The sequence below is a fragment of the Helianthus annuus genome, chromosome 13 (genome assembly GCF_002127325.2).
Source record: "Helianthus annuus cultivar XRQ/B chromosome 13, HanXRQr2.0-SUNRISE, whole genome shotgun sequence".
NCBI classification, from domain to species: domain Eukaryota; kingdom Viridiplantae; phylum Streptophyta; class Magnoliopsida; order Asterales; family Asteraceae; genus Helianthus; species Helianthus annuus.
In genome coordinates, this window is record NC_035445.2 from 95,161,996 (window position 1) to 95,234,084 (window position 72,089).

The 72,089-nt window shown below is 39.5% G+C and overlaps 3 protein-coding genes across 4 annotated transcripts; all 3 read left to right on the forward strand.

Annotated features, from left to right (window-relative positions):
* Positions 1-13,102: 13,102 nt before the first annotated feature.
* LOC110898778 (importin-5) lies at positions 13,103-22,986 on the forward strand. The gene is made up of 19 exons (XM_022145623.2): positions 13,103-14,427; positions 14,506-14,709; positions 15,469-15,573; positions 15,673-15,738; positions 15,820-15,984; positions 16,538-16,612; positions 16,719-16,873; positions 16,951-17,086; positions 17,997-18,066; positions 18,154-18,281; positions 18,378-18,434; positions 19,503-19,688; positions 19,777-19,869; positions 19,955-20,107; positions 20,215-20,281; positions 20,363-20,499; positions 21,233-21,324; positions 21,436-21,502; positions 22,389-22,986. Exons 1-19 carry the CDS (start codon positions 13,210-13,212, stop codon positions 22,551-22,553), a joined length of 3,339 nt encoding a protein of 1,112 aa, XP_022001315.1. The 5' UTR covers positions 13,103-13,209; the 3' UTR covers positions 22,554-22,986.
* Positions 22,987-24,526: 1,540 nt separating this feature from the next.
* Positions 24,527-38,413, forward strand: LOC110898777. 2 transcript variants are annotated; one of them, XM_022145620.2, is made up of 9 exons: positions 24,527-24,664; positions 31,699-31,800; positions 31,892-31,997; positions 32,098-32,280; positions 33,677-34,117; positions 35,622-35,711; positions 36,119-36,195; positions 36,298-36,363; positions 38,118-38,400. In XM_022145620.2, the coding sequence occupies exons 2-7, from the start codon at positions 31,753-31,755 to the stop codon at positions 36,181-36,183; spliced, it is 933 nt and encodes a 310-aa protein (XP_022001312.1). In that variant the 5' UTR covers positions 24,527-24,664; positions 31,699-31,752; the 3' UTR covers positions 36,184-36,195; positions 36,298-36,363; positions 38,118-38,400. The 2 variants fall into 2 exon arrangements, with proteins under 2 accessions (XP_022001312.1, XP_022001313.1); XM_022145621.2 differs by having other exon boundaries at positions 24,528-24,664; positions 31,703-31,800; positions 38,118-38,413.
* Positions 38,414-42,342: 3,929 nt separating this feature from the next.
* LOC110898776 (mitochondrial dicarboxylate/tricarboxylate transporter DTC) lies at positions 42,343-46,004 on the forward strand. Its single transcript, XM_022145619.2, has 6 exons — positions 42,343-42,547; positions 43,593-43,676; positions 43,807-43,868; positions 43,957-44,318; positions 44,476-44,690; positions 45,686-46,004. Exons 1-6 carry the CDS (start codon positions 42,428-42,430, stop codon positions 45,740-45,742), a joined length of 900 nt encoding a protein of 299 aa, XP_022001311.1. The 5' UTR covers positions 42,343-42,427; the 3' UTR covers positions 45,743-46,004.
* The last annotated feature ends 26,085 nt before the right edge of the window (positions 46,005-72,089 follow it).

Below are 72,089 nucleotides of genomic sequence, written 5' to 3' on the forward strand. Positions count from 1 at the left end.
AAAAGCAGCCTCAGGAGTGAACGGGTCGGGTCTCGGCTGTCTAACTGGCTGCTGTGGCGCTGGGATCGCACGCCTCTGTCGAGGTGCCGGCTGTCGCTGCGGAGGAGCACAAACCTCGAAGTTCCACTCTGGCGGGTCCGAATGTGTAAGAATACCTGCCAACCGTAAATCTGCAACATCCCAACGAACCGTGGGCATACCATCATGCATCTGCTCAAGCTTGTATTTTGTAAGGGCCCGAATATTCCTTGCCAACCGAGCTATATAAGGCCCAAGATCCATAGCAGCCCGTTTTCCTCCCCGACGAGGCCTATTGAACGACCATGCAAAGAAACTAGCTAAGTTCCAGTTTCGCCTTTCAACCATGCACATCAACGCGAAAATATCCAACCAATTCGCCTTATTCTCTCCCGACTTCCTCGCCACAACCGTCGTCGCCAACACCTTCAAAATATACCTATATATCGGATCACGAACCAATGTGATGAGGTTCGTTTGAGCGAACGGCTGAGACGCAATTGTATGCCAAAATCTTTCCAAATCCACTGAATTCAAACACTTCGGCCAAGGGTGATTGTACACACCCCTTAACCCATTCACAAATTCATCCGTCTCCACTTCTTCCGGTGTGTAAAAACCCAGAGCTACTCCAAACTGAGCCATATTCATTTCATAAAGATTTCTACCCAATGAGAACGATACCGCATCCTTTTCAGCAAAAGTACCCTCTTTGTGACGGAAGGTACAATGAAACTCAATTGTAAGTTCGGTATACTGCGGCCCGTTACAAGCATCCATCGCCATCCTCAACCTCGGCCCCAATAATTCTACCACACGCTCACTCGCTCCCATGCCTTGTAACCACTCTCAATCAATTACACGATGCTCCAATGTCTGAGTTACCACATACTTTTTGAGCTTTACCCTCTCTTCAGTAGCCTCTTCAAAATCCAATATCGGGTGATCGACCAACCTCTCAATTCGGGAATACACCCTCCTATCGTTCCCGCGATACTTGATCTTCCTTTTTCTTGGGTTTGACGACGAACCTTCACCCGACATGTTCTGCAAAACAAGAAAGATTTGACAAGAAAAACAATGCAGACTGTTAGTAATCACAAGCAATTTTTGGTATTTTTCAATTTTTTAATTTTTTTTTTCAGAAAATGAAAATAGCCGTATAGCATTTCATTCGCGGCTAATTTCGAAAAAATGGGTTACCGTTTACAAAAGCATAAGTTACACATCATTCTACCCGAATGGAGATTGAGTGCGGGCAAAATGTTGTGAACTTGTACGTGCATATAAGTAAACCCGACACTGGACTCAAACTACTCTAAAGAAACTACTAGACTCAATGACTCGAATGACCTACGACTCAATGTACACTATCTCCTCCCGGCACTTTAATTGTCCTCAATTAAGCATAAGTGCCAAAATATCCCCACACTTGAGGCGAAACACGTGAGAGTTTGACTTTTTAAACCTTGACGCAACATTGGTGGCACAAAATCTGTTTAGAAAACTAATCATACTTGCAAAAATCAGTTCAAAAACCTATTTTTTTAGCAAAAATTCGTAGTTATAGCCAAACAAACCCGTAAAGCTCAAACATGTTGTCTAGTTGTCCAAACATACCCCATAAGTGTCAAACAACCTCAAGCAAACCAACCCGAACCATCCGCAAACCCCATTGTATGTAAACATCCCAAACATATCCACCCGCATATCACTAACATGGCAAAAAGCTCAAAAATCCCAACTTTATGAACCTACACCAACCCTAAATCTAAGACATGACTAACCCGACACTACAACAAAGCAATAAAATCAACTACTAGCAAGAAATCACAGAAATCATACCTTGGATTCGGATTTAGCAAGAAAAATGAAGTCTTGAACTTTTGGTGCACGAATTTGTCCAAAAACGAGAGAATGGAGCGCAAATTGGGGTGAAATTGAAGGTTAAGATTGTGGGGAATGTGATTGTGGTGATTTAGGAAGAAGAACGGAGTGATTTGGTGGAAAAATGAGTGATTTATGGTGATTTTAGTGAAATTCGCGTTTAGGGTTTTGAATTGGGGAAAAGGAAACATTGCAGCGACAGGTTCAATTAAAACGATTTTTAAAAAGGTTTATAGGGCGTCGCGTGACGCGTAGGGTCCAGGGAGGGGCCTCGCGTAACGCGGCGGACATGAAATTAATTAATTTTAGACCTTTGACCCTCACGTGACGCGAGGGCCCTTAGCGTCGCGCGAGGCATCGTTTTTGGCAGAAGGTTTCGTGAAAAATTTGTTTCCATGCCTTAGAAAAATTTTCTAACTTTTCCCAACCCATCCAAAAGCCTCAAATTTTTTTTCTAAGTGTCCAAGACACATACCCGGGACCTCTTTTCTCATGCTTTCTCCGTTCCGTATTGGTGATGAAACCTGCAAAATTCTCAACGACACCAAACAAACACTGAAAAACTACGAAAAATACGAAAAAATAAGAAATTTACAAACGGTACATACTCTACACGCGAAGCTTTTCGCACTCACTGGTCGGTAAAGGTGGGTGGGTCCTCTAGAGGAATTTCTTCCTCTTCGGTAGTATCAATGGGACCTCCCAAGTAATGTTTCAATCTATGACCGTTTACCTTCCATACTCCTTTGTCAACTTCGTCGTATACTTCAACCGTGTCGTATGGAAACACTTCTCTCACCACATACGGCCCACTCCATCTCGATTTCAATTTCCCTGCTATCAATTTCAACCTCGAATTGAACAAAAGCACTTTATCACCTACCTTAAACTCTTTCACGCCTCGCAACCTCCTATCATGCAACACCTTAGTTTTTTCCTTGATACTCCAAGATCGTTCATAGGCGGCATCCCTCAATGCTTCCAACTCGTGAATTTGGAAGAACCTCCTTCTAGCGGCCTCGGTAAGGTCAAGATTAACGGTTTTCAAAGCCCATAAAGCTCTATGCTCTAACTCTACCGGAAGATGGCACGCTTTGCTATACACAATCATAAAGGGTGTTGTTCCTAACGGTGTCTTATAGGCAGTGCGGAAAGCCCACAAAGCGTCGTCAAGCTTTTCCAACCAATCCTTTCTATTTTTTCCTACCGTTTTCTCTAGGATTCTCTTCACCCCTCGGTTAGCATTCTCTACTTGGCCACTAGTTTGCGGGTGGTACGCGGTGGTAAGACGATGAGTGACACCATAGCGTGCAAGTGCCCTTTCCATGGCGGAATTGCAAAAATGCGTGCCACGGTCACTTATGATAGCTTTAGGGACTCCGAAACGCGTGAATAACTTTTTGAGGAATCTCATCACCACTCGGGCATCATTGGTGGGCAAAGCTTGAGCTTCGACCCACTTTGAAACGTAATCAATAGCCACGAGGATGTACCTATTTCCACTTGAAGATGGAAAAGGTCCCATGAAGTCAATGCCCCACACGTCAAAGATTTCCAAGACTTGGATGGGATTTTGGGGCATTTCATCCTTGGATGAGATGTTGCCGGTACGTTGGCAACGGTCACATGTCCTAACAAACTCTACGGCATCCTTAACTACCGTTGGCCAATAAAAACCACTATCAAACACCTTTTGTGCCGTCACATTCGCTCCGTGATGGCCTCCCGTTAAACCCTCGTGCACATGTCTAAGGATGTCTAAACCATCCTCCTTTGAAACACACCTCCTAAGCACTCTATCTCCACCAATCCTAAATAGGTACGGGTCATGCCAAATGTACTTCCTAGCCTCCCTAAGGAGCTTTTTCTTTTGTTGAAAAGACATACCCCTCACAAGATCACCGGTTGCTAAATAATTCGCCAAGTCCGAGAACCATGGCAAACCCTCTGCCTCGGCACTAACAAAATCTATGGTTTCGTGGGGAAAAGTGTCTCCTATGGAATCCTCACGCACCTCTTCTCTCTTTGGATCCTCTAAACGTGATAAATGATCGGCGGCCACGTTTTCCGCTCCCTTTTTATCCTTAATTTCTATATCGAACTCGGAGAGCAAAAGAATCCATCTAATGAGACGCGGCTTCGCGTCTTTCTTTTGGAACAGAAATCGCAAAGCGGAATGGTCGGTGAACATGGTGGTTTTGGAAAGCATGAGATATGAGCGAAACTTATCAAACGCAAACACTACGGCTAAGAGTTCCTTTTCCGTTGTGGTATAGTTCTCTTGAGCATCGTTTAGAGTTTTGCTCGCGTAGTAGATTGGATGAAAGTGCTTATCGACTCTTTGACCTAGGACCGCGCCTACGGCATAATCGCTCGCATCACACATGAGCTCAAAAGGTAAGCTCCAATTGGGCGAAACAAGTATCGGGGCACTAACAAGTTTTTCTTTCAAGAAGTCAAACGCCTTGATGCACTCCTCGTCGAAGACGAAAGGTACATCCTTCTCTAAAAGCCTAGTCATCGGGCGTGTGATTTTGGAAAAATCTTTTATAAAACGCCTATAAAAGCCCGCATGACCTAGAAAGCTCCTAACGGACTTGACACTAGTAGGTGGAGGCAATCTACTTATGGTATCTATCTTGGCCCTATCCACCTCTATACCCTCTCTCGACACCTTGTGTCCTAAAACTATCCCCTCCGTCACCATAAAGTGACACTTCTCCCAATTCAACATAAGATTTGTCTCTATGCACCTCTTAAGCATCCTATCAAGATTTAAAAGACATTGTTCAAAATTGGTGCCGTAAACCGAGAAGTCATCCATGAAAACCTCCATGGAAGTCTCAAGCATGTCTTGGAATATAGCGACCATGCATCTTTGGAAAGTTGCCGGAGCGTTGCATAACCCGAAAGGCATGCGGCGATACGCATAAGTGCCGTAAGGGCATGTGAATGTCGTTTTATCTTGATCCTCCGGGGCGATGGGGATCTGAAAATAACCCAAAATCCATCGAGAAAACAATAGAATTGTTGACCCGCTAGACGCTCCAACATTTGGTCAATGAATGGTAAGGGGAAGTGGTCTTTCCGGGTGGCGTCGTTTAACTTTCGATAGTCTATGCACACACGCCAACCGGTAACGGTACGGAAAGGGATTAACTCGTTCTTTTCGTTCATGATCACCGTCATCCCACCCTTCTTTGGGACGACTTGGGTCGGGCTAACCCATGGTGAATCGGAAATGGGGTAAATCACCCCGACATCTAACAACTTAAGCACTTCTTTCTTAACGACCTCTTGCATGTTCGGATTGAGCCGCCATTGAGGTTGCACCACCGGCTTATAGTCGTCTTCCATGAGTATTCGGTGGGTACAATAGGCGGGGCTTATGCCCTTAATATCCGAAAGGCGCCATGCAATGGCCTCCCTATTCACTCTCAACACCTCTAATAACCTACCCTTCTCCCCCTCCTCTAACTTAGACGAAATAATGACGGGAAACTCGGAACCCTCACCTAAGAAAGCGTACTCTAAGTGGGACGGGAGGACTTTGAGTTCTAATGGGGTGGGTTTCTCTATAGGTGTACTCTCACTCTCACTTTTAATTTCACTCAATTCTAGCACTTCGGGGACCCACTCGTCCTCTCCTACCTCTTCACTCTCACTAACAACCTCCTCTACCTTCTCAACTACCTCGTCTATCCTATTCTCAACTAGGTCGGCTCCACTAATATAGTCAAAGCAATGGTCGACACAAGATAAGAAAGACTCTATGAAATAGACCGAATGACAAGGGCTACTAAGGTCATCGGAACCACTAGGGTGTTCCATGGAGCGTGCTATCTCGAAAGTGACCCTCTCCTCACCGACTTGAAGTGTGATTTTCCCGTCAAAGACATCGATGATGGCCTTGGCGGTACATAAGAATGGGCGTCCTAGAATGATAGGAACCTTTTCGTCGGCTTCCATATCAAGAACAACAAAGTCTACGGGGAAGACGAACTTATCCACTTTGACTAAAAGGTTTTCGATAATGCCACGTGGATACTTAACGGATCTATCGGCTAGTGACAAAGACATGCGTGTAGGTGACAACTCTCCTAGACCTAACCTCTCATACATAGAATACGGCATTAGGTTTATACTCGCTCCTAGATCGGCTAGGGCCCTACACTCGGTATCACTCCCAAACAAGCACGGGATAGTAAAAAGGCCCGGGTCCGTCAATTTTTCCGGGACCTTGTTCAACACTACGGCGGAACATCCTCCACTAAGGGGGATGTTAGAAACCTCTCCTAACCTATCCTTGCGCTTTAGAAGGTCTTTTAGGAACTTTGCATATTTGGGCATGGATTGGAGAGCTTCTATGAACGAAAGGTTGATCCTAAGTTGCTTAAAGATCTCTAGAAATTTCCCGTACTCTTTGGAATAAGTTTGATTTTTAAGGCGGGAAGGAAACGGAGCACGGGAAATATCGACATTGGGTGATGGGACAACTTGAATGGGTCTCTTTCCTACACTCTTCTCACTTGAAGTACCCCCGGTGTGTACGGTACTTGCTGGGATTAACCTAGGTTGCACTTTACCGGGTGCCTCCATTTCAATCTCTTCATCTACGGGTTCCTCCTCTTCTATCTCAACACTCTCGGGTCGCACTATCTCTCCCAAGGTCCTACCACTATGGGTCGAAATTGCCTTCAAAGAGCCAGATGGGTTGGGCTTTGTGTTGCCCGAGAATTGACCTGGAGGTCGTTCTTGCAACTGGCGTGCAATATCCCCTACTTGCCTTTGAAGGTCTAAGAAACTTGAATGATTATTCTTTAGGAGCGTAGCATGGTCCTCTAAGGTACGTTGGGTAGCCTGATCCTTAACCAATAATTGGGAAAGAAGGTCCTCTATCCTAGACAAACTACCACCTGACCCCTCACTCTTAGGTTGAACCTCTTGGTTTGACCCCTCACCTCTGAACTGCCCGCCTGAACCTGAACTAGCAAATGGACCTGTTTGACCCGACCCCCCACTAGAATAAAAACCTAGCCCCCTGCTTTGATATTGACCTGATGAAAAACCAGGGGGGTTTCCTGATGAGCGATAATTGTTAGCACGCCAATTAGAGTTACTATTGTTGAACGGGTTAGTTGGACCCTTACTTTGACCTGCTATATACTCGACCTGCTCTAGGGTAAGGGTTGGGCAATCTATGGTGTCATGTCCACCTCTACAAACCTCGCATCTATCTACCTTCTTCTTGATTTCTAGCAACTCTTTGGTGATATATTCAAGCTGAGATACTACCTTTGAGTCTGAAACGACTTGGTTCACTCCTCGAGAAGATGAGGAAGTAATCACAGGATTGGAATTCCTGCCGGTAGCATTATGATCTATATCAGCATGAGCGAAGCTCTCAAAGAGGTCGTTGCAGTCAGCCACAATTTTCTTTCCCATTAGGTGGCCTCCTGCGGATGTGTCGAATCGGGCCTTGCACTCAGGGGTAAGACCATTATAAAATTTTTCTACTAAGGCCCAATCCGACAGTCCATGTTGGGAACAACGCGAGAGCAATGTTTGAAACCTCTCTCATGCTAAGTGATAAGGTTCGTCAGGCTCCATTCTGAAGGAATGGATCTGATCTCGAAGGCGAGAGGCCTTCGCAGGTGGGAAATACTTAGCAAGGAAGGCATCTCTAAGTCCAGACCAAGTGGTGTAAGTACCTGCTGGCTGCGAATCAAGCCAGGTGGCTGCGCGGCCAGCAAGCGAAATGGGGAAGACTTGGAGATAGCGGGCATCAAGATTCACACCTTCGATGCCGAAGGTGCTGCACAGACGGGTGAGACGGTTGATATGTGCTGGCGCGTCCTCATCATCACGACCGTGAAACTGACAAGAGTTGTTAATGGCACTCATGATGTATGAAGGAATTTGCCAAGACTTATCATTGGTGATTTCAGGAAGGGTGATGGGTGAGTTTGCGGTAAAACCCGCAGTGGAACGCTGGTGGACAGTTTGGTTTTCGGCCATTTGGTGAACTGGTGGTGGACTAGGGTGACGGGAGGGTGGTGGGGAATTATGGGGTGATGACTTCGGGGTGAAGTCGTAGTTCGGTGGTTTAGATGGAAGTGTAGAGTCAGAAAGGGCTGAAGATGAAGTTAGGGGTTTTCGAACCTGAGGGATTGGTGTGGAGAAGGAAGACTTGTCAATTGGTGGCTTCACTGGTCCCTGCGAACGCGTGTGGGGCATGAACTGCAAAACCAAGAATAAAACAAGTAAGTCAACTCCAACAAAAGACTCAAAGAAATACGAAAAAAGACACTAAAACTACTTGGACTCCTACGACTCACAAACACACAAAAAGCACGTAATGATATCAGTTGAAATCCAAACAAAGCAGTTAACGCAATTGCCAAGAATCCCCGGCAACGGCGCCAAAAACTTGATGTGAAAAAAGTAGTTCAACTAATTAAACTAAAATTTCCCTAAATTAAGACTCAAGTAATAAAAAATTTAGACTCTTTAACCTGACTAAACTACTCACCGACAAGTGTACCGGTCGACTCTAGCACAGAAAAGTAAGTCCGGATGTCGAACCCACAAAGACTCTAATGAATTACGTTAACGACTCTATTTAGACTAGACACTGACGCGATTAAACAATTGTTGTATTTTAAGGGGGGTTTTTACTAAAATCCTAAAATTGCACTTAAAATGAAATTAAACTAAAGTACGAACGAAGACTAAGGTTTTAATTCAGATGAGATTAAGGACTACCTAGACTTGAATCCAGTTTAACTATGAATGGACTTCTAACGGTTTTATTGTTGTATGGAGCCGGGATCGTAAAGTACTAAACCTTAAGGTATTCAATGCTAAGACTTCCCGACACTTCTCAGGAAGAAACCTAGGAAACCCTACAAGGCTGTTATGTATACCGACTGTTAGATTTCCTCTCAGTCCTCTAACGATTCTAAAAGTGCCCTAATACGATTATCTACCTCTCAGCGCGACAATCTAAGGCAATTCTAGGTTCTGACTTGGTTTACTAGACACAAATGCAATTAGGGAACTAACGTCGACTTCTCTCAAAATCTAATTTAGCTATATACTGCACCGAGACCTAATAACTAACTCGAGCCTCTCAGCGACAAGTTAAGCAGAATATTTACTTCTAATTATATTTTAATTACTGTTTCTAAGGCTATCGGCCGATTTACCCAAAGATCACCCGGACCCGCAAGGATGCAAATAATCAACACAAATCTATTATGTGAAAGACATCCACCAAAATCTATGTGAAACAGTAAACAATCCACAATCAAAAGTAAATACGCACACGCACCAACTCAGAAAATCTAGAACACTTTACTTTCAAAAGTCAATCCATAATCAATCAATAAAAACCGTTAAAAGAGCCAAACATGAATTAAACCATCATCAAATCTAGGTAGTATCTAAAGTTTAGCCAAGAAACATGATGTTCAAAATAAACAAAGCAAGTTCAAAACAAGAATTCATCGGAAAGTATTGAAAGCACGAAATTAAAGAACACCGGGAGATAAAACCCGAACAATCTTCACTTCCACGATCCAAGCTTCAACCGATTGATTCCCGCAAGCTAAAGCACTCCAGAGTACTCAAAATCACCTCCGAAATTCGTCCTAGGGTTTCTTGATTCGTAATTAGAATTGTGTTCAGTTTCTTGGAAATCAATTCTTCAAAACCCTAATTTTCCCGGAGTTATAGGGCCTCGCGCGACGCCTAGGGGGGGTCGCGTGACGCGGCGCCTCCCTATTCAATTTTTATTATTTTTTTTATTCAATTCAACTTCCAGCTTCTCCGACGCGCGTACGAATCCCGGTTTTCTTCCAAACTGCTCGGTTTTACTCGTTTTTCATCACTTTAAGTTACGGGACCTGAAATCAAAGCTTAACATCAGCAGTATCGAAGTTCTAACCTAAACTAGACTCTAAACGACTGAAAACTGACCAAAATATACACTATAAACATATGTACTTTTCAGTACATCAAACATCCCCACACTTACTCTTTTTTCGTCCCCGAAAAAGAATTATGCAACGGAATCAGAGATAAATATTCACTTGGGTCGAAAATTATAGGAGTACATCAGCGCTCATAGAAATCACGTACATACACATACATGCGATCACAAGGAGGGTTGAGCTAGGGCGGTTGGGGTTTGGCCGAAGTGGGCTTGAGCCCAAGGTGAGAGTATTGGGCTGTTGACAAATGAGAGTGTTTGGGATGGCTTGCTAGAATCGGATCGGAAGAATAAGAAGACATGGAAAAGAGATGGCAGCTAAGGTTATCTGAATACATACATATACATACATACATACATACATATATATATATATATATAGGGTAGGGTTCCAGCGTGAACAACCTCCCAAGAGTGATCTGCGTGAACAGATCTGGACCCTTGATTTCCTTTTAAGTTGTTAAGGGTAGGATTGTAATTGTATAAAAAATTAGATTTAAATCATTATTTTAATAATTGAATTAAGTTACATCTTTCCTATTTTAAATTCATTATCCACATTATCTTTTATTTTTTAATAAGATAATTATCAAAACAAACAACAAATCATAAGATTTCAATTTCAATTTTTATTTCAGATTTCATCACCAGAATTCAAAATTTGATATTTAAGATCCACGTAACCTTCATATTTCAACGGTATACACATGTGTATTTGGATATAAATAGAACAGTACACATGTGTACTCAGCATCGTACATATGTGTAATTAGCTACATAATACATACATAGAAACAATATCTGTATAACTATTTTATATTTAACAAATTACAAGTTCCATAATGTTTGCCAAACCAAACAAAAAACATACACATGTGTACATCACATTAAAAACAAAACAAATCAGAATACACATGTGTACATCGTATTAAAAACAGAGCAAAATCAAAGTACACATGTGTACATCGCATTAAAAACGGAGCTAAATCAAAATATTGAAAAAAAAACCTCAGCAACTAATACTTTGGCTTCACTAAGCATCACGATGAGAATTTAATTTCATTTAATCAACCATGGTAAACATGAGGCCCAAAATAAATTATACCAAGAAAAATGGCTCAATTATAAACCTGTGAGAATGATGTATTCATCCAATCCTATACGTGACTTTCATGATCCAATGAAATAATTCCACAAAGGCCCACATCTCCATAGGTGTACATAGCCCAAAAATGTAGAAAGGTGACACCAGCAAACCAACCGACACCCATAATCAGCAGGTGGACCCATGGGAATTACTTTTTAATCATGTGCAATTATTGGCCCATAATTTATCCAAGCCAATGCAAACCCTTTCCAAACCCTAGCCGCAAACAAAGGACATCAGCCGCCACCCAGTTCACCGGAGAACATCACTTGATCGAAAATTATGACTCTCCGGTGCCGTCATTCACGTTAGTCGCAGATTAGGCCATTCCGGCCACTACCAAAAATCGGAAAACCCATCTTCCACCGGCTTCCACCTTGTCGTCACCACCATTCAGTTGTTGCCACCCAAAACCACCGCGAACGATCCAACAATAAACAATATAAAACATACCAACCTGAATAACTCGAGAAATAACAAGAATAGTGCCGGATTCTCATTCAGTGATGGTAGTTTCTCACACAATTTTTCATAAACTCCGGTCAGGCATGCTTCAAGCTCTTTCTCATCTTCACAGTTATAACCTGTTGATAGGCCCGAGCAAAACTGCCAGATCCCATGAATGGCCCGAGCAAAACTGCCAGGCCCGAGCAAGAATTCTATGCCCGGCGGTGATGAAGATGAAGATGAAGGTGGCCGGCGGTGATGAAGATGGAAGTGGCCGGCGGCGCTGATATGTGAGAGAGAAAGATTTTTGTGGGATTTTGAAACCGAAATGTGGAGATAAACGAGATTTATGCAATCAAGTTAAAATGTAAATTACACATATACCCTTATTCACTTAATTAAATAGTAACAAATAACCAAATAATTACCATCTTGCCATTCACTAAAAATCTCAAGATCATAAACATCAAGGGCCCAGATCAGTTCACGCAGTTCACTCTTGAGATTTTGTTCACGTTTGAATCTAATCCTATATATATATATATATATATATATATATATATATATATATATATATATATATAGTAACTATTAAAATCAAATAATATTTAGAGTATAACTTATCACCAACAAATATAATATATATATTACTCAAGTTATAGTTTAAACGGTTCAGGTCGCTTCAATACGATATGGATTTGGTTTTGAATAATTGTTTGCACACTATAAATCAGATAAGTATATAATAAATTCGTTGAATAAGATCAGTATGTAAATTGATTTACAAATGTGAAACTAATGGTTTTTACCTTGAAGTTACGGGTTGTCACATCATTCCCAAGTTGAAAGAAATTTTGTCCCGAAATTTAGTACATCGTTGCCGGAGAAGCTAGTTGTGTTGTGCGTTTCCTGGGGTATCACATTTTATATATAAAAAACATTAAAAAAAAAACTTGTACTGCACATGTGCATTATATGCTTAAAGTTAGCTTTTGAATTTAGTTTAGCTTTTAGGGTTAAGTTTTTTGGAGTTTTAGGATTAAATTTTTGGGTGGGGGGGGGGGGTTAGGTTTTTAGGGGGTGTGGTTGGGGGTTTAGGTTTTTTTTTGAGTTTATGTTTAGGGTTTAGTTTTAGGTTTTTTTTTTTTTTTTTTTTTTTTTTTTTTTTGTAGAGGTGGGGTTTTAGGTTTTTGTTATTATTTTCTTTTTTTTTGGGGGGGGGGTGTCGGTGGGGATGGGTTAGGTGGTTTAGACTTTTCCGTATTGTGTAGTACATTTTTTTAAAAAAAAAATTATATATAAAGAAAAATAGCAAAAAATTATAAAAATTGTATAAATCATAGTATATTTTTAGGCTTTTTTTTAGTTAATTTTTAAGTTTTTCATAATAAAACTAAAAGTAGTTTTCACTTTAATTTATATATAAAGAAAAATAGCAAAAAAAATATAAAAATTGTATAAATCATAGTATATTTTTAGGCTTTTTTTTCGTTAATTTTTAAGTTTTTCATAATAAAAGTAAAAGTAGTTTTCACTTTTAACCCTTGAACCATTGTGTAACTTTATACGTATACATCCCACGATACCCTACAATCACTACTACTATATTTATATCTGCCCCTTTGCCCTAATTACTCATCCGCCCCAATCCAATCACTCTCTCAATTCCCTCCGTCATCGCCACCGTCAATCCACCACCCTTCTCACTCCACCGGCGATGGATCCTCAAGTTCAACAAGCACAGCTAGCGGCAATACTCGGAGCCGATCCAGCGCCGTTCGAAACCCTAATCTCTCACCTCATGTCTTCATCCAACGAGCAACGATCGCAAGCAGAACTTATATTCAATCTATGCAAACAAACCGATCCAAACAGCCTCTTTCTCAAACTCGGCCACATGCTACAACTATCTCCTCATATAGAGGCTCGTGCCATGTCAGCAATTCTGTTACGGAAGCAGTTGACTCAGGATGATTCGTTAGTATGGAACATGTTATCTTCTGATACTCGTTCTTCAATTAAATCTATATTGTTAACTTGTGTGCAGAAAGAAGAGGCTAATTCTATAATGAAGAAGTTGTGTGATACGATTTCGGAGCTTGCTTCGAGTGTTTTACCGGATAACGGTTGGCCCGAGTTGTTACCGTTTATGTTTCAGTGTGTTTCGTCGGATAATCCGAAGCTGCAAGAGTCAGCTTTTTTGATATTTGCTCAATTGTCACAGTACATTGGCGAGACGCTGATTCCGCATATAAAGCATCTGCACGGGGTGTTTTTGCAGTGTTTGACTACTTCTCCGAGTTCGGATGTGCGGATTGCTGCGTTGAGTGCAGTGATTAATTTCATTCAGTTCTTGAGTTCGAGTGATAGAGATAGGTTTCAGGACTTGCTTCCTGCGATGATGACTACGCTTACGGAAGCTTTAAACGGTGGGCAAGAGGCGACTGCGCAAGAGGCGTTGGAGTTGTTGATTGAGTTAGCCGGGACCGAGCCGAGGTTTTTGAGAAGACAATTAGTGGAAGTGGTTGGGTCTATGTTGCAAATAGCGGAAGCGGAGGCGTTAGAAGAGGGGACTAGACATTTAGCGATTGAGTTTGTGATCACTCTAGCGGAAGCTAGAGAAAGAGCGCCTGGTATGATGAGGAAACTTCCGCAGTTTATAAGCAGGTTGTTTGGTATATTGTTGCGTATGCTCTTAGATATTGAGGATGAACCCGCTTGGCATACTGCTGAGAATGAGGATGAGGATGCTGGAGAGTCTAGTAATTATAGTGTCGGTCAAGAGTGTCTTGATCGGTTGGCTATTGCTTTAGGTGGGAATACGATTGTTCCTGTTGCCTCTGAGCAGTTACCGGCTTATTTGGCCGGTACTGAATGGCAGAAACGTCATGCTGCACTTATTTCTCTTGCGCAAATCGCTGAGGGATGTTCAAAGGTGACACTATATGAGCGTAATCTACGCATTACCTGTTATTTGCGCATATTTAATGAACTTTTGAATTTGGTGATGTAGGTAATGATCAAGAATTTGGAGCAAGTGGTGTCGATGGTTTTGAATTCGTTCCAAGATCCTCACCCACGTGTGAGATGGGCTGCAATTAATGCAATTGGGCAATTGGCTACTGACTTAGGGCCAGATTTGCAGGTTCAGTATCACCAAAGAGTGCTTCCAGCTTTAGCCACTGCTATGGATGACTTTCAAAATCCACGAGTTCAGGTTAGTAGTGCTATTTAAGCGTTCATGTTTGTCTTTTTTTTTGTTATTATCTGTTTTGTTGTTAGTATCTATATTATCTTGAATGCCCGGCTATTGGTTTATCTTGTTTGACGCCTTAGATTATAGCATGTATTGCTTTCTTACAAACTGATATGTTGTTGTGCCCGACATAATTTAATAACAAATTGAACTATGCGGTCAATAGCGTGCTATAGCGGTTAGCGGACATCCGATCGCATAGCGGTCCAAATAGTGGTCACTTATAGCGGTGCTAAATGCCACTATTTGACCGCTATTTTGAATCCTGTATAGCAGCCGTAGCACCGCTTTTCTAGGTTTTTTAATTTTGAGGTCAAAAGTTGGGTAAAGCTGAAAGCTCACATAAATCAGTTCTAAGTAAAAGCCCAAACACAAATTAATCCTAGTCCAATCCTAAATCTATTGTGTGCGTCCGGTACGCTTGAGGCCAGAAATAGATTTCATGGCTTATGATTAGATCGTGTTTCAGACATCGACACTTTCATGTTTTGAATTTGATATTACTATTAATATATTTTGCATGATATTACTATGAATTTTGATATTACTATTAATATTAATATTTTTCAAATATAAAAAAATACCGATATACTACCGCTATAACCTATATATCATATAGCGGACCTTGACCGCTATTTGATTTTGGACTGCTAGAACTGCATAGAAATTGAACCATTTATCTCCACTTTCTACTTTCTAATATATTATTCTGTTCTGCAGGCACACGCTGCTTCAGCAGTGCTAAATTTCAGTGAAAACTGCACCCCTGATATCTTAACACCCTATTTGGATGGAATAGTGAGCAAACTGCTTGTATTGCTACAGGTAAATCAGTCGATTTTGCTATTTATACGACTATACGAGCAGAATAATGCCTAAATCTATTTAAAATGAATTAATGATGTTTCTTTTTTTTTTTTGTAGAATGGTAAACAAATGGTACAAGAAGGGGCCTTGACTGCTCTAGCATCAGTTGCTGATTCATCACAGGTAACTTCACATTGAGTATTTAGCTTTTCACGTTAAAACTTTACAATGAATATGTCACTCAGATTTGTTGTTCGTCAATAGGAACACTTCCAAAAATATTATGATGCGGTTATGCCCTATTTAAAAGCTATACTAGTGAATGCGAATGATAAAGCTAATCGTATGCTTCGAGCGAAAGCTATGGAATGCATTAGTTTGGTTGGAATGGCTGTCGGGAAAGAAAAATTTAGAGATGATGCCAAGCAGGTATGTTAGATTTGTTCGTTAACCATTATTCATATTGGAGTAAAATGCCATTTTTGTCCCTAAGGTTTAGCCAGTTTTGCGACTTTTATCCAAAGGTTTGTTTTTCAGCATCTGGATTCAAAAGGTTTGAAATCTTGCCATTTTCATCCGGTTCGTTAACTGTATTCATTTTTCTGCGTTAAGTTAGGGGTATTTCTGTATTTTTTATTTAACTTAAAGGGCAATTCGGTCTTTTCAGGGGTATTCAGTTCTTTTACATAAAGTGAATAAAACCAATTTGCCTTTTAAGTTAGCAAAAGATACGGGATACCCCCGACTTAATGAAGAAAAATGAATGAAGTTAACGAGCTGGATGAAAATGACAAGATTTCAAACCTTTTAGATCCAGATGTGGAAAAACAAACCTTGGGACGAAAGTCGCAAAACTGGTCAAACCTCAGGAACGAAAATGGCATTTTACTCTTTTATATATTAGAAACTATGGGACAAGTACCTTGCCTTTTCTTTTAATTTTCTTAATAACAGTGGTAATGGTTTCTGATTGGTTGGTAAGGTGATGGAAGTGCTCATGTCATTGCAAGGATCTCAAATGGAGACCGATGATCCCACCACCAGTTACATGCTTCAAGTAGGTGTTCTACGGTTCAGAATACACTCATGATGATTTTTATAAAATTTTATTATAAATTAAAAGCCTGTGCTTATCCACCCTTTGTCACACTCTGGTATTTTAGGCGTGGGCCCGGCTATGCAAGTGCCTAGGACAAGACTTCCTCCCATATATGAGTGTTGTCATGCCTCCACTGCTTCAGTCTGCTCAACTCAAACCTGATGTCATCATTACCTCAGCGGATTCAGATAATGAAATTGATGAATCAGACGATGAAAGGTATCGTGTTTTTCTAGTATTGTTACTTTTTATTTCAATAACAGTGTCTTTAGATGTACATTATAAATGTCTTGCAGCATGGAGACGATCACACTTGGTGATAAAAGAATAGGGATCAAGACTAGTGTTCTAGAGGAGAAAGCAACAGCTTGCAACATGTTGTGTTGTTATGCCGATGAGTTGAAGGAGGGTTTTTACCCATGGATTGATCAGGTTATTTTTTTTTTATCTATCTGTTATATGGGTTGTGTTTTGTTTGATAAGATCATAGTTATTGATAGCGAAGATAGTGTTCGCTATTGGGCGCTTCATAGCGTATCACACATACCTTGCAATCTGTTAATTAGTGACTCCATAGTGTGATTATGTCGGGATTATGACGACAAGTTGCGGCTCCGGTGCTGCAATTTTCGCCGGAAACCAGGAAGAAGAAGAGCGGCTGCATTATTTTGCGTTTTAGCCTTTTTAGGGTTAAATAACCTTATGTATTTAACTATTTAACCCCTCATCTTTCTCTAGTTTACATTTAGGGGCTGTTTGGCAACTTCTGAATGGTTAAGCGCTGAACTAGTAAGAGGTCTGAACCATTAAGAGCTAGTATAATGCTTAACCATTCAGAGTCAAATGTCTGACCAATTCAGATTAGAGGTCTTAACCATTCAGACTCAGTGTAATGCTTAACCATTCAGAGGCAAATGTCTGAACCATTCAGACATCTGCTCGCGAAACAAACACTCTGAAGTCTGAACCATTAGGGGTTGAACCAGTAAGAGGTCTGAACCATTAAGAGCTAAACAAACAACACCTTAGTCCCTAAAACTAGTAACTTTTTACATAAAAAGAGTAAAACTAGTTTGTGTATTTAAACATTTAACCCCCTTTATGTTCACTAGTTTACATTTGGTCTTTAAACTTATAAATTTATACATAAAAAAGTATAAAATTAACGTTATATATATAAAATTACAAATAGTTCTTTTTTATTTCTTAAATTTTCTACTACCTTATTGCTAAACACGGCTATTTCGTCGCTATCGCTACGTAGCATATAGGTATTTTGTCGCTATTCGCAATCAATAACTATGTTTAGTACTGAACAAATGTTAATGTATATGCTTAACAGGTTGCCCCAACCTTGGTGCCACTTCTGAAGTTTTATTTCCATGAAGAAGTTCGAAAAGCAGCTGTTTCCGGTATTTATTCTGATTTTCTGACACTGTACATTTTCTTAAATCACTAGCTATACACAACATTTAACGCGATTTATTTATATTTCGTAGCCATGCCTGAGTTGTTGAGGTCTGCAAAGTTAGCCATAGAGAAAGGTTTAGCTCAAGGTCGTAATGAATCTTATATAAAACAGCTCTCTGACTACATAGTCCCCGCTTTGGTTGAAGCTTTGCATAAGGTGATGCAACTTCTATTCATAGAATCATTTTTTCTCTTTTGTATTTCCTGTGTGTGTGAAGAAATGTGCTCACTGTATTGGTTTGTAATGTTGCAGGAACCTGATACGGAAATCTGTGCAAGTATGCTGGATGCTTTAAATGAATGTATACAGGTTGGTTGTTTCTCTTTTTAACGTCTTGTTTTGTTCCCGTTTTTTTCTTTTTCTAATTGAAGATTTCAATTAGTAATGAAGGCTGTAATCGAGCCGAACCAGGTTGAGCTCGAGCTTAAACGAGCCAACTCGGCTCTGCTCGTTTATTTTGTTGAGTTGAAAAGTCGAGCTCGAGGCCGGCTCGTAAAGTGTTCGAGCCGGGACAAATCAAGTCGGCTCGTTAATTTATTTAATTATTTGTTTTATTTTTTTAACTTTTTTACAAATATTGATCACATAAAAAAAAAGAGTAAAGTACACGGATGGTCCTTGTGCTTTACCAAAATTTTGGATTTTATCCCTAGCTTTTCAAAAGTACACAGATGGTCCCTGTGGTTTGCACTTTGTAACACAATTAGTCCCCAACCAACAAATCTAAAGGTTTTAGTAGGTCCAAGTTAGGGGCTAAATGTGTTACAAAATGCAAACCACAGGGACCATCCATATACTTTTGGCAAAGCTGGGGAGTAAATACGTTACAAAGTGCAAACCACAGGGACTATCTGTATACTTTCGGAAAGCTAGGGACCAAATCCAAAATTTTGATAAACCACAGGGGCCATCCGTGTACTTTTCTCAAAAACAAATAATAAAAAAAAGATTACACGTATATCTATATGTATTATATTTATTTTTCTAATACTTTAAAGACCGAAAGGCATATGAAAAGTATAACATGTATAACATATGTTTATTTTCCCATATTTTTATATGTTATTGATTAACTAAACTTAAAACGTCAACACTTCAACCCTCCCACATATATTTTTTTTTTTATTTTAATACATTTAAAATTATAATTTTAAAATAAAATTATTCGAGCCGGCTCACGGGCCGAGCCAACTCGACTCATTGCAAATCGAGCCGAGTTGAGCCGGCTCGTTTACAACCGAGCTTTTTTCGAGTTTTTTTCTGAGCGAGCCACGAGCTTTTTGAACACCCTAATAATCACCATCCATACAGCTTTGAACAGCACATATAGAATGTTAAATTATCTTTAAATTAGTTATATTTTCAACGTGTTCGCAGGTATCTGGACCACTTCTAGATGAAAACCAGGTGAGAAGCATCGTGGACGAGATAAAACAGGTGATCACCGCAAGTTCAAGTAGAAAAACCGAAAGAGCCGAAAGGGCTAAAGCTGAAGATTTTGACGCTGAGGAAGGAGAACTGCTTAAAGAGGAAAACGAGCAAGAAGAAGAAGTCTTTGACCAGGTTCTTATTCAACTTTCAAAACCGACCTAATTTAATATTTTTATTTTATGTTTTTGTAATTTCATGTCTGACTAATGCGTTGTTACAGATTGGTGAAATACTTGGAACATTAATAAAAACATTTAAAGCCTCTTTCCTGCCTTTCTTTGATGAGATGTCGTCGTATTTGATGCCTATGTGGGTAAGTATATGTGTTTATTCTCAATTTCACTAAAACCCTTTTTTAGATATCTGTTCAATGTTTATTCATTTGTCTTTTATTTTAGGGCAAGGACAAAACAGCTGAAGAAAGGAGGATTGCTATTTGCATCTTCGATGATGTGGCAGAGCAATGTCGTGAAGCCGCTCTAAAGTATTACGATACATATCTTCCTTTTCTTCTTGAAGCGTGCAATGACGAGAGTCCAGATGTTCGACAGGTTAGCACAATGAGTCGATGACCGACCAAGATCTTACATCTAATTGTTTTCGTATGACCCGAACCGTAAACTTTTTTTTACTTTTTTTTTTATTTTTATGACTTTAGGCAGCTGTATATGGACTTGGAGTCTGTGCAGAATATGGCGGTTCTGCTATAAAACCACTTGTTGGAGGTAAAATAGTGGGGCCCACATATACCGTTGTCTTTTTCATTATATATTATATAAATATATAATTTGCGTAAACTTTTTCAGAGGCTTTATCAAGGCTAAATGTTGTAATTAGACACCCTAACGCTCTTCAGCCTGAAAATGTTATGGCGTATGATAATGCTGTTTCTGCTTTGGGGAAAATATGTCAGTTTCATCGGGATAGTATCGACTCCACTCAGGTAAGCGTGTGGTTGGTTTTTTTTGTTTTGTAAAAAACGTTGCGATTATGTTCATAGAAATTTATATTACCATATTATAAATTAGGAAGATATTGATGCTTCATGGAATGTACTTCATGCATAAGGAGTCTTTCAAAAATAAATTCTAATTTTTCACTTCTAACCCAATGGTTTATATTTTTTGCATTTTAAGTTTTTTGTTTTTTTTTACTTTTAGCACAAAACTTTTCATCTTTTGCAATTTAACCCCAACACATTTTTATTTTCAACTTTGATCCACGTATTTTTCATCTTTTGCAATTTTTTTGTTTTACGGTTCGTTCTAATTTTGCGAGTAAACACGTCGTAACGTTCTTTTGACTATTTTTTCCCATTTGACAAGACCGTCACAACGCGTTTATTTTCCCTGTTTGACAGGTTCGTCGCAACGCGCGTGGTCTTAGATCGACTTAGTTACTCTTTTCTATTTTTACATTTCAGTCTAATTTCTTCGCATTAATATGTCGCAACTGGCATACGTGGTTCAACGATTTTACGTATGCTTTTCGTTCGGTGTTATTTTTTTTTATTTATTTTGTTTTTACGAGCTTTTCCAGTGTTGTTGGTCGCTTGTAGTTGTGTAGCATTAGTGCTACTTGGCACGGTCTATGCCCCCGCTGCAACGCGAGGGCCCTTAATACTAGTTCTTAATCAAAACTGATTAATGGTTTTATGTATGTTGTTTGTTTGGCAGATTATTCCCGCATGGTTAAGCTGTTTGCCAATTAAAGGAGATCTTATTGAGGCTAAAGTTGTTCACGAACTACTTTGTTCGATGGTGGAAAGGTAAGTGGATACGTAATACGTAATCTCTTTTTTGGGTCTCTTTTTATTTTCTATTTCACTTTTATAATCTTTTTGTAGTACTTTTAATAAACGCTGCTGATTGTACTACAGGTCAGACATGGAACTTCTGGGCCCCAACAATCAATATGTGCCCAAAATAGTTTCGGTATTTGCTGAGGTTAGTTGCGTTCTAATAGTTAGTTCTCTTTCTCAGTTATCTTTTATCAAATGTGCCAACACGTTAATATGATATGTTTGGTCACTAAAGGGTCAAACAGTAAAATGAAAAGAATCTTTTTAAAAGGGCGGATGTTAAATTGGATTGAACGGGTCAAAAGTCGTCCAAACTCCAAAGTGTATTTGTAATGCTTTAAGCCTCTTTAAGTTATTGAGTAAGGTACACGGATGGTCCTTGTGGTTTACCAAAATTTTGGATTTGGTCCGTAGCTTTCGAAAAGTACACGGATGGTCCCTAGCCAACAAATCTAAAGGTTTCAGCATGTCCAAGTTAGGACTAAATGCGTTACTAAGTGCAAATCACAAGGACCATGTGGTTTTAGCATGTCCAAGTTAGGGACTAAATGCGTTACAAAGTGCAAACCACAGGGACCATCTATGTAACTTTTGGTAAAGTTGGGGACTTAATGCGTTACGAAGTCCAAACACAAGGACCATCAGTGTACTTTCGGAAAGATAGGGACCAAATCCAGAATTTTGGTAAACCACATGAATCATTTGTGTACTTTACTCTTTGTTATTCACTCAAAGAATTAGACTATTTTTTAAGTAAGAAGGTATTTTTTAACTGTATTTGACACACTAATTGTTTATTAATAAAAACTAAATTTTGCACAAAAAATGTGGATCAGTTCGCTTTATCCGACCCGTTACCCATCCCACCCGACCTTCCCTGCTTGTTACCTTTGTCAACCGTGCTTATTGGAGTATTTATGTCATATGCGACACAACACAACTAATACCGACTTATGTTTACTTTTTTGACCTTAACATATACGGCTGAAATAATATTCGTTTTTTATTGTAAACTTTTATGGTATGTGTAGATTCTTTGTGCTGGAAAGGATCTTGCAACAGAACAAACAATTAACCGAATAGTCAACCTACTGAGACAACTTCAACAAACGCTGCCACCCGCCACCTTTGCATCAACATGGGCATCCCTGCAGCCACAGCAGCAACTTGCGATACAATCCGTCCTTACATCTTAAACATCATCATTCATCATATACATATACACACAAGAAGCTTCTAGAAACATCCGCTTCTCGCTCTTTGTGGAAATTGGTGTTGGTTTTTTAAGCGAGTCACCCATTCTTTGCGACATAAGATCATTTTTTCAGCGTGATGTCATGCAACAACCTCGGATGGGTTGTTTGGTTGGTTGGTTGAGTGTGAACAAAATGGGAAGAAAAGTTGTTTGATATTTGATTTTGTATATTGGTACTATTTTCGGGTCGGGTTCGTGTTGTTTGGGTCAGTCTGTCGCCAAGAGTTGTTTTAGGAAAGCAACTTTGGTTGGAGTTTTGGGTGGTTCATTATTTTTGATATGTTGTGACATAAATTCATTAACTTATTAATTTGGTGTTTAAAACTGAATATTTATGTTTATTTGATAAAAACAAGCATAGTGTTTTTTTTTAACTAATGTTGATGGCTATTTTTTGTTTGTTTACATTTAATGGTTTTAAAGATCAATGTCTAATCATGATCGGAATTTATTTTAAGCGAAAAACTATGAGAGTTGTACTATAAATAGTTGCTAGTAAATTTCATGAAAGTTAAACAAAGAGCGAGGTAAATGGGTAGGTACCATTTATATGTGTTAAAGTTAAAGGTATAAATATTTTTATGATTTCTTTTGGAATACTTATTATATAGTTATATGTTATTTACATATTTATAAATTTAGTCAACGGTAACAATTGACTAATTAAAGTGACACCAACTAGTGATGAGAACTGTACCCGTTCGATATTGAAGCGGTACCAATACCGAAAGTACTGGTATTGAAAAACAGAAAAAGTGAGTACCGATACTGGTATTTATCAGTGTTTTACCTGTAAATACCGATACTGTACCGGTACCAAATGCTCGTCCCTAATTTTAACTATACCCTTGTATATAGGTGTAGGGCTGTAACGAACTGTACGAACACTAACGAGATGTTTTGTTCGTGTTCATTCATTAAGGAAAGGAATATGCTCACGAACGGTTCACGAACACAAACGAACATGGATAAAATCTGCGAAGACAACGGTGGCTAGAGGTGGATGGTGAGAGGAAGCAACGCTAGACCTTGAAGTCCTAATATTTGAATGAAGGTCTATAGTATATTTATATGTGAGAGCATTCACAATGAAACCTTTATTTTTATGTGAGTGTAACCTCTCTATTTTTTAAAGTGGTTGTAAATGGTTTTCAGCAAAGAAAAGAGAAAAATGAGAAAAAATTACTATTCAACACTAATTATACTATAGTTTAACATCTCAATTTTTTTAAAAACTACTCTTTATTTTCTCTATCACATTCATTTACTTATTCATAAACTTAAGGATGGGGAGCATTCACCACCAAAACAACACAATCTGATGACATATATGCAATTTCGCAGCTAACTGTCAGAACTAGAACTACAGACATCAGCGTCAGTGTTCCCAACCTACCCGCACAATTGTCTCTCTCCTCTCCTTTCCTCTCCTCTCCACACACAAACACAATTCTCTCTCTCTCTCTCTCTCTCTCTCCACATAACACTGGCCCATACGTCTTAATGGTATCAGAGCCAGACCTCGGAGTGGTGGCCTGGAGACTGGCCCATACGTCTCAATGGTATCAGAGCCAGACCTCGGAGTGGTGGCCTGGAGAGAGCCAGCTGTGACCAACGTGGTCGTGACCAATGAGGCTCATAGTGGTGGCTTGGAAAGAGCCAGCTGTGACCAACGAGGACGTTGGCCCTTAAACAGGGTCAATTGTTATGGAGTAATACCATTCCAAGATATAAGACTTGTCCCACATTAATTATATAGGCAACTTTACATACCAAATGCACTCTCTCACCAACAAAACTAGTTTTTGTGTTAAGTTCTCTTGCCACCCGACTAGACCCCGTCCACTCTTACTTTTAAACCAACCAAAGAAAGATAAATAAAGAGAAGGATATGAAACGAATATTAAAAAAAAAAAAAAAAAAGTGAATCCACCGTCTGATGTGGATCCCAGTGTCCATCTCCTTTATATTCTCCCAGTCCAACACGAGTCATCCCATCCATCATCAACACAAACAACAAAGATTCTTCCTTTATCCATCTCCTCTGCTCTGGTAACAATAATAATAATCATCATCTTCTTTTTACCATATTCATATCCTTAATTCCTATAATATAATATCATATATATATGCACCCACTTCATCTTCAATTTGCATATGATTGATGATTGATTACCCACTTTTTTTTTTTTTTTTTTTTTGTATGCTTCTTGATTTCTGATCTATCCTTTTGTTTCATTCATGGGTTTGTAATTGGGTTTATGTTATCTCTTCTTAATCCCACCTTAAAAAGATAATCTTGATTCATACCATTTTATTTGATCACTTAATTTATTCTTCACTTCTTGTGGATTTAGTTTTATACACTGTTTTTCTTTTAGGGTTTCTGCTATTATTTTTAAAACTGTATTATTTGTGCTTAGAATTGCACATCTTTTAAGTTGGAGTAAATTACAAAAATCGCCCTTAATGTATGTCACTTGTTGCAAACTGTGTTCTTTGTCTTCAATAATTACAGAAAACGTACTCGATGTTTGCAAACCCTTGCAAGTTATATCCTTTAGCCCTAACTCAGTTAATTTTTAATGGTTAAATCTGACCAAATGAGGGTATTTTTTGTGGTTAAATCTGACCAAATGAGAGTAAAATGACCAAAATACCCTCATGTGGGGTCCATTTGGTCAGATTTAACCATTAAAAATTAACTGAGTTAGGGCTAAAGGACATAACTTGCAAGGGTTTGCAAACATCGAGTACATTTTCTGTAGTTATTGAAGATAAAGGACACAATTTGCAATAAATGACATATATTAAGGTCTATTTTTGTAATTTACTCTTTAAGTTGTATAATCTTTTGTCTTAAATATTAATAATAGCACCCATTAAGAAAGTGGTCAATGTTTTGACTTTTTAAGTGTTATATGAATTATCTGTTGGCTTCATTGTTGACCATAGTGAATTTTAGGTGGAGAAAACTTGTTCTGTTTTTTTTTTTTTTTATGACTTTTGATCCCACCTTGAAAAGATAACATTAATGCCATTTTATTTTGCCATTTTATTTGATCAGTTAATTTCTTGCTCTTGTGGATTATTTAGTTTTATAAGGTGTGTGTTTTTCTTTTAGGGTTTTTGCAAAATTTTTAAAAACTGTAGTGTTGATGCAGCAATTTTTATGTTTTAAGATGTTAAGACCGTGGGGTATGGTGGGGCGGGGGTTTGGGGCATGGGTTGACACGTGGACTTCGAGGGGCACCGCTGGTCAGTTGCATGTTGGGTCGGTATGGCGGGGCGTGGCTAGCCCGCGTGGGTTGGCCACGTGTTATAATTTTTTTTCAATTATTATAAAAATACACACAAAATTAAAAAAAAAAAAAAAAAAAAAGCCTAGCCACCTATAGCCTAGCCAACCCAGCCAATGAGAGCCGGCCACGGAAGACCGCTAGGCCCGCCCAACGCCCAGGCTGAAACCCCCGCCCAAGGGGCCACGCCGAAACCCAAGCACACCTGGGGTGGTGATTTGGGCGTTTGTACAACGCCCCAACCCCCGCCCCATACCCCATAGTCTAATAGTACCTAGCATTTATGTGAACTCTGTACAGTTAATTGCTACCCTCATCAAGAAAGTGGTCAATGTTTGACTTTTAAGTATCATATGACTTATCTGTTGACTTGACAGTTGACCAGTGTGAATTTCAAGTTGTCAAAGCTTGTTTTTTTTTAAAGGTTAACTTCATTCACAACACCGAACCCGAAAACCGGGCCGGAAAACAAAACAACCAAAAATTACATACTCACAAATTTACACCAGTCCCCCCATTCAAAATCCCCTTTTTTCGCTCTATATTTGTACCAGAAAAAACTAACAATTCTAACTTCACAAAAAATATCCTCCACACTACTCCTAATACCGTTGAACCTCACATTGTTCCTAGCCTTCCAAAGCAGCCAACATGTCGTCAACACAATACCTTGAAGAGCCTCGCGGACCGCCTTTCTATTATCCCCCACATTATGTATCTCAATCAAATCCCTGAAAGAGAAAACGAAGAATCTCGGAATACGGCACCAAAGGCTAACCTTCTCCCAAACGCTCAAGGAAAACGGACAGGCCGAAAAAATGTGGGATACCGTCTCCAAATCCTCCCCACAAAGACTACACATGTCATTGATCACTAGCATACCCCTTCTACCGAGAGCGTCGCACGTAGGTATCCTATTCAAATCGGCTCGCCATGCGAATATGTTGCACTTTTTGGGGACCCACTTGCACCAATCCATCACGTAACGGCTGCTATAATCACGCGAAGAGGAAATGAGATACTTAACAGCCGCGACCGAAAAGTTCTTCGACCCATTTCCCAACCAAGACCACCTATCCTCACCCGAAGCAAGCGAAACAGAGCCCAAGGCAGCGGATAACACCTGCCATTCCGATAATTCCTGGCTAGTTTCCGGGTCGTGTCTCCAGAGCCAAAGCCCTTCCCCATCCAGACGATCCCGCACACTACACGTCTTCACCATCTCAAGCTTGAAAAGATTAGGGAACTTCTCCTTTAATGGAACATCATCCAGCCAAGGATCCAGCCAAAAAAGGATTTTGTTTCCACTTTTTACTTCCCCTTTGAAGAACTTCCGAAGCGACAGATTGCCAATAACCGGCCGTCTAAAAACCGACACGATGTTGTTCCAAACTCCACCGAGAGATTTCTTCAACGGCAAGAAATCCCAAGCCGACCCGCCGACGTGGAAAGCGTTCACGACCTTCACCCATAAACTATCTTGCTCATTCTTGTACCTCCACCCCCATTTGGATAAAAAGGCAACATTGACGTCACTGAGACGTTGGAGCCCTAGTCCTCCCGAGTCAAGCGGCGAGGCCACCCGATCCCACGCTACCCAATGGACCTTTTTGACCTCCGAGGACCCACCCCACAAGAACTTTCTAATCAAAGCTTCCAAATCCTTCACTACCTTGGCCGGAGCTCTATAAAGAGAAAAATAATAATTCGGCAAGCTTTCGAGAACCGAGCGAATCAAAGTAACTCTTCCGCCGATAGATAGCAACGAGGCTTTCCATAAAGTAAGCCGCTTTTCCAACGAGTCGAAAACCGGTCTCCAATTCTCAACGCGATTCATATTCGCCCCCACATTTAATCCGAGAAATTTAAACGGGAAAGCGTCCGCACTACACCCAATAACGCCTGCCATATCATTAACCTCATTAGGACGTATCCCGACCCCGTACAAATTGGACTTCAAGAGATTAATCTTTAACCCCGAGCAAAGATGAAAACATCTCAATATTCTAACCACATTCGTAATGTTACTTCTACACCACTCTCCCAAGATAACCGCGTCATCCGCATAAAATAAGTGAGACACGACCGGGCCATCATTCGGAAGGCAAACCCCTTTTATAATCTCCAGATTGCACGCCTTCCTAATCATGCATGAAAGAGCTTCCATCACGATTACAAAAAGGAATGGAGACAACGGATCACCTTGACGCATGCCTTTAAAACACTTAAACTCGAACGTAGGCGCACCATTAACCAGGACCGAAGCACTAGCAGATGATACAACCCCCTTGATCCAATTCTTCCACTTATCCGAAAACCCCATCTGGGAGAGAAGGTCGATGATAAAATTCCAATTAATATTGTCGTAAGCCTTCTCAAAGTCGATCTTGAGGAAAAAAAGTTTGTCCTTAGATTTTTTTGCCCAATTCAAAATCTCGTTGACAATAAGAGGCCCATCTAAGATCAATCTTCCACCAATGAATGCGGACTGTGAAAAAGAAATGACTTTATCCAACACCTTCTTTAGCCTGTTCGCCAGAACTTTAGAAATAACTTTATTGACCAAACCCACCAAACTAATAGGACGGAAATCATTGAGACCAATCGGATCATTGACCTTAGGAATCAAGGCTATGAAGGACGAACCGCAACCCGGATTAATAGCACCAGTAGAGTAGAACTCCTCCATAATATCCACGAAATCAGCTTCTAGCAAATTCCAAAACCGCTTAACGAACCGAAAGTTCACTCCATCGGGTCCCGGAGCCCGATCATCCCCACAACCGAAAACCGCGGCTTTTATCTCTTCTACACTGAACCGAGCGTCTAACATCGAAGCGTCGGATTCAGACACACGCTTGAGATCAGAACATACCAAACGGGGCCGGGCAACACATTCTTCGACAAACTTGGATCTGAAGAACCTGAATACCTCCTTTTTAACCAACGAGGGCTTAGAAACCCACACCCCGTTTACGTCTAGGCCATGAATAGAGTTTGAAGCCTTTCTACAATTGATCATAGTATGGAAATACCTCGAATTTTCATCCCCATCCTTTGCCCATTTAATCCTAGACCTTTGTCTCATATCGCTTGATTTCCGCTCCTCTTCCTCTTTAAGGACTTTCTTGCATTCAAGAAGCGTCCATTCCTCTTCTTCAGATAGATCCCTGACTTCCATTACCGACTGAATATGCTCAAGATCCGATTGAGCCAGCGAAACCGATTCTGACTCTTTCTTCAGCATCTCATCCCTCCAGATTTTTAGATCGGCCCTGAGAATTCCCAACCTACGCACAAGCCGGACATCCGGCGGCCCAACACACCCAGGGTCCTTGCCCAAAGCAGAGACCACAGTCTCTTGAAAACCGGGCCTGTCAAACCAAGAATCAAAAAGACGAAACGGCCTGGGGCCGAAATTCACCAAAGAGGTTTTGAGAATAATCGGTCGATGGTCCGACAAGAAAGTAGGCACAGCTTCAACCTTAGCGTCCGGCCAAACATTAAAGAAACCCATGTTTACCAAGAATCTATCCAGTTTGCTAAGTTTCTTGCCATTCGACGATTCGTAAGTGAACTTCCACCCACTCATGCTATACTCGATCAGCCCAGACTCAAAAACAAAACTATTGAAGTTATTGGCACATGTCTGTTTGAACCCACAATTCCTCTTCTCCTCCCGATATCGGACTGCATTGAAATCCCCTGTGGCCATCCAAAGCCCATCTGAATTCGAAATAACCTGAGAAAGCTCATTCCAAAGAATTTGCTTAGCTAAGACACTTTGCGGAGCATACACGTTGACGATGTTAAGGTTCTCGCCTCTACCCACAAGATTACCACATAAACACATATAGTTTCTGTTTTTAATAACATTCATTACCCGAAAAACGGATGAATCCCAAACACAAACCAATCCGCCAGAAAGCCCAACCGAGCCAACAAAATCAAACTCAAAATTCTTACTTCCCCAGAAACCCATCACATCCTCCGCTGTAACCACTTCTCTTTTGGTTTCTTGAAAAGCCATGAAGCAAATACCATTTTTCAATCTCAAATCCTTCACCCACCTCTGTTTTTCCACACCCCCGAGACCACGCAAATTAAAAGACAAGAAATTCATATCTTCACCACATTAATACCTGTTGAACCGAGAATATTGAGAGCCTGATCCGACATCTGACCGAATTCCATTCCGACTTGTGCACCTATCTCAATGGTGGCATTAATCTCCTCCTCCGCTGTAGAAACCCGGTCACGAGAAGACTGTCCGACCTGATTATCTTCCGGCCTCGAGACATCCGCCTGCTGATCCTTAGCCTGAGCACTTACATTCAAATCCAAATGAACCCTAGGTGAAGACGTGAACCCCACAAACCCGAACCCAGGTTCCTCTTCCTTTTCAAGACTCCTGGGCCTTTTTTTTGGTCTCTCAACCACTGACGCTGCTTCCTTAGGCCCACTGGACTGGGCTTTAGTAGAATTCTGGCCCAACATCCTCCTCCTAATTGGCCCTCTTTTATTCCCTCCTACCCCCACCTCAAATCCCCCATTACCTCCTGGCCCCACCAACGAGGGACCCAGCCGACTAGGCACATCATTGCCTGACAAATTCTCAACATTCTCAAAAAAGTCAGCCGCCACCTTTTCTCTCTCCTCATACCTTGGAGACATGCATGAATGGGAACCTGCACCAACATTAATCGGCGACTCCTCAGCTGGCATCTCGAACTCCGACGACTGTAACCCTTCCATCTCCCCCGAACCGGAGCCCGAGTCATCGCCCGGAGAGACCTCCGGCGACAAAATTTCCACCCCATCTGTATCCACGTCCTTCTCCACACTATCAGGAACCCAAACATCCGAGTCTTCTTCCACCCAAATACGGAACACCTTGTCCTTCCATCTTAGCGAAACCATCTCTTTGATCCTACCTGGGTTACCAACCAGAACACCCACCCTTACCATAGACAAATCCAGATCCTCCTCATGCAGCTTCGGCACATGCAAAAGCTTACCGAATGATTCCCCGATCATACCCAAAACCACCGGGTCCAACAGATGAAGAGGGATTCCACACAACTTCAACCATGCTACGCGTTCGAGAGGAAGGGTCTGACCCGACCAGAAATCCAGCTTGGAGAACCAGGGTCCCCAAACCTTCTTATCTTCCATGAACATCCTTGCCGACTCCACATCAGAAAATGAGATAAGCAGAGACAAACCACCCAAGTATTGCAAGTTCGCGACCGAAATCTTAGCGATCCTCAGCAGCTTATCAAAATCAACCAGGGTTTCGAGATCCACCGTTCTACCCACCAAAGCCGTACCGAACAAGTCATTGAACGCCCCCGTTTTATCCGGCACCACGATTGACTTTTCACTACCCCTAAAATCCTCCTCCGTGCCAGCATGCTTAGAACTGGAACCAAAAGAGTTGGAATGCCCCACTACCTCTCTATAACTCCTCACATCCCTGAGGTTGTTAATGTTCCCTCCAGTAAACGCCTTGTTACCCGTATTTCTCGTCTCATACTTCTTTGCCGGTTGATCCGCATACCCACCGTTATTCTCCGCCGCGAACCTAGCCACGTTAATCTTAAGTTTAAAGTCGCCCATCTTAACTCCCCCGAAACTTTTCAGAAACTCCGGCAAATCTCTAACGTCTTTGAACGAAGCAAAACCAAACCTGCATCCATTAAGCTTGTTACTTTTGATTTTCAAGATATGGGTTTGTGAAAAAAAAGTTTTTTTTTTTTTTTCTAATTTATTATTACTACTATTAAGACAGGTGAAATACGGCTCTTCGCAAGTATTTGTTTGGATTGAGGTTTCAAGAACATGTCTGGTGGAGAGGTTAGAAACGTATCACCCGGAGATATACAAATGGTAAAGTTTTTGAGCCACATGTAAAAGATATCATATTTTTGTACATTGAAATGTAATTAAAGCGTTATAAATTATTATCGTGCGGTTTCAGGTTCAAAATCTCATAGAACAGTGTCTGCCATATTATATGACTCAGAAACAAGTCATAGACATTATCTATCAGCAAGAGAAGATAGAGCCGAGCTTTACCAAGCTTGGTATGTAATTCACGACTTCTTTATATAACTTTTCATGTGTATGTAATGTTTGTTTACGCCAATTCAATAATTTTTTTTTTTTTTTTTTTTTTTAATATAGTTTGGCAGAAACTTGAAGAGCAAAATCAAGAATTTTTTAAGGGATACCATTTGAGGTTGATGGTGAAAGATCAAATAATGGAATTTAATAAGCTTCTTGATAGACAGGCTGCATTGATGCAACAATTGGGCCCGGCCGGAGTCAATTTTCGAGCTCAGTCTAATGGATCTCATCTGCCACCAAGTAAGTGTTTTTAGGCTTAAATTTCACTTAACAATGATCAGTTTTGAAATATATTTATATACATGTGTGTGTACGGTAGGGATCCTAAGAGAACCAATAGTTATTTAAGAACTTTAAGAACTTATGTGGACCACTCATTCCTTTTTATCTTAAGAATTAGAATATAAATAAGAGTTAACTGCCATTTTCGTCCCTATGGTTTGGTGGAAATTGCCACCTCAGTCCAAAAAAAAAAAAAATTGCGCCAGTTCCGTCCTCAACATTTTTGAAACGTGCCACTTCAGTCCAAAAAGATAACGCGCCGTTAAAAACGTTGAGGACGGAACTCGCGCAAGGCGTTATCTTTTTGGACTGAAGTGGCACGTTTCAAAAATGTTGAGTACAGAACTGACGCTTTTTTTTTTTTTTTGGATTGAAGTGGCATTTTTCACCAAGCCACAAGGACGAAAATGGCAGTTAACTCTATAAATAAAAAGGTCATAATGGTAAAGTCTAAATTTTTTTCTCTCTAATTAATTATTTAATTGCATTATCTCTCATGTCTTCTCTCTCCAGTTAAATAATTTGTTTATTTTTATCAAACTCTGTTCATTACACGTATGTACATATATGTACATTATCAAACAATGCTCAGAACAACCAGCTTCTTCAAATGTACATATATGTATTATATCAAGCCATGTTAAAACAATCTGGGTTTTTTTTAATGTACATATATATACAAGCTCTGATAATCACGTAAGATGTTAACTTTTGCTTTAATTTTAAAAAAAGTTATAGCAATACCGTACTCAAATTAAAGCGAATAAAATGATCATTTTTTTGGTGTAGTTTTTTATTATTTTTTTTTAAAATCAACTTATGGAAAAAGTTGCAGCCGTTCAAAAATTGTGGGGGTACTAGCCGTTTAAATATGTGGTGGTGGGGGGGGGGGGGTGTATCTTAAAAATTGATTGTGATATGGATTGATCAGAATCAGAAAAATCATCATCATCATCATACTCGGTAAATCCCATCAATAGCAAAGCTAAGATAGGGTCTGAGGAGGGAGGGTAAGATGTAGACAGCCTTACCTCTACCCCGTAGGAATAGAGAGGCTGCTTCCAGTGAGACCCCCGGCTCGATTGTAGTTTTGCATCAAGCCTTGGACACAAGGCACATAACACTCAACAATCGGGACAAAGGGCGATTAGTGCATGTACCCTTTTGTCTTTCGGCTATCAACGCTACGACATGATGCATGATTAACCATCCCCCTCTTTTAACGTTATTTTCACGAAATTAGTAAAATAACGTTAAAATTAGTGCGCACTTTCACTTTGTCTCTAAATAATCAGAATCATATCATCTCTGAATAATAAGATAACCAATATCATATTCTCTTGCTTTTTTCCAGTGCGTCAGAATTCAACATGTTACGCACCCGAAAACACTAGTATTCCACTGAAGACCGAAAACATTTCCACCTTCTCAAGAGGATTCGACAACTGTGGACTACCAATACCCTCGGGGGACTTGCAACCTCATTCTAGAAGGATTAACGCTCCACCAAATATGTTGTTGGCCCACGTTGGAAGAACAAACGGTGTCTTGGTGAAAAACGAATCAAGTTATTTGGGAAATAACTCAAGGTTTATGTATGGAACCAATGGGAATGTTCTAGAACCACAGCCCGCAATCGGTAATGCTTCCGCTTCGTCTTTTAGTTGTCTGGAATCTGACCCGCATCAGTTGAATGGATCACTTCTTAATGATGGTTCTTTGTACGGTTTGTTGGGTCCTATGCCGCAGAACTATGGGTTGTCGGACTCGACCCCCGACTTCACCAATAGCTCTGGTACGTCACTCATTTTCCTCATCCTTTTTACATATAGTTAAATATAATATATGTAGGGGTGAGCAGAAAACCGAAAAGAAACCGAAAAACCAAACCGGAGAAAAACTGAACCGCACAAAAAACAGAACTGAAATTTATGGTTCAGTTACGGTTTTGCATTTTATGAAAATTGAAAAAACCGAACCCAACAACCGAAAGTAACATTTTTTAATGTTTGTTATATGTTGATTTAGAAATTATTAGTTTTATTCTTGAATATTAAATATTTATAATAAAAATATTAACATGTTTATTTATCTTTGAATTGATTTATCCATTGCCTAAAAGACACAAAAAAGTTAACATAAAAAATAAATGATTTTCAAAGTATTAAAAAAGAAAATGTCTTACTAAAAACTTTGGAGAAACATAAAAAAAGATTAGAAGTTAGGTTTATGTGAACGATATTAGTTAAAAAAGTTAAACATAATAACTTAAATGTAACATCTAAGAAAGATTAATAAATCTTGGTTTATACTTTTTTAATTTCGAATCTTATGTAATTTTGTTCCAAAAACCGAACCGAACCGTTGCTTAAACCAAAAAAAACGAAACCGGACGGTTTTCAATTTCGGAGAAACATAAAAAAAAAGATTAGAAGTTAGGTTTATGTGAACGATATTAATTAAAATGGTTAAACATAATTACTTAAATGTAACATCTAAGAAAGATTAATAAATCTTGGTTTATACTTTTTTAATTTCGAATCTTATGTAATTTTGTTCCAAAAACCAAACCGAACCGTTGCTTAAACCGAAAAAACCTAAACCGAACGGTTTTCAATGACCAAAAATCGAACATTTCGGTTACGATTTTGGTTTTACCATAAAACCGAACCGAACCGTGCACACCCCTACATATATGCGTATGAAATAATACCTGAAATGTTTTTAGCTAAAAGGGGACATGTAAAAAGAAGTTGGTAAAAATAAATGGATCATTAGTATAATAATTTTTTTCATGATTAACACATTAATTATTTTCTTAAGAGTTAATTGCCCGGATGGTCCCTGTGGTTTCACGTTTTTTCACGTTTAGTCCCCACCTTTTGAAAATAGCAGGTATGCTCCCTATGGTTTGTTATTTTGTTACTCGGATAGTCCCCTGAGTAGATGTCAGTTAGTTTGGAAATAGCAGGTATGCTCCCTATGGTTTGTCATTTTGTTACTCGGATAGTCCCCTGAGTAAATTTCAGGGGACTATCCGAGTAACAAAATGACAAACCATAGGGAGCATACCTGCTATTTCCAAAAGGTGGGGACTAAACGTGAAAAAACGTGAAACCACAGGGACCATCCGGGCAATTAACTCTTTTCTTAATAATGTACAAAAAAATGTTTGCTTGACCCGATATGGCCCGTACGAAAACCGACTCATTTCAACTAAACCCGTTTTAACCCATCATGCGACATCTGCATATAGCCGTTTGTATTTATTAATAACAATTTTTTTTGTTAATTTTTAGACATGCTAGAGAACTTCTCTCGGTCTGCTTTTCTATCATCCGATAGAGACAGTTTCCTGGACTCTCATAGTAGTACCGTAGAGCATCAAGGTAGGGTTTTTTTTTGTGTCGAAAGATTTTTTTTTTTTATTTTAAGAGTAAAGTACACGGATGGTCCCTATGGTTTTCCAAAATTTTGGATTTGGTCCCTAGTTTTCCAAAAGCATACAGATGGTTCCTGCGGTTTGCACTTTGTAACGCATTTAGTCCCCATCTTTTCCAAAAGTACATGGATGGTCCATGTGGTTTGCACTTTGTAACGCATTCAGTCCCTAACGTAACGTGGACCTCCTGAAACCTTTAGATTTGTTGGCTGGGGACTAAATGTGTTACAAAGTGCTATCCGTGTACTTTTACAAAAGCTAGGGACCAAATCCAAAGTTTTGGTAAACCACAGGGACCATCCGTGTACTTTACTCTAATTTTAGACAGTTACTAACATCAACGTTGTCCGTCAGGAGAAAATAAGAGATTGGACATTCCAGAAAACTTAAGTTTTGACGATTTTGGCAGCGAATCGTAGAACAATCAAACGGTAATATTCTTGTTCTTCATTTATAAACATTTGTATTTTTAGAAAGTGAATATTAGAACAATCAAATATTCAATTGACATTGTTATATCATTGTTCTTGTAGAATCTTTGTAAATAGCTTGATTGTGGGAGGCTTCAAGTGTTGTAGATTGGTGTGTGCAATGAAGAGGTAAACGTTAATTTAAGACGCTTGTTTATTTTACAATTATAGGCGTTAGGAACATAGTTATTAAAGCGAGCGCCCAGGCGCAAATAAAGCCCCGGGCCCAACAAATCGCCCTGAGTGCGCCTCACGCCTTTAATAACTATGCTTCAAGTCATAGTTATTAAAGTGAGCGCCCAGGCGCAAATAAAGCCACGAGCCCAACAAATCGCCTTGAGTGCGCCTCACGCCTTTAATAACTATGGTTAGGAATATATTTTAAGGGGTTAAAATGTTAAATATCAAGTGATTTGATATAAAGTTAACGTTATTAACATGGAACGCCATGAATATCTTCACCAACCCCATGTTCGGATTGTCGTAAATATATGAAAATGATCGTTTGATCGCTATAAATTTCGTTTCGTAGAAGATTATATGTTTTTGTCTTTGTCTTTTGTAGCTGATTGTCTTTATAAACAGTTTGGAAGAGTAAAGTACACCGATGGTCCCTGTGGTTTACCAAAATATTGGATTTGGTCCCTAACTTTCTAAAAGTACATGGATGGTCCTTGTGGTTTGCACTATGTATCGCATTTAGTCCCCAATCAACAAATCTAAAGGTTTTAGCATGTTCAAGTTAGAGACTAAATGCATTATAAAGTTTAGAGTAAAGTACACGAATGGTCCCCGTGGTTTACCAAAACTTTGAATTTGGTCCCTAGCTTTCCAAAATTACTCAGATGGTCCCTATAGTCTGCACTTTGTAACGCATTTAGTCCCCGGCCAACAAATCTTAAGGTTTTAGCATGTCCAAGTTAGGGACTAAATGCATTACGAAGTGCAGACTATAGGGACCATGCATGTACTTTTGGAAAAATTTGAGGACTACATATGTTACAAAGTACAAACTACAGGGACCATCAGTGTACTTTCCGAAAGTTAGGGACCAAATCTAAATATTTTGGTAAACCACAGGGACCATCCCTGTACTTTACTCTAAAGTTTAAACCACAGGGACCATCCATGTACTTTTGGAAAAAGCTAGGGACTAAATGCGTTACAAAGTGCAAACCACAAGAACCATCTATTTACTTTTTGATGTTAGGGACCAAATCCAAAATTTTGGAGACTATCCGCTTACTTTACTCCAGTTTGGAATAAACAACTTCAAATTCCTAATTCAAAACGGATTATTTTTCATAAATAATTACAACAGTAACGGTAAAGTTTAGAAATAAATCCACATGATAAAAACTAAAAACTAAGGTAGGGTCTGAGGAGGGTAGATGTAGACAGCCTTACCTCTACTCCGTAGGAATAGAGAGGCTGCTTCCAGTGAGACCCCTGGCTCGGTTGTAGTTTTGTATCAAGCCTTGGACCTAAGACACATAACACTCAGACAATCGGGACAGAGACTGATTGGTGCATATACCCCAGTGTCTTTCAGCTGTCAACGTCACCACATGATGCATGATTAACTATCCACCGCTTTTAACGTTATTTTCACGAGATTAGTAAAATAACGTTAAAGTTAGTATCATTTCACTTTTGCCCCCCGAGCGCCCACACATATATTTATTATATGTGCATACCGCAAGTGGGGCATTTAAAAACTAAAACCCATGAAGTATATAATATTCATGATCTTCAGCAACATTAGTCTTTTTCAAGAGCTGCAAGATCTTCAAGGGATTAACAACACGCGACATATTTTCCATGTGTCGGGTCACATTTAGTCATCACGCGTGCAGGCTCAAAAACAGCGTTTGTAATCTCAGGTACACGACAGCAGTTCATGGTATTTTTTCGGCTGATATCACAGGGGCATATGAGGAAAGCATTAAATGAACACGTACCGGACAAGATTTGTTAAAACTCTGTTAGTTGCTCCATCATCAATTGTTGTAATGAAGCTGGTTATAATATGATATTATTTGAGAGATGAGGAATATTAAAGGTAGAAAGTAAACAGCTTATTTAGATTTGTTTACATCTTAGCTCATCCAAATTTCATGACACTTGTAGCAAAATATATTATGTAATTTTAGTTTGTTTATATAACCATTTTATATCAGGCATTTACATTTCAAGATATAACAACAACCATACCCAGTAAATCCTACAAATAACAACGCTACTTATAGGGTCTGGGGATGGTGGGATGTTGACAGACCTTGCCTCTATCCTTAGGGATAGAGAGGTTGCTTTCAGAGAGACCCTCGGCACTAAAACGAACAACATACCAATACATCAAGTCAAAGAATATAGGAATAAGAAGTCACCGATACCAAGAAAATCATCAGTGATATATTTAAATTTCAAGATAAGTTGTCAAAAAGATAATATGAAATACAAAATATGATAATGTGACTATGTGAGTTCACATAAATGAAAGAGATATTCGGTGTGTACTATTTGTCTATTTGAGAGAACTAGAGTGATACCTGTAATTCGCGACGGGCATTCGGTTGGTAACAGTTTAATTTGAGACGGTATTGCTACCGAAAGAAAACCGAAAAAGTGTAAAACAATTATAAATTTATATATGTAAAAAAATTATTTATGATGTTCCTTTTTTTTAATTTTACCTGTCATGTAATGTGATGAAGTAATTAATTTTTTTTCTCAATCAAATTTCAGGCCAAATCTAAAATTTTCTCATCTACATTTTTTTTAAAGGTGTGAATTATTCGTGAATGTCAGAAGATTTAGCATACGATGTCTTAACTGGGTTCGCGCTAGAGAGCCCACTCGCACAATAGATCCCTAATTTAAACCCCTCAGTGAGAAACCCCTGTCACCCACACTCAAACTTGAGACCTGAAGGGGAAAACTCACTCGGGCCCACCATAGGTGAAACTTAACTACCCGTAACCACCACTAGAGCACTAGTGATGGCAAAAAAATAGGGATTAAAGAGTACATACTAGAAGGAAAAAAATCCATTAATGGAAATCCAGGACGTCTGAAATGATCATGTCAAAAGTCAGTTGACGACGAAGATGTGGTAACAAAGGCGGATGCAGAAGCACTTTTGGTGAGTGAATAAAGTGGGCTTGAGCTATCATGTCTGGTCAGGATCGTTCCACTCTTACATGAACTTTAATAAATTTATCATTTTGAGTTATTAACGTATTTTCTGTTACATGATTTTTATGGGTTTCGTTTATGTGCCAATGCTTCAGGTAAGTTATTTTTATCTACGCTTCGACGTGAATTTTTGTAACGTTATTATGAAGGTTTTTTAAACCATTCAGTTTTTTACAATCGCCCGACGCTCATCTCTAAATACACAATTGTGACGTGTTTTTTTATCTACTTTAAACGGACATGTTGTAATGTGCGGCCATCGTATTTTTCTTTATATACATTCTAGTGCAAATTTTGTTTGAATAAGTTGGCTCTCGTATACAACGAGATAACTTTTCTGTGATTTTCGAATATACCGTCGCCGCGTGGTTTTTTATAATCACATTCGCGATTTACTTGTTTTTATCTACGTTTCAAATTCGTCGCAAAGTGTGAGTGATACTCACTAGTTTTCATATATTTCACATTTTTATTTATTATCAGATTTTGTTGTACATCAGATTTATCCCCTTCTTTATAAGAATATAAAAAGTTTATGTATGTTAGGAACGGCAAATTCACTCAAATGCCAAGTTGTTATTTTGTAATATCCCAATTTTGACATTTTCATATTCTTATAGATGATTAAATTGTTATTTTGTAATATACCCATTTTGACATTTTAATATTCTTATAGATTAAATATGGCTAATATTCTTATTCTTGAAAAGGCTTTTTTCGTTGTTACTTACAAGAAACAAGGGCGATGTTGGAAATTCATTAGTAAAATGATGCTACAGGTATGGTTGGATTTGTGGGGGTCCTTGATAAAAGCGACCATTTATAATGACCCCATCCGATGTATATGTTGAAAGTTGTTTTTGTGAGGCGGCCTTTTTTTCGGGTGGGGCTCGGTGTTTTATAAAAGTTACATTTCAAAAAAAAATTTATAATGACCCCAAACTTTGGATTTTCCAAAACTATCCTTATTGTACAAGAATGTCTTAAGAAAACCATCACCAATTACCTTGTGTCTACAACTTGTTATTTAATGGTCCAATCACAAAAGATACCCACATACCCCTGAATCTTGGTTACAAGGAAATGACCATTATGTCCTTGAGTGTTAAAGACGTTCTCTACAAAGAAAGGTTGTTTGGCTTTGCTTCACATAAACTCAATATTAAAGTTATACTAATAAAAATTAGTCTATAAGCAATGCATATTATATTTGTTGTATTAAACAATGTAACCATGTTGGAATTGCTAATTCGGGCTTAATAACCTTCAACCTATTTTATTTATTTGAAATGTCATTCGAGATCTGATATGGTTTTTACCACTAATTATACCATAACTGCTAGCTTCAGTTGTGAATATTTCTTCACCATAAGTCCATAACCAAACTTTGGTTTAAGTTAATCGATTATGAAACTCAATTATGGTTTGGTTTTAGTTAATTTTGGTTAATTAACCACTAGACGAGGCACCCAACCTATTTCTAGAATTGAACTCTCAGAAGCATCAACTTTCACAAAAAAAAAGTACAAGGATAAAACGCCATAAAAAAATAAGTAGGATGATAAACATCAAATTTTTGCTAAAAATATGAAAAATGACAAAAATCGTGTACATTGACATCAAACTCAATAGTTTAGTTTCAAACAATACATGTAGATATTGAATCTAAATTATGAATTCCCTTTAGAAATTCAGTTAAAGACTAGATATAACCCAAATTCCTTACGACTTGAGTTGTTACATTTGGTTATGAAATTATTAATCTTAGAACGTGCAATATAAATGATCATTCTTAATAAAAAAAAGTTAAAACTATAAAATGTATTGATTCAAAATTTATAATAGGTTGCAATTACGATAGGTAATTACATATATGTTATCTATAATTATTATATATATTAATTATTATCAGTTCAGATTTATGGACACCCCGCATTCATAACTGATTGATCGGTTAATCAAATAACCTTAACATAATCATAACCATAATCGTCCGTTTATCTCGATTATTGGTTCATTCGGTTCAATTATTGATTAGTTTCAGTAAGTAAATGATTAATGCTTGCTCACCCCTGAAGGAGATAGTCTAAGATATGAAATTTAAGATCTTTCATTTTGTTACAAAAAACATAAAATATGAAAAGGTAAAGGGCATTTTCGACAAAAAAATAGTCGTGGCACTTTCGTTATTTGGTAAAAAAAATAGAGAACATTGACATCGAAATCAAGTATTTAGTTTCAAATAATACATGCAGATCTTGAATCTAAATTCCCTTGGGAAACTCACTTGGAGATTAGATATATACCAAGTTCCTTACAACCTGAGATGATACATTTGGTTATGAAATTATTAATCTTAGAACGTGCAATATAAATGATCATCCTTAAAAAAAAAGCTAAAACTAGAAAATTTATTGGTTCAAAATTTATAGCAGGTTGTAATTACAATAGGTAATTACATGTATGCTATCTATAATTATTATATACGTATATATATACACACACAATTATTGATGACATGTATTAGTTATTCTTGATTCAGTTATGGGACATTCTGTATCCATAATCGATTGATCGGTCAATCAAATAGCCATAATCACAACCATAATGGTTAATCTTGATTATCAGTTCATTTCAATTAATGATTAAAGTTTCTAGAAACATAGTAAGACATGAAAGTTTAAAATCTGTCATTTTGTTGCAAAAATTAAAATAAAAACAAACAAAAAATATGAAAAGGTCAAGGGCATTTTCGACAACAAAAAAGTAGTGGCAATTTCGTAATTTGGTCAAAAACAAAGGGACATAGATGAATATTCCAACACCCCACAGGCCACAGGTGAGTGGGGGGGGGGGGGGGGGGGGGGGGGGTTTATCATGGTATAAATATCTAGTGTCATTTCATTACGGCTCTGCTTTCCATTTGAATCTACTCATCTACCTCCCCGGTTGCGTTCTCTCTCTCCTCTCTCTTAATTTCCCCCAAATCTCGTAAAAAATGGGAGAGGAGAAACCAAAGCCAATCGGCGGTGTGTGGCCGACGATCAAGCCGTTCGTTAATGGCGGAGCTTCTGGTATGCTTGCTACATGTGTTATCCAGCCTATCGATATGATCAAGGTGTGTTGTCTTATCACTTTATCTACTATAATTTGTGCATTTTAAGTTTGTAATATGAGTTTAGATCTGTTTGTAAGATGTAGATCGGACTCTCATAGGTGTAATTGTTCGATTTGTTCTGCTCATTTGTGATAGAATTGTAGAAATTTGTAGGTGTTACCGTGTTAGATCTTATATTAGGTTTTTGTTTAGTATGTTTATGCATCTGGTATGCTTGCTACATGTGTCATCCAGCTCATTGATATGATCCAGGAGTGTTGCTTTTCACTTTATCTACTGTAATTTGTGCATTTAAAGCTCTTAATATGAGTTTAGATCTGTTCGTTAGATGTATATCGGACTGTTTTAGGTGTAATTGTTCGATTTGTTTTGCTCATTTGTGATAGAATTTTAGAAACTTGTATTGTAGGTGTTAGATCTTATGTTTGGTTTTTCATTAGTTGTGTATGTGCTCTGTAAGTTTGAGTTTTAAGTGAAAGAATGATCAGTTTAGTAGTTGTGCGTTGATGATGTGTTTTAAGTGACTCTAGCAGGTGTAATTGGTTGATTTTTTTGAGCTCGTTAGTGTTAGAAACTTGTAGGTGTTAGATCTTATATTAGGTTTTCATTCGTTGTGTATGTACTCTGTAATTTTGATTTTTAACTTTTAAGTGAAAGTATGATCAATTTAGTAGCTGGAGCAACTGACTTGTGCATTGATGATGTGTTTTAAGTGACTCCCGTAGGTGTAATTGTTCGATCTTTTAGCTCATTAGCGATTTAGTGGTAGAAACTTGTTGTTAGATCTTATATTAGGTTTTCGTTTCTTATGTATATACTCTGTAATTTCGACTTTTATGTAAAAGAACTATCAATTTAGCGGCTGGAAAACCGATTTGTGCGTTGATGATGTGGTTCTAGTGTTTTCATTTCGGATCGGATGCAAGTTCTATTATGGGACAATTTGGACCGAATTTTTTCTAATCTTCATTCTTCAGTTTGATTAAATATTATTGCAATTGTTTTTTTTATTGGAAGTGTGTATGACTCGATGTGGTATTTACAGGTGAGAATTCAGCTGGGTCAAGGATCTGCAGGTGAGGTGACAAAGACTATGCTGAAGAACGAAGGAATCGGTGCCTTTTATAAGGTTTGTTCTCTTCATGGTCAATATCTGTGCCTTTTATAAGGTTTTTCCATTATATATGTTTCTTTATCATACTTCTAGTATCACATTCGCCATATGGTTCATAATGTTTTAAGTGTATTATTTTGAGCAGGGTTTATCTGCTGGATTGCTTAGGCAAGCTACATATACAACCGCAAGACTTGGTACCTTCAGGTACTGTCATTAATGGACATACATACAATAATTGGATTAATCTAATTTCTCATATAATTATTAATAAGCGATCTTAATTACTCAATAGGATTCTGACAAACAAAGCACTTGAGGCAAACGATGGAAAGCCGCTGCCTTTGTATCAAAAAGCTTTGTGTGGGCTAACAGCTGGAGCAATCGGAGCTTGTGTGGGAAGCCCTGCTGATCTGGCACTGATCCGTATGCAGGCTGATGCAACATTACCTGCTGCTCAGCGCCGTAATTACACAAATGCGTTTCATGCATTGTATAGGATTACTGCCGATGAAGGTGTGTTGGCTCTCTGGAAAGGTGCGGGGCCCACAGTCGTTAGGGCTATGGCACTGAACATGGGAATGCTTGCTTCTTATGATCAAAGTGTCGAGTTCTTTAAGGATAATCTAGGTTTTGGTGAGGCTGCTACAATCTTAGGTAAGATAAACCGCATAGTTCTAACTTGGAAATGTTATACAATAGATATTAATTTTACACTTTCTTCTTATTTAAAAAAAAAAGCTGATGTGGCATCTTCTGGACATAAATAAGTTCTATCAAATTTTTGTTTATGTATTTTTTTTTTCTCTTGCAGGTGCCAGTTCTGTATCAGGGTTCTTTGCTGCTGCATGCAGTTTGCCTTTTGATTATGTGAAAACTCAAATACAAAAAATGCAGCCCGATGCTCAAGGGAAATACCCTTACACAGGATCTTTGGATTGTGCCATGAAAACCCTCAAGGCTGGTGGGCCCTTCAAATTCTATACAGGGTTTCCGGTATATTGTGTTAGGATTGCGCCACATGTCATGGTACTCTCTCTCTCTCTCTCTTTCATACACCACCCGTTTTAGGGGGTGTTTGGCATCACATGCTGAAAGTTATTTCTTTGTAGGAATAACAAGCCAAGCTTCAGTCCTGCTTGTTTAATTTAAGTCTTAACAACATACAATCATAAAAAAAGCAAAAAGTATGTTGGTTTTTATGTGCAAATTTTTTTATAACTTTCACAAGAAAAAAAACAGAAAGTATGTTTTTATGTACAAAAAATTGTTAAGGGATTTTAATGAGAAAAAACATAAAGTATGTTGGTTTCTTATGGTATTTGCCCATATATCTATATGTATATAGTTATCATTTAAAAAAATACATAATACATATTAGGTATTTAGTTTTTTTTGTATAATAATATATTTTTTATATTTTGTAAAAGTTACTGTATTTATAGAAATACAGCTTGGGCTTTTGATTATTACAGGAGCTTCAGTTTAGGCTCGGGCTCGCTTTATTGAAGCTCTGCCCAATTCGAGTCGATTTTGAATAACTCACAAGTGGCTTGGCTCAGTTACACTCCTATAATTTAGATTATTTGAATATGGATATTAAAATTTGAATATGGAAAAGGAACACATTTGACTTCAGAAGTCAAAGGGTACACATTTCTGTTACGAATATTTTTTTTTTTTTTTTTGAACGGCCAACAAACTCAATCCCGAGCACTCTCGGGGCACCCACTGGACAAACGGAGTACTCCGAGAGTAACCCGAGTCCACCACCAATTCCGGGGAAAACCCGATAACCCACCCGCCCGTAGGCACGACAGTGAAATTACCGGTAAAACCCGTTTGGCTCAAGGATCCAACCCAGGTTTCCCTGGGTCTCCTATCATTGCCCACCAGTGCCTCACTCTGCACCAAGTGGGAGTCGAACCTGCACCTCTCAAGAGAAATGCAAGCCCTCCACCACTTGATCTAGAGATCATTGGCAATTACGAATATTTTTGACTGATGGATTTTTACCTTTACAGATGACATGGATCTTCCTCAACCAAATTCAGAAGCTGGAGAAGAAGGCTGGACTGTAACATTTCTTGCAGAAACATTAAAGAACGAACGTTGATGTGAAGCATTCTATCAGAAATAATACATCGTGTTTTACGGATTTTGGTTACTTACACAATTAAATTGTGAAAGTCTTTTGAGTTCTACCTTTTCAGATGAACTGTAGGATTGTTTAAACCATTTGAACTATGATTCTTCAAGGTTTTTTTGGCATACTAGCAGGAACCCGTGGCATGGATTGTGCCATTTATAAATGAAGTTTTGATTCAAAATGTTCGTTGTTCAGATTTTAGCATGAATGTTTGTTTGGGCTCGTTACGTGGTTGAGGCTGTGGGTGCTTTCTTTGTTAGGCTCGATCCATCGAATGGAAAGTTTTATCATAGCAAAATGAAGCGTTGATGCTACAGTTTTAGAAAAACGTTTGTTTGATTGAGCTAAACAAAACCATAATATATTGTAATGGCCTTTTTCCCTTTTGAGTCGGAGGCGTTTGTGGTTAATGAAATTAATTAAAAAAAACTTAAAATCTTGGAAACCTTATACATTGCTAAAGACGTATAAAACAAATACTTGTGAGAATGCTAAATAAAAATGAACAGTAAATCGTAAAATATCTACCAATGAATTTCCAATCCAACCAATGTTCCAAACAATTGCAATCTCAAGCTTCCTTGTTCACACCTATAAGTCATAGAGTAATCTTTCGAGGCCCCACATGGCGCCATTGGTTGTCCGAGAGCCATTTATTCCATCTTGTGTATGATAAGTGTCGCTAGTTTCATCATATACCATGTACTCATCAAGGGAGCTGCCACAACTCCCGACCAACTATACGACCAGAGGTGCAAGCACGTCTGGGTGTGTACACTTTCCAAACCGATGTGGCTCTCCTTGGTGAGAAACAAGAGTAACTAGTTGTAACGCTTCCATATTTAGAAAGTTTGTATTCACATTTCTATTTTTAGAAACTTGTATTCGTATTTCGTTCGACCTTTGTAATCTCGAGACTTGATCATAATGGAAACACATTTCAATATATTACTTATTTAAATTCGTTCACACATAATACTTACTCATTTGCAAATGCGTGTTTTATATACAATGCTACACAATGTTATTCGATGCTTATACCAACCCAAGTTCATGCATATAATTTAGACACAACCGACACATGGTTACGTTTATTCGATATTGGAATTCAATCCATCATACACTGTATACGTAATATGCTTAGACATTACCCTTTTACCCTAAATTATGCTAAACACATAAGTTTATTGCATAGTATAATCTAACTAACAACAAGGATGGGCTAAAATGTAATTTCTGGAATCTGAAGGTGGATACGAATCGTAACCATGTTCTTATAGTCTGTAAGGGTGTCTGACAGCAAATTCTTCTTTCAACTTCGCGAATTTTTCCTTAAGTGCACTTTTCAACCAACTAACCTCCACCTAACCTCATTAAACGACAAACCCTAATAGGCTAATATCCCCCTTATAAATAAGCCTCATCCACACTTTCTTAACCCTTTACACTCTCCCAATTCACTCCCAAGTTCTCACAATTCATCCAATCTTCCAAGTGTGGCTGATTGCATCTTTGCTCAAAACGGTAAGTTTTGAGCACTTTCTTCTACTTTTTCTTCATGTTTTCTTACATCAATCTACTTGGATGACCACCAAGGATGTTACCCAAGGTTCAACAAGGTGTAACCAAGTGGTACATCACTTGCATAAGGCTCCAAAGTCAGATTTACATTCTGATTTATAAAAACTTTTACAAACTCATCTCCTTTCATTGTTCATCCTATGGAATCTTGTACCAAACTTGTCCTCAATCAAACTCATGGTTGTGGAGCTTGTGTATGGTTGATTTCCAATAGATTAGAGGCCTAAAAACCACACTTAGCTATTGCCCAATGTTGATGCAACAAACTCGAGACCAAAGATAGTAGCTGAGTTGGTTAGGCAAAAAGGTTGAAGGGTTCAACCTTGCCTAACGCAGGTCGCGGGGTCCCCCCACATTTGCAAGACGTGGAAGGAGGTTTACTAGTTCGTGGTTGTTGTTTGCTGAATATTCTTTCTCTGAGATGTTCTCAGATCCAGAAGTGAGAGCAAACGGAATGTGTGTGGTGGATGTGAAAAGGAGTGACTTGTACGTAAGCAAGTCCTCTACACGAATGACCAGAGATTAGAGAATCTGAACTGATCAGGGGATGTCTTCTGGAGTAAATGAAGTGTCATTTTATAAGGGAAGACATCTCCCAAAGTGGCATGTATTAGACTAGTAATCCTGCTTGCAGTGGAGGGTTTCCCCTTTTGGGGTTGAAGGCTTTTGACCCCTGGGTAATAGCGTGTATTGTGCAGACCTGCTCTGCTTTTGCGGCCGAGGGTTGGTGAAGCGAGCTCCGGATGTGACTGGCCACTGTTTCCTCCTCGCTTTTCCCATCTTACAGCTTTTTAACCCTTGAACCGTTTAACCATTTAAGCATTTGCATATTTAGTCACTTTATTTAGTCTTGGGCTACCCCCGTTATCAGCCCCCCAAGTCAAAGGTTTTTGGGTAATATGCTCAAAGACTTCTGACTTTTATGCATGTGTTTTATCGCTTGAAGGTTTCAAGGGTTCGTTGCTTGAAAGGCTGAAGGCAGTTAATATTTTGAATTTGAATTTTAAATGACTGACAGTTGATTTGATTGATGTATGGCAGTTGATAGGGTGGCGGTTTTGCAGAAGTTATTATTTACATTTTTGCCCCTATATTAACTTGTTTTATACTTTTCTTAATTGCCGTTTCATTTTTGCATCCAAGTATTTTCTGCAAGTCTTCCCCTTTTCTTTCAAGGTTAGTGTTATTCTCTTTTGCTTTACTTTTTCATAGTTTCCTTGCAAAAATGGGTGCCCTTAAGGATTTAGCAAGATCCTTTTCCCGGTTAACCCAAGAGGAAGTAGAGTTGTTTTGTAAGGAATATGGCATTGGGATTGGGTTTACACTTACGGCTCATGCGTGTGATGCTTCGATTGATAAGTGCCCAACTGGTTTCATCGCCCTTTATTGTCGTCACTTTGAATTTTCAAACCTTCGCTATCCGTTTTCTCTGTTTGTTTTGAATTTGTTAGAGTATTACCGGGTTTCCTTTGGTCAGATTCATCCGAAGGGCATGGCTAGGGTTTTACATTTCGAGGTTTTGTGCCATGTCCTCGGATATGATCCTTCTTTATTGTTATTCCGTCGTTTTTTCCGATTGGCCAAGAATGGCGATTGGTTTACTTTTGAAGCATCTAAGGTTGATTCTGGCCTTATTTCATCTATGGTTACCACACTTGGAACTTGGAAGAATCGTTTTTTCTGGGTTTCAGACACTATTGTTCCGTTTAAAACTGTGTGGCGTCACCCGGATGTTGTTCTCAATGAACCGGAACCCCTTGAATCTGATTTAAATGATGCTTTTCTGAAATCTATTCGTAAATGCCCTGCGAGGGTTCGTCCCTTTCCTGAGCATTTGCTGGTTTTATTGGGGGTTAGTAAGTTGTGGAAAAAAGCTGACCGGGATCCGGTTCTGATGAGAGATGGCACGGGTATGCATTTTTGTTTTCTCCTTTCTTTTATCTTTCTAATTTTTGTCTCATGTTCTATCTGTTTGTTGCTTGCAGTTATGTCTGCCTTGGATTTCATCAAAAGTGATGACACTTCGGACGTGGTTTTTGGGGATGTTCCTGTTGTTCCTGATGAAAATGTTGTGGTTAAAGGTACCGAGCAAAGGTTTGAAGGTGGTGGGTATGTTAGTGTATCGAATGTTAAAGGTTTTTCTAAGCCTCTTGCTCCCAAGACTTCAACCCGGCGATCTACTCGTCGTTTGAAAGCTGCTCCTCAATCCACCTCTACTGAACCGGTGGAGTTGAGTGATGATGTTGAAGAGTCTGAGGACCAAGGTGTTGAGGCGGGTTCTGAAAGGGAGAGGAAGTTAGTTGTTCATGGCAAAAAGGATTCAACCAGAAAGGTTGCTGCTACACCTGTTCAAGGTTCTTCGAGTATGGACATTGAAGGGTTGAATCCTGATGCAGTTTATGTGCCGAGCTGGTCGGTGAAGGTTGATGATAGCTTTAAAGATGCTGCTGTCTGTGAAGAGGCCTTAAGTCACATTGCTCCTCCTTCGGTTCACAAGACTATCTCCGAGATGGATGATGATGTGATGCTGTCCCGGATGATTCTTAGTACTTGCAACCTTGCAGCTATGCTTCCTTAGGGGGTTGCTCGTTTTCGCCAAAGGATGCGAGAGTATAAAGACTTTTCTAAGAAGAAAGATAAGATGAAGTCTTCGATGGCGTCGATGAGAAAGGAGATAAGCAGCTTTGCTGAGAAGGAGGAAGCTTGGTCTAAGAAGGTTGAAGGCTTGTCCAAGCAGCATGAGATTGAAATGACTGATTTTAAGAAGAGCTTCGAGGCTGATCGGTTGAAGCTAAAGGCGGACAGGGAGGCTTTGTCTGTTGCCCAGAAAGCCTTTGATGAAGAGAAAGAGAGTTTGAAGGCTTCGGTATCTCGTGCAACTAGCGATAATCAGTGGTTGATTGAGCAGGGCTTTCAACAGGTTGTCACTTACCTGCTTCACTCTACTGAGTTTAATTCTGCTCTTGGTGATGTGTATACAAAGTTGCTAAACTTGGGAAAACACCAAGGTCTCGTTGCTGGTTACAAACTGCATGAAGTTGGGCATGCTCTGGAAAAATCTCCCTTATTTCGTCCCGATGCTCCTGATGTGTTCAAGAGCTCAGTTGAACAAATGGAAAGGCTAACCTATCCTTATGTTCATCAGGTTTCCTCTTGCTTTGGTAAGCCTTTGTCTATTTTACAGGATTTGAAACCTGAGGGTCTGAACGAAAAGGTTTGCACTGAGGTCTTGGGCTCCCTTTCAAGGAAGAGATCTTATTCCGGAGATAGTGATGATACTCTCTCAAGTGTGCCTGATGTTTCAAAGGATGTTGGTTTAGAGGCCTCAGCGGTTGGTGGTGATGATGGTGCTAAGGCCAAAAAGTCTAAGAAAGCCAAGAAGTCCAAAGCTGAAGGTTGAAGCCTTCTGCCATCTGATGATTATTCGTAGCTTTCTTAGCAAAACACTTTATGGTTTGTAATATTATTTTAAACAATATTAGGTTTCCAGGAACCCTTAAGGTTCCTGTTGGTGGTGTGTTGGGCCTGCATGGCCATTTGAATAATAGTTTATCTTGCAAGTTACTAGAACTTGCTTTAACTGTTATCTGAAAGTCTTTTATGACTTTCTTTGCTATGATATGATGGTTATTATGTTACTTGTGTTATGTTTTTATGCTTGCTTTGCTTGATTTGTTCAGTAGGCTCTTAACCTTTCAAGCCTTTTGGTTAGCTGTTTTTGGGTTGAAGCCTTCAACGTTTCAAGCTTATTATTTGGGTGGTTTGAAGCCTTGATAGCTTCTGGTTTGGTTTGTATGTTTTATTGATGGATTTGCTTATTTTTCCTTTGGCAATTGTCATTCTTTTTTAGCCTTGTCTTTGTTGAGTTTACTTTGTCTTTATGTTTTTTACACTTTAAAGGGTTCAGTGCTGCAGACACTTAGCCTTAGTGTTTATGAACAAGAAGCGTAGTATCTATCCTCTTCATTATTTCTTTGTGATTTACTCGATATCGTAAGCCTATTTGTTTGTTATATTTCTAAGGCTTAAGGAACGATTGGTGTAGGTTGTTCAAACCTGTCTATGAGACATTATTGTTTTGGCTTAATAAGTCTCATGGAGTTGTATTGATTTAGGAACTCACCCCTTATATAGGTTCATTCAACCCTTGAACCTATTGAGCGATATGGCCTGGGAGCTCATCCCCTTACATGGCCCTTGCCATGGAGTTTTTTGCTAGGTTCTCAACCTGATATTAGGATAGAAAGATAAGTTTGATAAAACAACTTCATTCATTCAAGCAGTACTTGCTTTTTACAAAAGGTTTTCATTTTGATACAAACCAAACTTTTCTGTCTAAACATAGAATTTTCTCAGGGTTTTTCCGTTCCAATGTCTTGGAAGCCTTTTGCCTTCTGAGTCTGCTAGCTTGTAGGATCCGCCCTTGTGTGCTTCGAGGATGGTGTATGGACCTTCCCATTTTGGACCCAGCTTCCCCTGATTTTCCTTTTTGCTAGCTTCATTGTTTCGAAGGACTAGGTCCCCTGGTTTGAATCGTTCATTCTTAACCTTCTTGTTGTAGTAGGCTTCCATTTTCTGCTTGTATTTGGCTTCTTGTATTGCGGCTTGATCTCGGGCTTCCTCTAGGAGTTGTAAATTCAACATGGACTCTTGTTGGTTTGTTTCGGGATCCATGTTGACAATTCGTTGGGTTACAACTCCTATTTCAGCAGGGATTACAGCCTCGGATCCAAATATCAAGCTGTAAGGCGTTTTCTTGTGGCTTGTTTTTTCGGTTGTTCTAATTGCCCATAGAACACTAGGAAATTCCTCGAGCCAATTGCTTTCATATCTTCCTAATCTCGTCTTGATGCCTTCCACTATGCTTCGGTTGGCCCTTTCAACCTGGCCGTTTGATTGTGGGTAAGCCACTGAGCTAAAGATCTGGTTGATCCTGTATTCTTTGCACCAAAGGCTGAAAGGTTTTTCAGCAAATTGCTTTCCATTGTCAGTGACAATCACTCCCGGCAGCCCATAGCGGCAGATGATGTTTTCCCAAACGAAGTCTATGACCTGCTTTCCTGTGATCTTTGCAAGGGGTTTAACCTCAGGCCATTTGCTGAAGTAGTCAATTGCTACTAACAAAAATTTTACTCCTCCTTTGCTTGGAGGGAAAGACCCAACAATGTCCATTCCCCACTTATGGAATGGCCATGCCGATGTTATTGGAACAAGATCATGTTTGGGACTTCTTGGGATTGGGGCATGGATTTGACAAGCATCACATTTCTTCAATTGTTCAATGGTGTCACGATGCATCGAGGGCCAGAAATATCCAAGGTTCATGAGCTTTGCAACCACCGACCTAGCTCCAAAATGAGCTCCGCATACTCCTTCGTGTATTTCCTTGATCAAATACTTGCTTTGTTCAGGACCAACACATCTTAGCAAGGGGTGCAAGGTAACCCCTTTTGTAGAGGGTTTCTCCTTGTAACACATATTGTCTTGCTTTGATTTTAATCCTTTCGACTTCTATTTGATCGTTGGGTAGTTCACCATTTTGAAGGAATTTTTTGATGGGAGTCATCCAGTTTGGATCTTCCTCAGTGACTAAATCTTGGACTTCCAATTCATCAATCGATGGAGCTTTCAACACTTCAACCAACACCTTTTTAGTGAGGTGGGCAAAGGTGAGGGACGCTAATTTACTTAAGGCATCGGCCTTTTTGTTTTGGGACCTTGGAATTTGCTTGATGCTGCATGCTTGGAAGGTGTTCATCAATTCCTTGGATTTCTCTTTATATCTTCTCATGTTGGGTTCTTTAGCAATGTAGCTGTCGTTGACTTGGCTTGAGACTAGCAATGAATCTGTGAACACTTCAAGCTTCTGAACTTTCATTTCTTTGGCCAGTCTTAAACCGGCGATCAGTGCCTCGTATTCAGCCTCATTATTGGTGGTCTGAAAATTAAAACGGAGAGCATATGTGAATTCTAACCCTTCAGGGTTGATTAGAACTAAACCAGCTCCTGACCCTTAAACGCTTGAAGCCCCATCAGTAAATAATTTCCAGGCCTCAGGGTTGGAGGGTTCAGTGGTTGTGGTATTTACTTCGTCAATTGTTTGGTTTGGGACTTCCACAAGGAAGTCGGCCAGAACTTGAGCTTTAATGGCTTTTCGTGGGACATAGGTGATATTGTGCTCACCCAGTTCCACTGCCCATTTTGCTAGCCTTCCTGAGTTTTCAGGTTTTTCAAGCACATTCTTGACAGGTTGGTCAGTGACCACTTGTATAGGATGTGCTTGGAAGTACCTCCTAAGCCTTCTAGCTGTTTGAACTAGAGCGAGGGCAAGTTTTTCGAGGGGAGGATATTTAGTTTCAGCTAATTTTAGAGTTTTGCTGAAAAAATAAACAGGTACCTGGGCCTTGTCCCGCTCAATGGTGAGGACTGCACTGATGGCTTCGTCAGCGATTGAAAGGTACACCGATATTACCTCCCCGGTTTCTGGTGCTGCAATATCTGGTAGGGAAGCTAAATGTTGCTTCATTTGATTGAAAGCTTCTTCAGCTTCATCAGTCCATTTGAAATCCTTCTTGTCTGAGCAGTTCTTGAGCGTTTTGTAGAAGGGCAGAGATCTTTCGGCCAATTTTGAGGTAAAACGCTTCAAGGCTGCAAGCTTCCCATTTAAGCTTTCAACCTCCTTCTTAGTTCTAGGTGGTTTAGCTTCGAGGACGGCTTTCACTTTGTTAGGGTTGGCTTTGATGCTTTGCTTTCCAACAATGTGACCCAAGAATTTTCCCTCCTCGAATCCAAATGAGCATTTTTCCGGATTAAGCTTCATGTTAACCTTTCTGAGGTTCTTGAAAGTTTCTTGAATATCGTCAAGCATTTGATGTTCCGTCTTGCTTTTAATCACCAAATCGTCAACGTATGCCTCCATGTTTTTGCCAATTTGGCTTTCGAAGGCCTTGTCGACGAGCCGTTGATAGGTAGCTCCTGCATTTTTGAGGCCAAAAGGCATCTTTTGATAACAGAAGATCCCTTTGTCCGTGTGAAAGGCTGTTTTTTCCTCATCCTCTTTCTTCATGAGGATTTGGTGATAGCCTTTGTATGCGTCAAGAAAGCATTTGAACGAGTATCCTGTGAGGGAATCGACCTTGAGATCAATTTCCGGTAGTGGGTAACAATCTTTAGGACAAGCTTTGTTAAGATATTTAAAATCTATGCACATTCTCCAAGAGTTATCGGGTTTCTTGACCATAACTGGGTTTGCAACCCATGATTGGTACTTGACTTCTCGGAGAATGCCGGCCGACACAAGTTTTTCAACCTCTTGGCAAGCTGCCAGGCTTCTCTCGGGTGCCAGACTTCTTTTCTTTTGGACCACCGGCTTGACATCCGGTGGTATTCTTAATTCGTGCTCGGCAATGTTCCGAGGGATCCCGGTCATATCTTCTGGACACCAAGCGAATACATCACTGTAATGTGTTAGCAGCTTTTCAAGGTATGAAAGGGTCTCCTGAGAAAGGTTTGGGTTGACTCTTATCCGTTGCTCAGGGTATTTAGGGTTTATGACCAACCTTTGCCTGTCTTCTTCACTGTTTGAGCTTTCACCCTCAATCATGTAAGCTTCCTGCGAGGGTTGAAGGGTTGCTATCCCCCTTTCTGTAGGAAATTTAACCGTGCCATGGCCAACAGACACTGCCATGTAAAATGCACACTGTCCGGTCTCCCGATGATCACGTCATAGCTTGAGGGGATGTTGATAACCACAAAGGTTAATGATTGGGTTCTTTCTTTTAACCCTTCGCTGAAACGAACATCAAGGGTTAGCTGCCCCAAAGGCTTGAGGGGTATGTCAGCGATACCTTTTATAGAGGTTCCAGAAGGTTGGAGCCTTGAACGTTCTTCATTGCTTAAACGGTTGAAGAACTTTTCGAACATGATTTCAGTGGCTGCCCCAGTATCTATGTATGCCTTGCATGTTTGTAGTGTTCCCACGGTGGCTCCTACCACGAGAGGGCTGGAAAGTGGGTCCTTCTCCGTAGGGGGGAAGCAGACACACTGAAGCTCCCAGGCTTCCAACCGCTGCCTCTTGTGAGGAACCTTTTCATCAAAGTATACCATATTGACTTCCTTTCCCTTGCCTTCAGCCATCTTGTCTCGAACTCCTTTTACCAAATGAGCGAGTTCTCCTGACTTAACAGCCTCTTCAATTCTCTTCTTTAGTTGGAAGCAATCATTGGTGTGGTGACCCTTTTCTTCATGAAACTCACAGAATTGCGTGGAGTTCTCATTTTTTCTGCTTTTGGGGAGAGGCCTGGGAGGTCTAAAGTTTTGTTTGACTTCTTCCGTTGCCAGGATTTCTTGAGGGGTTTTTGTGAGGGGAGTGAAACTTATGCCTTTTTCTCTGCTTGAAGGGTTCCGACCTTCAGACCTTCGAGGGTCTGAACCCTTTGACCTCCTGTCATAGGAGTTGAAATTTCCCCTCTTTCTAGTTGGGCTATTGCTTCGCCAGCCGGATCCTCTTTTCCTTTGTTCCTTGATGTCTACAGCTTCCTCTCCCCGAATGTGAGCTTCGGCCCTTTCAAGGGCTTCTTCCAAGGTTTTGGGCAGAGACTTGTTGAAATCTCGTGTGAGGTATTTAAAGTTTATGGCATTCATAAAGCCAGCCACTCTCATTTTCTCGTCTGCCCCTACATAGGTCAGACCTTCCTTTTTGTATCGTTCAATGAATGCTCGAAGACTTTCATCATCACGTTGTTTTATCTGGAAGATCACCGTCGCGTCTTTGACATATCGCCTTTGTTGGGAGAAGTTTGCCAGAAAACCCCTGCTGAGGTCATCAAAGCTTCGAATGCTTTGAGCAGGTAGGTCGTTGAACCAGATTCTGGCGGATCCAACAAGAGTTTGCATGAACATTAGGCAACATTCAACGTTTGACCATTTTTCTATTCGAGCTGCACCAGTGAAGATCTAGAGATGGTCCTCAGGATCTTCAGTCCCATCATACGTTCTGATATGGGTTGGCATCTTGATCTTTGATTGGAAATCATAATCGGCTATCTGCCTTGAGAAGCATGAAAGGTTACTTGGCTTATAGGGTTTAGCTAAGTCCTCTTCAGGCCTTGTATCTATATTGTTACTATTGCCGTGATTCCCCTGAGTGGCTAGTACTTGATTAATGGAGTGTTGCCACGGGAAGTTGGCCATCATCTGGGTCATCATATTGGGTATGAGGTTGAAGCCTTGAAGGCTTCCTGGACCAACCGAGCAGTTTATTCCGAGAGGGGTGCTAGTAACAGCACTTCGTGCTAAAGGGAGCACGGACAGAGCTTGCTCCCATGTGGTTGTTACAGAAGCTGGATAGCTTGTTACTGGGGACTGTAGGAGCTGGTCGAGTGTTAGCTCGTGTCCCAAAGGAGCACCACTAGTAATCGGTTGGGAAGAGAGGATATGATGCACCGTAGGATTTGTCATAGTGGACAGATAAGGGTGAGGGTTTGGAGGGTTGCTGGGACCAGCCTCACTTCTTGTGGTAAAAGGAGGTAGGGGTGGTCCGGGAGACAGCGTTGGTTCAGGTTCGTCATAGTCTAAACGAATCCTTATACCATTTTCCCTTTCTTTACTCACATGCTGGTTAAGAAGTGACCTTAACTCAAGGAAATTATTTGCGACCCCCTCGGGGGTAAGTTCAACACGTGCTGGGGTGTCAGATACACCGACATTGGGAGATGGAGCCCCAGATCTGGACGAAGTTGGTGTGTTGAAGGTAAGGAACTCGGGTGTGCTCCCCGGAGTCGAGAAAGATGTTGGTATAGCCACATGAGCTTGGCCACTACCCGGGGGTGGAAGTGTTTGGAATTTGATTTACTTCTCCCGGAGATCCACTTTCAGACATGGTGACTTTAAGTGAAGAGAGTTACACTACTAGGTCTTTTTTGAGAAGAAATAGCGGCGTAGCCCCACGGTGGGCGCCAACTTGTTGATGCAACAAACTCGAGACCAAAGATAGTAGCTGAGTTGGTTAGGCAAAAAGGTTGAAGGGTTCAACCTTGCCTAACGCAGGTCGCGGGGTCCCCCCAGTTTGCAAGACGTGGAAGGAGGTTTACTAGTTCGTGGTTGTTGTTTGCTGAATATTCTTTCTCTGAGATGTTCTCAGATCCAGAAGTGAGAGCAAACGGAATGTGTGTGGTGGATGTGAAAAAGGAGTGACTTGTACGTAAGCAAGTCCTCCACACGAATGACCAGAGATTAGAGAATCTGAACTGATCAGGGGATGTCTTCTAGAGTAAATGAAGTGTCATTTTATAAGCGAAGACATCTCCCAAAGTCGCATGTATTAGACTAGTAATCCTGCTTGCAGTGGAGGGTTTCCCCTTTTGGGGTTGAAGGCTTTTGACCCCTGGGTAATAGCGTATATTGTGCAGACCTGCTCTGCTTTTGCGGCCGAGGGTTGGTGAAGCGAGCTCCGGATGTGACTGGCCACTGTTTCCTCCTCGCTTTTCCCATCTTACAGCTTTTTAACCCTTGAACCGTTTAACCATTTAAGCATTTGCATATTTAGTCACTTTATTTAGTCTTGGGCTACCCCCGTCATCACCCAAAAAGGTTCAAACAACATAGAAAGTGTTGAGGCCAAGCCAAGTCTTCAATCCTCAATATTGTAAGGCTTGTGTTTTGGTAAAGTGTAACAATGGAAGCCTTGGCTTTCCAACTATGATTCCACTACCTCACTTTCTTGATTAGTTAGATTATCTTCATATTACTACATCTCAAAACAATTTACAAACAAAGGGACAGGGCTACATCACGTCCCCAAACACTCTTCATGTTTGGGATGCACGCATCTAGCTAACTCACTTGGTTGTTTTTAGATATAGCACTATTATGTTCTTATGTTTTTATGTTCTTATTTTCCATGACCATCGAATCATCCTTGTTATTATTTTTGTATTGGTGAACATTCAGGTTAATGGATTCATCCAACCCATGCATGATCATGCATGACTAACACTTGGACTACTAACAAACTATATAAATATATACATATCTTAACCGAACCTGAGACACTAACCAATCCATAGTTCGATGTCATGAGGAACATGGTTAAAATATCTTGATATGAACTCCTCGTAATTTTGGACTTCCAATAGGCAAACATGTGCCTATGAAGAGCACTACATTATGGTGTCCAAATTTGGGTATTTCGTCGAGTTAAGTTTTTATGTATTTTGTTATCGAATAATCATCTTGCATTTTGCATTCCGAATCCAAACTCTGTCGAACTCATACGTCTCGTTGATCCTTGTAGGATAACTCGGCGGTCTCGCTCAAACTTACGAACGCATCAACTCATGTACGCAGAATTTACTACGCAAACTGTGAGTATACTCGATCTCGTTTTCTATTTTACACACTTTTGGGTGCAATATGTACACACTACAAATCACATAACACGACTAAACTTGTTTACATACACACTCTATCCATTAAAAACATGATGGTTGTTATATTCTTTGTTATCACATGCTATGTTATACTTGTGTTTTATGTGATCATTAACTTCGCAAGCCTATCTTAACAATTATAGCGCTATAGGATTAACGCATCGCCCGTATTCTTGTGGTATTGTTAAGTAAACTATTTTACGGCCTTGTCGTCTCGGCGACAAAGATACGCACGATTGCGATATAATTTGGTTGACTTATAGTAACACATGCTAGTGTTAAATAATGACGTATGCAAATTACCATGTTGGATAGAGACAACTTTCTATACACTATTATGCTATGTATTCAAACTTGTATACTCGCCAACTTGTTGATTTTATTTTAATACATGTTGTAGGAAACTTGTCACACCCCGATTTCCACGTGTCTCACCAGTGGGCCCGGTGGGGGATTACCGTGACGATGTTGGCAACAATATAGTCAAACCACACAATTATATAATGCACAGCGAAAGCTTAAAGATAAATATATACTTCAACCTCTGGTTGTAATATCAATTGTATTACAGAAGTCGAATATATCCACAGCGGATCAAAATAATAATAAAATATTGTTCCATCAGGTACTGCAATCAAGCTTGCGAGACTTATCACGACGCTAGGGAGCTAATACCAGCCAATTTACGTTTAGGTACCTGCACTTAATCTTTTTGGGGAAAATACGTCAGTTTACACTGGTAAATACATTCAACCGACTCCTTTGAAAAGAGTTGGGAAAATTGATTTGAATGCACAAGGCACAAAATATTTTGACACGTTGATTAAAATACCCAAAGGCAAAATTAATCTTTTATACTTGGGACAATTTTGTTAATAAAAATCTTGTATCCGATTTACATGGTTGTCCAACATTTAGGGCCGGTGATTATACAATACAAGCCGGACAAGATTAATCGACACACCACAAATATAATCTCACAAGAAGAATACTCTCACGAGTGAGTATACGTTATACATATGCAACAGGAGGTGTTTTGCCTACACCTTGTGCTTACGTCGTGGCCATTCACTTTTTAAAATGAGCCAAGGATATCCAGGACATGGTCATTAACCCCCAACGTTATTTGTTATCAATCAATACAGATTAAAACGGGATTATGCAATTTAATCATCTCCGATTAAAAGGTTTCTACATCCGACCAAGCGGTATATTTAAAATACCGTATCCCAAGCCCGTATAAGGGAAAATAAGTTAAAAGTATTTACCTTTGCAATGTATATTCCTTAATCAATTAAATCACCGATATCTTTTACTGGGGCTCCTTATTCTGGAACGAAGGTTTTCAAAATAACCTATTAGAATCCTAACGGGTCTTTATATTAGCCGTAGCCTAGACCGGTTGGTTTCAAAAGATAGATACGGTTAAACCGCGCGGAAAGGCGAAAACCGTGAATGGAATGTGATTTTGACCCAACAAGTCTGGAGACTTGTTTTATATGGGTTTAATATTCACATTCTGGATTTCGGGGTCGAAATGATATGGTTTGACCCGTATCGACTAATTTATGTAAACTAGTTACATAAGCCGAACCGTGCACGCAATAGGCGTAACGGGTAACCGTGAGAGTCCTACGCTTGCTTCCTAAGTCAATATACCTTAAAGAGGTTGCGGTATCATTAGGATACCTTCCGTGATGCCCGTAACGAGTTTAAGTTAACATTATGCCCCGTAGGGGTTTTTCGGTCATTTTAAAGACTTTTAAAGAGCTTTTCGAGTTCTACAGGAAATCTGAGTTTCCCGAACAGTTTATAAAGTCTAAAATACTTCATTTATTATTTAAAATTAGTAGCAACTGGAATCGGGTCAAAAGACCTTGTAGAACTCATTTTATGGCCAAAAAGGGCGTATTCGGTATTTACCGACCCATAGCCATAACCGTAGGTTATGAGCAGGCTAAAAATAATTAAAAATCTTTAAAATTCCCAAAATATTATTTTACAACAGTGGGTAAAAGTTTTGGTGATAAAATCTTGGCTTAGATAGGTGTTATGCTAATTGCGTCGTTTATTACAAAAGTTTATTTTAATTGCGCTATTTAGCATAACTCTTATTCTAGACCTCGGATTGACGTGAGACTTTAAGGACATGCTTATAATTTAGTGAGCAAGGTTATGGTCCGTTCACGTGTCCGAAATACTCGTTTTATTTTAAAAAGGGCGTTACGGTCAACTTTTAGGCGATTAACGGAAATGCGTAAAAGACTCGGACAAACGATGAACCGGTCACAGAGGGTTATACCATCACGTGACCTGGTCCTAAGAGAGTCCTAAGGCATATCTATACTTCACTAAAACGGGTCAGAATTGAAGTCAATGCAAAAGTCAAACTTTTGCGACATTCGGCTCCGAACCGGGTTAATATAGCAAATGGTCGATTCAAACGAGCGCAAACAAGTTTATATACTTAATATCATGTTTTATGATCATCAAAACAGGTTCCATAGTATATACATTACAGATTATGCAAGATTCGCCAAAACGACATTCTGTTGACTTTTTGGGTGCACGTTTGACTCGACATTTGACATAGTTAGAGTGGTGATCAGTGGGAACCCTTTTAGAGGTTTATTACCCACATAATTACCAACAAATAACCATTCTTGATTCGACAATTCACTGAATCATTTGTGAGTTATTGCTAAGTCGACCGTTAGTTACGACGGATCGACTTTTAAGCTAAAACTAAGTTAAAGCTCAAATGGGAAAGGAGTGGAACACTTACTGAGGTCCTATGCACCAAGTGTGACCACTTGAGAGGAAGTTGGAGCTCCAGAAATGACCAAATGATGCAGATGATGGGGTGTGAACTTATGGTTGCAACTTAGGCTTTATATAGTGGTTTCAAGCACCACAATTGATTGACAACAAAGTCTAGCACACACCACAACTGATCAACACTTGTCCTTAGTGTTAGGGGTCGTTTAGGGGTCATTTGGAGGTGTTTAAATGCAGATCATGGCTCTTGGAAGGCTGAACAGCCAAGTTAAGCATGTTTCTGCATCTGGGCGCCTGACGCGGCCCGCATGGAGAATCCATGCTTTTGTACGCGGGCCGCCTGAGTTTTAAAAATCAGGCGAGAAAAAGAGGAGGCTCGCGGCCCGCCTCAACTTAACCCAAAACTTCACGCGGGCCGCCTGAGGTTAGAATTTCAGGATTTTTAAATCTTTTTGTAATGATGACAAAATCTGGTAATTAATAACGAAATCTTTCGTAATGATTTACCTGACCTTTCGGGTTTGAAGGGGTAACTTTGCGGTTTGGCCCTCGGTTAATTACAACTAGGGACCTCGTGATATTTACCCGCGTTATTAAGTCCCCGGTTAGTTTATTAATTATTTAGAAAGCCTTAACTTTCATTATTGACGCTTTTAACCCTTCTCATACGAATTTGAGTATAACTCTCTCGTTTTAAAACGGAACTTCGCGGAATTTTTACAGTATATTCTAGTGAGCGTATAATACTGTTACGAAGCCTTGGGAACGTTAAAGGGTCACTCAGAGGTATAATTAAACATGTTGACACAGTTAACCCCTGTGGTTTGTAATTTCTCACTTTCTTCTGCGTTCCGCTTCCGTATGATCCGTGATTTATTCGTTTGAAGGTACGAGCATCGTTTAGGGATACTATACAGTATATTTATCTTTGTTTGACATTTATAACCCTCGAATTTATATACTTTCAAGGTTTGTCAACATTAGTCCTTTATTTAATATTAATGCCACGTGTAAACTTAGGACACGTGTCGGCACATTATTGGACGCAAAAATTTCGAGGTGTTACATCCTCACCCCCTTAAAATAAATCTCGACCCGAGATTTACTCAAATAAATAGGGGTCTTTTTCTTTCATTGTAGCTTCGACTTCCCACGTATGTTCGGGACCTCTACGAGCATCCTATTTGACTTTTACAATCGGTACGTGCTTTCTGCGAAGCTTCTTCACCTGTCGATCTTCAATCGACAAAGGTTTTTCTATGAACTTTAAGCTCTCATCTATATGCACATCTGTGTGTGGAATCACCAACGACTCGTCGGCGAAGCACTTTTTGAGATTGCAGATGTGGAACACATTGTGAATTCCATTGAGCTCTTCAGGCAAGTTCAACTTATAGGCGACTGATCCGACTCGTTCAATGACCTCAAAGGTCCCATGTATCTCGGACTCAGTTTGCCTTTCTTGCCGAAATGCATCATCCCCTTCCAGGGTGATACCTTAAGTAATAACTTTTCACCCACTTCGAAGTGAAAATCCTTACGCTTTGGATCAGCGTAGCTCTTCTGCCTATCACGGGCAGCCTTGAGACGTTCCCGGACCTGGACAATCTTGTCCGTTGTCTGGAAAACAATCTCTGGTCCTGATAATTGAACCTCTCCTACTTCCGCCCAACAAACAGGCGACCTGCATTTCCTACCATATAATGCCTCAAAAGGCGCAGCCTTTATGCTGGTGTGGTAGCTATTATTGTAGGAGAATTCGATCAGGGGTAGGTTTTTATCCCAGTTACCACCTAAATCGACCGCACATGCACGAAGCATGTCTTCTAGCGTTTGGATAGCACGCTCACTTTGACCGTCCGTCTGTGGATGGTAAGCCGTACTAAAGTTTAAACGCGTGCCCAAAGATTGCTGGAAACTTTTCCAGAAATGAGATGTGTATCTAGTATCCCTGTCGGAGATAATAGACACTGGTATGCCGTGTAAGGCTACAATCTTATCAACATAAAGTTGGGCTAACATATCGGAGCTATACGTCTCCTTGATGGGTAGAAAATGAGCTGATTTAGTCAGCCTATCGACTATGACCCATATTGTATTGTTTCCTTTCCTGGTTTTGGGTAACTTGGTTATGAAGTCCATAGTTACGCATTCCCACTTCCATTCGGGAAGTTCAGGCTGTTGTAGCAAGCCAGATGGCTTTTGGTGCTCGGCCTTGACTTGAGCACAAGTCAAGCACTTTGCTACATGGGCGGCTACAGACTTTTTCAAGCCTATCCACCAATAAATTGCCTTTAGATCCTGGGCATCTTATGGCAATTCTCAGTTTTTGCTTAATTAGGGTTGCGGTCACTAATATATAAGCAATATGAACCGTCTTTCTTATTTAATAACATAAAACTTTCTGAATATTGAGTCAGGCTATATGAGCCTATATCTCAAATCCTACTTAATCAAGGTTTCGATTGTTTTATAAGCATTATGGAGTTTTCGTAATACTCCAGCCCACAGCGGGATGTTAAAATTAATTCTACCTGCCTTCCAGGAGGTAAGCAGGGAAAACTTAAGAGAAGATAATCTAGATACAGGGAGACTACCGAGATTTTTCATATCTCAGGCTCCAGTTCATTCATTATTGTTTGTGCCAAACAAGTGACACATTTTTATGTTATGAGTCCTCATTTTCCGTTACTAGGGAATATTTATTTAGATAACTATATTTTGGATATCTTCCTTGAATACTACTAGTCGACTCTAGTACAATATAACCATTGGGATATCTCAGGGGTTCCATGTATTAAACCTCCATACTGATCAGGCATGGAAATAATCTATGGGACACATTAGTATACGCCAATCCTCATATGGTACTTTTATCAAACATAGTTTGGCATTCGCAGGCGATAGAAAAGAGAAAAATGAAGGAAGAAAATAAAAATAACATATGTTGTTGTACTCTATGCGAAGAAAGAGGACTCTTAGATTTTTCGGAAGGATTCCTTGTCGATACTAGAAGAATAGGTTACTAAGGTTTTCTCGATGATTTATACCTTGTGGCTAATATAAAAGTTCTCTAAGATTACTGTTTATGAAGAATTTACTGGTATCCGAACCAAAATAAACTCTTAGTATTTAAATTACTGATAAAATGCCAAGGAATATACCTGTTGCCATTATTTATGGACTAGCTCAGGCATTTTAGGCGTCTTCAATTTTGGGCTTTAATTCCTCCGCCGCATTTCCTTTGACATTTTTAGGGCACGTAGTCTTGATGTGGCCTTTCTCATTACAGCCGAAACAGACGGCATTCTTCATGTCCTTGCAGTCCAACGTTTTATGTCCCTTAGACTTGCAGATTCCACAAGTCCTGGGCTGTGATTTAGATTTTGGTTCGAACCTGCATTTCCCATAATGGCGCTTCTTGCAGGTCTCACATTCTGGTTTCTGGTCGGACTTTTGTTTGTTCTTTTTCTTGGAACTCTGGGAGTTGTCTACGTCCCTTTTCCTTTTTAGTTCATCCTTTGCATCAGAGGCATGAACAAGATCCTCCTTAGGAGTAAGGAAAGGTGGTCCTAGGTAAAACTTGGACCGAGCCACAAGGGGCTCCTTTAACTTTTTCACAGCCTTCTTCACAGCTTTTCTAACGGCTGCGTCTATCATGGTCTGAAGAACATCCTTGGGAATTCTAAGGCTTACAATTTCAGCATCATTAGCATGCGTCGCATCATCAATGGCGCGATTGACTGTTGTCTTACCCGAGTTTGCCATACTCGATGTGGGTTCCTAATACCAATAAAACAATTTCTTAGTCGCAATCCAGCAACTGCTATTCTTCATCCTGATGGCCTTAACATATACTAACCATGGCATTTATAGACCATATTGGTTAATATAGTACTAACATTCTCAATGAATGTTATTAAATATATATTCATTATGTTTAGCCTAGGTCACGAGGGACCATCAACGGCATTTAAGGTTTGGGCCTAATTCATCATCTTGTTGACAGGGGATCAAAATGTCACATCCGTCTTTGTTATATTGATGAATTTTGGATAGCTCGAAAGCTTGCCATAAGGATATTAGAAAAGAGCGATTCCTAATAGATACAGACATCAATCTAGGATTTGTTGGAGTGTTTTCTTAAGTATTAACGACAAATTTTTCATCTCGGATTAAACGATAGGAGTCCTATCAGACGGAGACAATAATTCTCAACAATCATTATTCATCATAGAGTTATATGTGCCAGTGGTAATTAATTTCTGCATACTGTTTGATAAGGAAGGTACCTGCTATATATATATCATACTGCATTATCCCCTGGGCGTTCATCCTGAAGATTCATGCGTTTATTTTCCTGGCCTCTCCCGGCTTCTTTCTAAGCTCTGGGCAGCTGGTTTTGATGTGCCCTTCCTCGTTGCAATTGTAACATGTGGCGTTCTTTAACCCCTTGCAATCTAAGGTTTTGTGACCCTTGGTCTTGCAAATTCCACACAATTTAGCACGTGGGTTGATTGTACATTTTCCAAAATGTTGCTTTTTGCAGTTACTGCATTTGGGTTTGTTATCAGGCGGACTCGAGTTCTTTCCAAACTCAGAATCTTTCCCACGCTCCGAGCTTCCCTTCTTCTTCTTGTTAGTTTGATGAGAGTTCTCCTCCTCTCTTTCTCTTCTTCTCTCGCTAGAAGCCTTAACAGACTTAAATCTGATTGCATCTAAGGTGAGAGATAGGGACAAGTCCACCGCGGACCTATATGTGGTTGGCCTAGATGCTTTAACATTTCCTTTTATCTCTGGTGCTAGGCCTCCAATGAAACGCGCTATGCGTTTAGGTTCAGGGGTGACTAAATAAGGGACTAGGCGGGACATAGTGTTGAAATTTGTCACGTATGCCTGACAGTTCAAATTTTCCATGACCAACGTCAGGAAGTCCGATTCTATCTTTTCTACTTCATGCTGAGGGCAATAGTTTCCTTTGATTAATGCAACAAATTGGCCCCAAGATAAGTTGTAGAGTAGAATCTTCCCCGTGGCTTGGAGTAATGACCTCCACCATGCCAACGCTTCTCCTTTAAATGATTGTGAAACAAATTTCACAACATCTTGCTCCGCACAATCACTGATGTCAACAACAGCGTCCATTTCATCAAGCCATGTCATGCAATCGATGGCCCCATTTTCTCCTGTAAAGTCTCTGGGCTTGCAGGAGACAAAATATTTATATGAACAGGTCTTAACTGATGCCTCTTGATGAAACACAACTTGTCTAGACGGAATACTCCTTTGATTTGACAAGTCATGGACATCGTCCTCCCTTGACTCATGCGTTTTAGGAGTGGGCTTATTACAAGCCATAGATAGAGTCTTGGAGTGGGTATCATTTGGTTCATCATACTGTCGATCAAGAGCTCGAGTAACAGCATAATCTATTATTGCCTGCAGTTCTGCTCCAGTTACATTAATTCTGGTAGCATCATTGTTGCCCTTCAAGTGACTGTTAGCTTCATCTAATCCAGCCATGTAGCTTGATTGCTACATAAATATTAACAATGATTTATTCAGAGATTATTATGGAATCATCATCTTTGACGATTTATCAACCATGGTAATATAAACCACATTGGTTAACTTGTTAGTTATATTTAATTAGTATTTTCCATTTTAATTTATCCTAGTTATAAAACATTAAGGATATTGAAGTGGCGCATAAGGCCTAGTCACAAGGACAATTCTAAATTTTTGTAAGCCATGATTTCAGAGAATCGAGGCATTTAAGGTTTGAATCACGTTCATTACCTTCTCTTGACAGGGAGTTGTAGACTTCAACTGTCTTTTGTCTTTTAGGACAATAGGTATAGCCCGTGGGCATTTCCCTTCTGAGGGATGGTTATAATATGATCATCTTCTCAGATGCTATTAGTCGAGATCGTATGGATCCTACCGACCATTATGCTTGGACCTGGTCCAACACTTTCAGACAGGAGGTCACAGACCACCACTGTCGTTGTCTTATCGGACAACAAGTTTAGCCCGTAGGCACTTCATCACTATTGGATGTTTATAACGTGATCATTCTATAGGATGACACAAGCCATGATCTCAAGATCACTAGACTAGATAAGAAAATTGGAAGAATCCAATATAAGGATGACTGCTGTGATTTTATCGAATCACATTTGTCAGGAGTGCTAACACGTTTTTTTTTTTAGGTGTTAACAAGGATTTGAATCCCTTGGGTAGGTTTCACCCTCTTGGCCGCGTAGGCTAGATTTCACCTTTAAGATTCCTTTTAAAAATGCCTACTGGCAGGGAAGGAAGGATATTTATTTTTATTTAGGATTTTATCATAAATCCTAATTTATAATTTAATATTAGCACAAATGGCCTAGTCGCGTAGACAAGTTTTATAAGCCATGATTGTCTGGGATCGAGGCATTTAGTAGTAGCACAAAAGACTTAGTCACACGGACAAGTTTAATTTATATGCCATGATCGTCTGGGATCGAGGCATTTAGTAATAGCACAAAAGGCTTAGTCTCGTGGACAAGTTTAATTTATAAGACATGATCGTCTGGGATCGAGGCATTTAATAATAGCACAAAAGGCTTAGTCTCGTGGACAAGTTTAATTTATAAGCCATGATCGTCTGGGATCGAGGCATTTAATAATAGCACAAAAGGCTTAGTCACACGGACATATATAATTTATATGTTATGATTTCAGAGAATCAAAGTATTTGAGGTTTGAACCTAGTTCATTACCTTTTTCTGACAGGGAGTCATAGACCACCACTGCCTTTTGTCTTATATGAAAATTTGCATGGCCCGTAAGGACTGAAGGATAATTATGTCCTTATAGGGACTAATAAGAAAACGATTTTCAGTAAGAGGAGTTTCTTCTTCATTATTATTTTTGACTGCATTCTCCTCGGGTGTTCGTTTCATTTTTTTTTGTCGCGGTACGAAGCTCAGCATCTCAGGACCCCGGGTGTGGAGAACTCCTATTACGGCTTCTTCTCTTGGCGACGTATCCAATATATATAAAAATAATTGGAAGTAATAAATTTCAGATTAGAGTCGGGAGTAATCCTATGTTAAGTCTAGACTCGAATATGTGCAATTGTGTGTCATTGAGATTAAACACATAAGGATAGTGTTTAATTCACTCAATGTTGGCTCTGATACCAACCTGTCACACCCCGATTTCCACGTGTCTCACCAGTGGGCCCGGTGGGGGATTACCGTGACGATGTTGGCAACAATATAGTCAAACCACACAATTATATAATGCACAGCGGAAGCTTAAAGATAAATATATACTTCAACCTCTGGTTGTAATATCAATTGTATTACAGAAGTCGAATATATCCACAGCGGATCAAAATAATAATAAAATATTGTTCCATCAGGTACTGCAATCAAGCTTGCGAGACTTATCACGACGCTAGGGAGCTAATACCAGCCAATTTACGTTTAGGTACCTGCACTTAATCTTTTTGGGGAAAATACGTCAGTTTACACTGGTAAATACATTCAACCGACTCCTTTGAAAAGAGTTGGGAAAATTGATTTGAATGCACAAGGCACAAAATATTTTGACACGTTGATTAAAATACCCAAAGGCAAAATTAATCTTTTATACTTGGGACAATTTTGTTAATAAAAATCTTGTATCCGATTTACATGGTTGTCCAACATTTAGGGCCGGTGATTATACAATACAAGCCGGACAAGATTAATCGACACACCACAAATATAATCTCACAAGAAGAATACTCTCACGAGTGAGTATACGTTATACATATGCAACAGGAGGTGTTTTGCCTACACCTTGTGCTTACGTCGTGGCCATTCACTTTTTAAAATGAGCCAAGGATATCCAGGACATGGTCATTAACCCCCAACGTTATTTGTTATCAATCAATACAGATTAAAACGGGATTATGCAATTTAATCATCTCCGATTAAAAGGTTTCTACATCCGACCAAGCGGTATATTTAAAATACCGTATCCCAAGCCCGTATAAGGGAAAATAAGTTAAAAGTATTTACCTTTGCAATGTATATTCCTTAATCAATTAAATCACCGATATCTTTTACTGGGGCTCCTTATTCTGGAACGAAGGTTTTCAAAATAACCTATTAGAATCCTAACTGGTCTTTATATTAGCCGTAGCCTAGACCGGTTGGTTTCAAAAGATAGATACGGTTAAATCGCGCGGAAAGGCGAAAACCGTGAATGGAATGTGATTTTGACCCAACAAGTCTGGAGACTTGTTTTATATGGGTTTAATATTCACATTCTGGATTTCGGGGTCGAAATGATATGGTTTGACCCGTATCGACTAATTTATGTAAACTAGTTACATAAGCCGAACCGTGCACGCAATAGGCGTAACGGGTAACCGTGAGAGTCCTACGCTTGCTTCCTAAGTCAATATACCTTAAAGAGGTTGCGGTATCATTAGGATACCTTCCGTGATGCCCGTAACGAGTTTAAGTTAACATTATGCCCCGTAGGGGTTTTTCGGTCATTTTAAAGACTTTTAAAGAGCTTTTCGAGTTCTACAGGAAATCTGAGTTTCCCGAACAGTTTATAAAGTCTAAAATACTTTATTTATTATTTAAAATTAGTAGCAACTGGAATCGGGTCAAAAGACCTTGTAGAACTCATTTTATGGCCAAAAGGGCGTATTCGGTATTTACCGACCCATAGCCATAACCGTAGGTTATGAGCAGGCTAAAAATAATTAAAAATCTTTAAAATTCCCAAAATATTATTTTACAACAGTGGGTAAAAGTTTTGGTGATAAAATCTTGGCTTAGATAGGTGTTATGCTAATTGCGTCGTTTATTACAAAAGTTTATTTTAATTGCGCTATTTAGCATAACTCTTATTCTAGACCTCGGATTGACGTGAGACTTTAAGGACATGCTTATAATTTAGTGAGCAAGGTTATGGTCCGTTCACGTGTCCGAAATACTCGTTTTATTTTAAAAAGGGCGTTACGGTCAACTTTTAGGCGATTAACGGAAATGCGTAAAAGACTCGGACAAACGATGAACCGGTCACAGAGGGTTATACCATCACGTGACCTGGTCCTAAGAGAGTCCTAAGGCATATCTATACTTCACTAAAACGGGTCAGAACTGAAGTCAATGCAAAAGTCAAACTTTTGCGACATTCGGCTCCGAACCGGGTTAATATAGCAAATGGTCGATTCAAACGAGCGCAAACAAGTTTATATACTTAATATCATGTTTTATGATCATCAAAACAGGTTCCATAGTATATACATTACAGATTATGCAAGATTCGCCAAAACGACATTCTGTTGACTTTTTGGGTGCACGTTTGACTCGACATTTGACATAGTTAGAGTGGTGATCAGTGGGAACCCTTTTAGAGGTTTATTACCCACATAATTACCAACAAATAACCATTCTTGATTCGACAATTCACTGAATCATTTGTGAGTTATTGCTAAGTCGACCGTTAGTTACGACGGATCGACTTTTAAGCTAAAACTAAGTTAAAGCTCAAATGGGAAAGGAGTGGAACACTTACTGAGGTCCTATGCACCAAGTGTGACCACTTGAGAGGAAGTTGGAGCTCCAGAAATGACCAAATGATGCAGATGATGGGGTGTGAACTTATGGTTGCAACTTAGGCTTTATATAGTGGTTTCAAGCACCACAATTGATTGACAACAAAGTCTAGCACACACCACAACTGATCAACACTTGTCCTTAGTGTTAGGGGTCGTTTAGGGGTCATTTGGAGGTGTTTAAATGCAGATCATGGCTCTTGGAAGGCTGAACAGCCAAGTTAAGCATGTTTCTGCATCTGGGCGCCTGACGCGGCCCGCATGGAGAATCCATGCTTTTGTACGCGGGCCGCCTGAGTTTTAAAAATCAGGCGAGAAAAAGAGGAGGCTCGCGGCCCGCCTCAACTTAACCCAAAACTTCACGCGGGCCGCCTGAGGTTAGAATTTCAGGATTTTTAAATCTTTTTGTAATGATGACAAAATCTGGTAATTAATAACGAAATCTTTCGTAATGATTTACCTGACCTTTCGGGTTTGAAGGGGTAACTTTGCGGTTTGGCCCTCGGTTAATTACAACTAGGGACCTCGTGATATTTACCCGCGTTATTAAGTCCCCGGTTAGTTTATTAATTATTCAGAAAGCCTTAACTTTCATTATTGACGCTTTTAACCCTTCTCATACGAATTTGAGTATAACTCTCTCGTTTTAAAACGGAACTTCGCGGAATTTTTACAGTATATTCTAGTGAGCGTATAATACTGTTACGAAGCCTTGGGAACGTTAAAGGGTCACTCAGAGGTATAATTAAACATGTTGACACAGTTAACCCCTGTGGTTTGTAATTTCTCACTTTCTTCTGCGTTCCGCTTCCGTATGATCCGTGATTTATTCGTTTGAAGGTACGAGCATCGTTTAGGGATACTATACAGTATATTTATCT

Excerpts from the sequence above, each read along its gene's own strand:
- LOC110898778 (XM_022145623.2), top strand. The coding sequence starts at position 13,210 with ATGGATCCTCAAGTTCAACAAGCACAGCTAGCGGCAATACTCGGAGCC. Across the intron at positions 17,087-17,996 it reads TTTACCCATGGATTGATCAG|GTTGCCCCAACCTTGGTGCC; the intron begins GTTATTTTTTTT and ends TATGCTTAACAG. Across the intron at positions 18,067-18,153 it reads TCGAAAAGCAGCTGTTTCCG|CCATGCCTGAGTTGTTGAGG; the intron begins GTATTTATTCTG and ends TATATTTCGTAG.
- LOC110898777 (XM_022145620.2), top strand. The coding sequence starts at position 31,753 with ATGTCTGGTGGAGAGGTTAGAAACGTATCACCCGGAGATATACAAATG. Across the intron at positions 34,118-35,621 it reads CGACTTCACCAATAGCTCTG|ACATGCTAGAGAACTTCTCT; the intron begins GTACGTCACTCA and ends GTTAATTTTTAG. Across the intron at positions 35,712-36,118 it reads TAGTACCGTAGAGCATCAAG|GAGAAAATAAGAGATTGGAC; the intron begins GTAGGGTTTTTT and ends GTTGTCCGTCAG.
- LOC110898776 (XM_022145619.2), top strand. The coding sequence starts at position 42,428 with ATGGGAGAGGAGAAACCAAAGCCAATCGGCGGTGTGTGGCCGACGATC. Across the intron at positions 43,869-43,956 it reads GCAAGACTTGGTACCTTCAG|GATTCTGACAAACAAAGCAC; the intron begins GTACTGTCATTA and ends ATTACTCAATAG. Across the intron at positions 44,691-45,685 it reads GGATTGCGCCACATGTCATG|ATGACATGGATCTTCCTCAA; the intron begins GTACTCTCTCTC and ends TTACCTTTACAG.